Source organism: Dasypus novemcinctus, chromosome 10, assembly GCF_030445035.2.
Source record: "Dasypus novemcinctus isolate mDasNov1 chromosome 10, mDasNov1.1.hap2, whole genome shotgun sequence".
Classification (NCBI taxonomy): Eukaryota; Metazoa; Chordata; class Mammalia; order Cingulata; family Dasypodidae; genus Dasypus; species Dasypus novemcinctus.
The window spans coordinates 38,782,614-38,854,702 of record NC_080682.1 but is presented as its reverse complement, the minus strand read 5'-3'; the positions used below and the strand labels follow the sequence as shown (position 1 = coordinate 38,854,702).

The 72,089-nt window shown below is 36.3% G+C and overlaps 1 protein-coding gene and 1 pseudogene across 1 annotated transcript; one reads left to right on the top strand and one right to left on the bottom strand.

Annotated features, from left to right (window-relative positions):
- Positions 1-60,372: 60,372 nt before the first annotated feature.
- Positions 60,373-61,296, top strand: LOC139439927 (olfactory receptor 5I1-like; annotated as a pseudogene).
- A 5,625-nt stretch (positions 61,297-66,921) lies between these two features.
- On the bottom strand, positions 66,922-67,860 carry LOC101436113 (olfactory receptor 5AR1-like). Its single transcript, XM_058306312.1, has one exon. It carries the CDS (start codon positions 67,858-67,860, stop codon positions 66,922-66,924), a length of 939 nt encoding a protein of 312 aa, XP_058162295.1.
- Between the last annotated feature and the right edge of the window lie 4,229 nt (positions 67,861-72,089).

Here is a 72,089-nt window from a genome sequence, read left to right as displayed (position 1 = left end):
ATAATTTAGAAAAAGTTAAAACAATACTTTGAATTGGAACACATTGCATAGTTCCATGTAGATGTTTTACTGTAGAAGTTCATATCACTTGGTATTAACAGTCCAAGAAGTCAATTAACTCATCCATATCAGCATCTGTTCATCTTAGACTAAAATTCACTTTTGAAAAGAAAATTCAATAACTAGCAAAAAGTGATGTTCCATAATTCAAATCTGATTTACATATTTCAATACACGATCTGTTAAAGACCTGAGGAAACAGACTAAATGTTTGTAATGATTCATATTCTGAAGGTTTGTTCCAATACACACAGTTGTTTAATTTTTTTTGGTATCATTTTAATGTTATCTATATTATAATCTGAATCAAAATTTAAAGGTTTGGAATTAGAAGTATTCATGTTATTTTAATCCAGAGCAAACCACACTTTAAACTCCTAAAGTCAATATAAACATCCCTCATTTTATTGCCCTTTGCTTTTTGTGCTTTGCAAATATTTTATGACTTTACAAATTGAAGGTTGGTGTCATCCTTGCTTTGAGCAACTCTATCTGTGTGCTTTATCTAAAAGCATGTGCTTGCCTCATGTCTCTGTGTCACATTTTAATTAATGTTAGTACATTGTTATTTTAGACATAATGCTATTGAATACTTTATAAGCTACAGTTTAATGTGAACATTGTTTTATAGCCATTGGGAATCTAAAAATTTCATATGACTAATTTCATTCTGCTTGCTTTATGACAGTGGTCTGTTCTCACACCTGCAATATTTCTGAAGTATGCCTATAGCACCAGTATCAACTTTGAGGGTCTTCCTTTTTTATTAATTTGACTTTTTGTTCACTAATGTATAACATTTAGCTGATAAATATATAAAACAAGGAAGGAACAGTTACAAAACTACAAGTTCACTTGCAAGACTTACCCAAACTACTAGCAGTAATTTTTAGATAAATTCATCTAAATTCAGTGGTCACAATTTCATCAGTAACATGTATTTTGAAAGGCATGGCATTGGAAAGAATAACTCTCAATTCATTATCCAATTAGTCCTTAGCAAACCCATGTGTATCCTGATTAGAATGATGGAGACATTCTGTCCAAGTGACAAGATGACTATCTTTTTAAAATATATATATTTTAAATTTATTTTTAAAAGCTACATAGATTACACAAAGTGTTACATTGAAAATATTACAGGAGATTATCATGTGCTCCACTCACCCCATCTCCCACTTTTCCCACATCAACAACTTCTTTCATGAGTGTGGTACATTCATTGCATTTAATGAATACATTTTGGAGCACTGCTACATAGCATGGATTATAGTTTACATTGTTGTTTACACTCTTCCAGTCCATTCAGTGGGCAGTGGCAGGTTATATAATGTCCTGCACCTGTCCCTACAATATCATTCAGGACAACTCCAAATCCCCAAATTCCCCCATATTACATGTCTTTTTCCCTTTCCCTATCTTCAGCAACTTCAGTAGACACTGGCTCCGTATCAGTGATATAATTTCTTCCACTGCTAGAGTCATAAAAATTAGATAGTAGAATACCACCAGTAAGACCACTCTAGTCTATATTTTATTCCCCAACCCTGAGAACTCTGGGAAGTTGATGCCTACTCCACCTCTTAATTTAGAGGGGGCTTTGATCCCACATGGATAATGAATGGGACTCCCTTGCTTGCAGTTGTAGACTCTCCTGGCTCCTTGGTGATGGTGTTTGTCCATCCTCACTTCCTTGTTAGCTGATCTTGTTAAGTCCAGGGAATTGGAGAGTAGGTGTTGCAACTCTGCTGAGACTCAGGGCCCAACTGGCACAAGGACAGCCCAGAGATTCAAGTCTCCTGGACATACTCCAACCCCAGCTCCAATCACAGGTTCAATAAATGGGACAGAAGAAGCATGTGTAGAGAAGTCAATCTGAGTCCAACTACATCATACTCAGAAGCACAAATTCCAAAGTAGGGACCACTGGTAAGTCACCAAACTCTGGAACCATCTGCCATGACTGTAGGACCTGGGTGTTGCGATAGCCCTCAGGAGCACCACTACCTGAGGAAGTATCTACTTTGGCTGTCTATGAGATCCTGCTGAGACATGCATAAGTGTGACCCCTTTGATGACCTCCTAACTCATTTTGAAGTCTCTAAGCCATATAAATTCATTTGTCCTTACCATTTCCCCCTTTTATTTGAGGTCTTTTTCCAGTTGCATCACCAGCAAGTGTTTGGTTGTAATCCCTCTGTGCTAGGGAGGCTCATCCCCAGGAGTCATGTCCCATGCTGGAGAAAAGGTAATGCCTTTATATGCTGAGTTTGACTTAGAGAGTGTCCACATTTGAGCAACATAGAGGCTCTCAGGAGGTAACTCTTAGGCACCCTGCAGCACTAGGCCAGGTTGAAATTTCAAGTACAAAAGGCCCATAAGCATAGTCATCAGTATCAATGGCCCATTATTGGACCATCCTTCTTCACTGGTCATTGCTGAATATCATTACGATGTTTATCCTACCCAAACTCATCTACAGATTTAATGCAATCCCAATGAAAATCAACACAGTACTTTTTTTACTGAATTGGAAAAACTAACTATGAAATTTATTTGGGAGGGAAAGGGACACTGAATAGCTAAAGGCATATTGAAAAAGAAAAATGAAATTGGAAGAATCACACTTTAAAACATACTACAAAGCTGCAGTGGTCAAAACTGCATGGTATTGGCACAAGGATAGACACACAGGCCAATGGAACTGAACTGAGAGTTCTGATAGAGATCCTCAAATATACAGTCATCTGATATATGAGAAAGTCACCAAGCCCACTCAAATGGGAGAGAATGGCCTCCTCAACAAATGGTGCTTGAAAAAATCGATATCCATTTGCAAAAGAATGAGAGAGGAACACCATTTCATACCTTATACAAAAATCAACTCAAGATAGATCTAAGATCTAAATGTAAGAGCCAGGACCATAAAGACCTTGGAAGATAATGTAAGGAAGCTTCTACAGGAAATTTTAATAGGAAATGGCTTCATGAATTTCACATCCAAAGCACAAGCAGTTAAAGAAAAAATAAATAAATGAGACCGCCTCAAAACTAAAACCTTTTGCACCTTAAAGGAATTTGTCAAGAAAGTGAGAAGATAACCTAGCCAATGGGAGAAAATATTTGGTAACCATAAATTTGATAGGAGCCAAATGTCCAGCAAGACCACAATCTTTCAGGTGTTTCTCACTATGTAACTTTCTTTTCTGTGTCTTGTATGATTTAGTTATTATACTCCTATAAGATTTACCATTATTACATATATACATAATAAATCTCTTTTGTTAATTAAACTATAACATAATGATGAAAATATACCTTAAAATCAATGAAGTAAGGTATTTCCAGATTTTTCAGGAAAAAAGAATTATTGAATCCAGATTTTATTACACATTTTAAATTAATTTTCATAGTTCACTTGAGGTATGAAAGCTTTTCAATTCATGATTATTTGATTGTTGCACTAAAGAATGAAGGCCAGTATAGCAGGAAAAAAGGTCTAAACATGAAAAGATAAGACTGGAGATCCTGGCTTGGAATCAGCAATTAATACATGGACTTGAACAAAGGACATGTTGTTATCCCTCGTGTGAAGAGCATTATAGGTTTCTCAAATGTTTCAGCTGAAGAAAATATGGCTAGGAGTTCTGTTTCGATAACACTTAATAACATGCACTTTTGGGTAGAAAGAAATGTGTGAGGAGAATGCAAATGTGAAAGAGATATGGTTTGTGAGCTCCAGAAACCCACACTTGAGCTGGAGAGAGGCCACATACATTTAAGTACAACACTTACATATTGTACTTACATGGTACAACATACCAGATAAATACAACACTCTGTGGTGTGATAAATAAGTAAAGAATGGATGATGAACAGAAATCATGGCTATCAAAAACTTGAATTTGGTTCAGAGTAATTACAAAAGGCTTCCTGCAGTGGTTCACATCTCAGCAGGTTTTGGTGGATGAAATCACCAAAGTTGATGAGACATTGCACAAACGCACTGACTTGAGAGTTGAATTATGTACCCAACTAAAAGCATGTTCAAGTCTTCTTCTGCATTCCTCAGGTTATATAAATAGGGTATGTGTGAATATTTTAAGATATGTTAATGATCTTTTTTTTTTTTTTTTTTTGGCAGTACCAGGAATTGAACCCTGGACCTCATACATGGGAGGCAGGCACTTAAACCACTGAGCTATGTCAGGGTGTAAACTTACTTATTTGTAATATTTTCAATGATCTATTTTAGGCATGGCCAAACTTTATAAGGGTGGGCCTTAATCTTTGTGAGTAGAAGCCTTATAAATAGGATTAATTCAGACAAGAGAAATGAGAAGAATCCAGGAAAAGCCAGAGAGAGAGATCATCAAGTGATGAAGGATGATCACAAAAATTCCAGGAAAATATGTGACCTGTTGATGACTTCATGTTGGATTTACAGCCTTCAAAACCATGCACTTTAATTTCCTAGCTGCTAAAATGAATACCACACAAGGGGTTGGCTTAGACAAAGGGCACTTATTGGCTCAAAATTTTGAGGTTAGGCAAAGACAAAAACTGAGGCATCAGCAAGGTGATGCTTTCTCCAAGAAGACGGTGGTCTTCTGTGATAGACTGCAATGGAATATTGGTCCTTAACTTTTCTGTCATATGACTACTTTCATGGCATGTCTTCTCCTTTCCCTACCATGTTCTGTTGATATCCAGCCTCTGTCTGTTCCCTGTGGCTTTCTCAATTTGTGTCTGAATTTCATTTATGCTTATAAAGGACTCCAGTAATCTGGATTAAAACCCAACCTGGTTCAGTTGAGCCACACTTTACGGAATTTCATCTTGAAGGGATCTTATTTGCAATGAATCCACATTCATTAGAATGTGGCCCCAGACCTAAGGTACACTCTTCAACCCACTACATTGTAAGACAATAAATGCTTGTTGTTTAGGCTAACCAGTGTGGTATAGCCCTAGTGTTATATTATATTATATAATTATGTAGAATATTTCATGATATTTTGAAACTAATATTTTAAAGAAAGAGGAGACAAATGAGGATGGCAGAAAAATATTTGGATGCCATTTTTAGGAACTGAGATATCCACCTTTTTAACTGCAATTCACTCAGTCACATACTGGAGAATGATTTATTCATGATAGCTTTCACTTATTTATTTTAATTTAGTTCACACTTCTTTATTTTTTAGAGTAAGTAATGCATTTATTGGGTTAATTTTCCCTTTCAGTCATATGCAAAACTCCCAAAATATCCTTCCAGGGGTATTTACACATATTCAGACAAATATATAAATGTATATTGACTTCTTTTGTAACTAGTTATTTCAGTGGCAGCATACTGGACAGATATGAGGGCAACTTTATAGGTAGGAAGACCAAATTGGAGGTTAGTGAATAGCATGAAAGTGAAGTAATTAAAATATGATGTAAGGATATATCAGGAATGAGAGAAAACAGAATCAAGAATTTTTTGGAAATATGGATAATTAACTGAATGTAGAATTCTGGATGACTTGTTGAAAACTATGTGATAACCCAAAGAAAAGATGATATCATTCTGTGAGTAGTAGAAAATATAAATATTAATCAGTGATCTAGGAAGTTGGCAATAAACATTAAAAACCTAATGATAATGATTCTAGTCCCAGATGTAACTTCTTCTAGGGACGTTCAGAAATCAAATTTCCAATATCTATCATCCTATCCTCAATGTACATGAAAAGATACTTTGTGCCTAACACCCTTGGCAGAAGATAACTAAGTAGCAGAGGGACCTGAAAGCAGGATTTCCAAGTTCCCAGTTAGCTTAGTCTACCATGAGTGTGATTACGCCTTGCAGAAGCAAGGAACATGGAAGACGCTTAAGAAGTATATTTGAGTAAATTCAAAAGATGACTTCTGCTATGACTCTTTATTATACAACAAGTTATGGAGGCTCTGAGAAGACATGGATAACAGTGAGAAGACCTTTAAATCCTTATCTAAGTTTTATCTAAAATATTTCCTGAATCTCAGCGGTTTTCCTTCATGGTTCCCAAGAAACCTGAATTACAGCAGAGAAGAGTACTTATATTAATTGCTTGCTTTGAGCCCTCTGGAGAGTTAAGACACCATGTATTCTCTATGGACCAGCTGCCACAGTAAGTGGAAGTAGACATAGGAATATTAACATCTTCCCCAAACAAAGTTCCCAGATATAGCAGAATAGCTGAATTAATTTTTAGATTCTGAGTGAATTTGGATATTTTACATATGAGACATCTAGACGATGTCTTTGAATCAATCATTTCTCATAGGAAAAATCATTTTGGGAAAATTTACAGCCACTCCAGACATTATATATCTGGGTATTTCAGGAAAGGAAGCAGACTCTTTCTACTGAGCTTGTATAGAGGACCTGGCTTAGCTTACCTTCTCAAATGCAAGGTCCTGACCTGAGAGTTTCTGCACTATATGTCTCCTGGCTTCTATGAATGTTTTAAAGAATTTTACAAGAGAGAATAGCTAGATATTTATATAAAATTCTCATGAAATTATTAATGAGGTTTCTAAAGAAAGAAAATAAACAGAACCATCTCTAAATAAGACTTGGGAGCATAGAAAAAAATGTTGCCAAAAGAAAAACTTGGGAAGGAACTATTAGGAAGATTTTAGATATCACATTTCCTAATTCAAAAATAACAAATTTTTAAAAATCCATATAATGACAACATTTGTAGAAAAGACATCATGATAGTTTAGCTACACATTTGTTGTAAGTTGAATTCAAATAGCGGAAACATTAACATATACCAGAATCAAGGAAATATTGGGAGTCTTTATAAACTATAGTAAGATTATATGCACCCCCAATTCAAGGGGTTAAAATTTTTAAAACTGAAGCATTAAAGTTATTCAAAGTAAAATGAAAGTATCATACATCTTTGAAATTTTTACTAGGTTTATAAAAATTTCAAATAAAAAGTGTTCAATAAATGCTGTTTAATAAAGATATTGACCATGTTACAAGGTTAAAATCTACTTTAAAATTTTAACTTTGTTAAGAGAGCAAATGTTGATCCATAACACACAGCATGAAAAAGATACTGTAAGCAGGACTTGAGTTCTAGAAAATCGAGCAATAATTTTATCTAAGTTTCTATCTGTGCCCTACCATTCACCGATGTTTTTTTTTTATTGCTTTACTTTTTAATATTAAAGAAGCTTCAGATTAAACAAATGTTACATTGAAAATATAGGATATTCCCATATACCCCACTCCTTACACCTCCCTGAGTTTTCCCCATTAACAACATTATTCACTAGTATGGTACATTTGTTACAATTGATGAACGCATATTGAAGCATTGCTACTAACCATGGTTTATAGTTTACATTAGGGTATACACTTTGCTCTGCACAATTTTACAGGTCTTGAAAAAATGTATTGTGGTCTATATACATCATTGCAATGTCATTCAGAAAAATTCCAATGTCCCAGAATTGCACCGTGTTACATCTATACTTCCCTCTCCTTCCCTTCAGAAACTCTGGTGATCACTGTCTTTATATCAATGTTACAAGTTCTTCTATTACTAAAATAATAATATGTCTACTTTAGTCCATCGTTGCATTCCTCCCTTATATTTGTTCATTCCTCAATCTTGAGGATTTTGGAATGGTGATTCCCACTTTAATTCTCATTTAGAGAGGATTTAGATCCCATGGGGTAGATAGATGGAACTGTCTTGCTTGCAGCTGTAGATTCTCTCTGTTTCTGAAATGGGTGTTGTCTACATCATCATTTTGTTAATTTTTCTGGGAGAGTCTGATGAACTGGAAAGTAGGTTTTGCCTGCAAATCTGCTGAAATTTAGGGCTCAACCGGCAAATGAACTAGACTGAAGATTTAAGTCTCTGGTTCATGTATTTAATTGGCATAATGCTAATTGTAGGTTCAAGTAAAAGTCGCATAATAGCCATGTGTAGGGAAATTATAAATGAGTGTAACTCCATTACTTTGGTGAGCTAGGTTAACATATATTCTTTTTTTTTTCTTTTTTTTTTTATTGACTTTGTAATAATATTACATTAAAAATATATATATATGAGGTCCCATTCAACCCCATCACCCCCACCCCACCTCTCCCCGCCCCCCCCCAGCAACCTTCACTCCCATCATCATGACACATCCATTGCATTTGGTAAGTACATCTTTGGGCACCTCTGCACCTCATGGTCAATGGTCCACATCATAGCCCATACTCTCCCCCATTCCATCCAGTGGGCCCTGTGAGGATTTACAGTATCCGGTGATTGCCCCTGAAGCACCATCCAGGGCAGCTCCATGTCCCAGAGACGCCTCCACCTCTCATCTCTTCCTGCCTTTCCCCATACCCATCAGCCACCATGTCCACTATTCCCAATCGAATGCCACCTTTTCTATGTGGACATTGGATTGGTTATGTCCATTGCACCTCTATGTCAAGAGGAGGCTCAGATTCCACATGGATGCTGGATGCAATCCTCCCACTTTGTTGAGACATTCTTCAGTGTAACCTCTGGAGTGACATCCTAACTCACTTTGAAATTTCTTAGTCATAAGAACTCATTTGTATTTAATACTTCTCCCTTTATTATTCTATTATAGACTAATTATTCTAGCAATGGAAGAACGTTTATCACTGACATAAAGGCAATGTCCACCAGAAGTTCTGAGGGGAGGGAAAGGGAAAAATAAATGCAATATAGGGGCATTTTCGGGGACACTGGACTTGTTCTGCTTGACATGCAATGACAGACACAGGCCATTATATATTTTGACATAACCTACCAAGTTGTCTGAGAGAGAGTGTAAAATATAATATAAACTATGCTCCACAGATAGTAGTAATGCTCCAGTAGCGGTTTCTGAGTTGTAACAAATATACCACATAAATGATGGATGTTGTTAATGTGGGAAAGTGTGTGTGGGGGGGAGGGAGTAGTGGATACAGAAATTCCCTCTATTCTTTATGTAACATTTGTGTAACCTAAAAATAAGTTAAAAACATATATAAAGAAATATTTTTTTCCTATAATAATATATTTGGGCTGCAGTAGGGTTTCAGAAAACATTCTAATGCTGATTCTATTGAAGAGACTAGATGACCTAGATCAGGTAGGTGATGAATCAGAAGAAATCAGGGACAAAAGAAAAACAAAAGAGAAAAATTTTATTTATTTATATTATTTTCTATGAGAATTCTCTTCAAGCATTTTGTCCTATTTCTACTTGATACTAATGTTTTCATAGTGATTTGCAAGATATATTTAAAAACATTAATTCCTAAGTGACCTGACCCACGGATCAGTCGAACCAAGACCTGAGGGAGGGAGTGGGAATGACAAGGACAAGAGACACAAAGAATGGAGACAAGACAGGATTCTAATCAAGTCTTGTTTATTGAGGATCGATCAGGGGTTTTTATAGCCAGGGATGAAGGAGGTGGTACATACTGACGACAGCACATATGTCGGTAAATGATTGGGTAACTAGATTTTGAATTTCGTGCCACACGCATGCGCAGATGGTTGTTTGTCAACGTCCATGGAAAGACTTTCACGCTCTTTTAGGGAGTGCCCAATCGGAGCCTGGGGGAGTGGTGTAAGAATGGAAACTTAATTACTTCAGTGAGGATGGGGAAACAGAAACTTAACCAGGTTAGTACCTAAAAATAGTGTTTTGTAACAAGATGGCCAATACCATACCCATGCCAGAGGCAGCTTCCCACAGGTCCCTTTTTTCTTTAATATTTTTAGCAGAAAAGGAAGACTGACAAGACGGCCCATTCTGGGGGGACTGTACCTGTCTTAGGTCAGGGCTGGCAAACAGACGATCACATTAGACCTTACCCGTCATTGAGAATCGTGGCAGCGAAAGGCCATGTCTTTGTCTTAGGTGGTTGTTATTGTGAGAATGCCTTGCCCAGTTGCCCATCATTGACTAACCAGTCCAGCGCCTCAGAAGATACTGACGAGATATTCATGGTCTGGGATCAGGCTTATCGGCTGGATCCATTTGCAAGTAGTGCTCAGACCCCTCTTCATAGTCGGCCATGTCCAATCTATGATAATGGATCTGGATGGGCTGCATTTTTATGGCATCCAGTTGTTGTTTTAAAAAGGCCATAATCTCATGGCCGATGGGGTTAACTACCAGGGCAGATGGCCCCTCTTTGGAAATGGTGTTTATGTGTGATGAATCTGGACTCAGATGGGATCTCCCTTCATAAGACTTTCATGCTAATGTGCTGGAGGTGCAGTTAATGTTGGGGTTTAAGATATATTTAGGGGATTTGAATCTCTGGACTGACAATGTGATAGCCAGATCCTGAGCCTCAACAGACTCCAGCACCTACAATCTGATTTATTGGACTTACCACACTCAGCTAAGATGGAGGTGAAGAAGGACAACCACCACACCATGGAGCCTAGAGTGATTACAACTGAAAATGGGAGGATTGCATCCAGCATCCAGGTGGAATCTGAGCCTCCTCTTGACATAAAGGTGCAATGGACACAACCAATCCAGTGTCCACATAGAAGAGGTGGCATTGGATTGGGAAAAGTGGACATAATGGACAAAGGGTATGGGGAAAGGCAGGAAGAGATGAGAGGTGGAGGCGTCTTCGGGACATGGAGCTGCCCTGGATGGTGCTTCAGAGGTAATCACCGGACATTGTAAATCCTCACAGGGCCTACATGATGGAATAGAGGAGAGTATGGGCCATGATGTGAACCAATGTATATGAGGTGCAGAGGTGCCCAAAGATGTACTTACCAAATCCAATGGATGTGTCATGATGATGGGAACGAGTGTTGTTGGGGGGGGGGAGAGGGGGGGTGGGGGGGTGGGGTTGAATGTGACCTCACATATATATTTTTAATGTAATATTATTACAAAGTCAATAAAAAATAAAAAAATTAAAAAAAAAATTGAAATCTGGTCTTAGTAATGTGAAACAATGAGTAAGATAAAAATGAATGCCTCAATATGTAAATAAGTGCTATCTCTGGTGATGGGAGGATATGAAACTTTATTTCTTCCTTCATAGTGTTCTACACTTTTCAGATTCTCCACAATGAGCATATGTTGGTTTTATAATTAGAAAATGCATTTTAAGATGTTTCAGTTTAAGAAATATGTTCAATATATTTATCCTGCATCACCAGAAGTGATGTTTGGACTGTCCAAATAACTAAATCTTGTATTTTATGCATTCTTATGTCTATATTTTAACCATTTTATGGAAATCTGTAAAAAAACTTAAGAGAACACTTCGCAGATTTTAAAAATAAAATTCAGAATTCAAGAAAATAAAACATATACACCTAAAAAAATAAATAAATAAAAAAAATAAAAAGGCCATAATCTTGTTAAAGAGAATATGTCCTAGTGATAGAAGTATTAGTAAGCCAAGCAGAGGTCCCAAGAAGGGGAGTATATATGGTAACAATCCATGAAGTCCATTCCACAAGGGGTTGGCGACCAACTCCTTTCTTCTTTTCTCCAGGTCTTCTTGAAGCTTCTTAACTTTATCTCGAACAATGCCAGACTTGTTGGCATAAAAGCAGCACTGTTCGAAGAAAATAAGTAGAAGAGATCTGTCCAGTGTGGTCCAGTCACTCGGAGTGCTAGTGTATAACAGAAGGGCTCCAATGATGGTGACAAAGCTGTATAGAAGGATTCCAGGGGGGCTGCACAGCTGCATTGGTTTTAGGGTTGGTTACTCTCCTGCAAGAAAACAGTATTCATCTCAGGGAGAGTCCTCTACCCTGGATAGATTGTTATTATCCATTTGTTTAACCAATCGTTCCTGTGGGGAGCCACCCACTGTGAGGTCTGTTTACAGCCTCCCACAACATGGTGGATCTCACAACATGGCGGAGTTCACAAATCTGCCCTGTCATTTCCTTATTATTCTCTTCCCTGCTTCTTTGTTCTCCCCCTCCCGCCACTACTCAGGTGACCACAGCAATACGCAAGCACAAGGCATGAAACTCCGCAGACCCAGCATGAACTTTCAGCCAATCCCCTCCTTGGACATCTGCCACCCGCAAAACCAGCCTACCACCTATGGACATGCTCCCTTCCCTCAGTATAAATTCCCATGTTCTACCCCCAATAAATGAGGCTTGATCAGAACCCTGTCTTGACTCCATTCTTCTCTTGACTCCTGCCCCTACCCCTGCTTCTTCCCACAGGCCCCTGGACTCGCCCCCACCGGTTTCGGGCAAGTGGCACCCAACATTGTGGATGGGACCCGGGGAAGAAGCAAGCCGACACAAAGGAAAACCTGTGCAGGTGGTTTTAGTGAATGAGGAAGACCTGAGAATTCTTAGGCGGAAGCCTTCAGCTTGGGCGAAAGACCTGGGCCATCGGCCTGGGCGGAAGACCTGAGCTTTCAGCTTGGGCGGAGGAGACCGTCAGGGGACTGCCTATTCCCTGGAACACGTCTCGGTAAGTGACAGGCTACAACAGGGCTGGGCTCCTCTAGTGATCGTTCCCTTTTCCCATCCGGCCTACAGGCTGCACTTAAGACGAGAGGAGTAAAGGTTCATGTTAAAGAAATTTCTAAGTTTTTTCCTTTCCTTGAAGAAATTTGTCCCTGGTTTCCCCAAGAAGGTACTATTGATGAAGAATGGTGGTGCCGTGTAGGTAACACCTTACAAGACTTTTACAAAACCTTTGGCCCTAAAAGGGTCCCCGTTACTGCTTTCAATTGTTGGTCTATAATTAATGAGCTCCTAGCCATGCGCCATTCCTGTCCCCAAGTGGCTGAAGTAGTAAAACAGGGCGAAAAGGCTCTTAGTCCGCCGCTTTCTCTTTCCCCTCCTATACAAGACAATGAAGCCCTCTGCCCTCAGCCCTCACCTCCTTTTCCTCAGGCTACAAGACCTTCTAGCCGCTCCAGTTCAGTCTCCATCACTATACATAGTGATGGTGAAAGTTCCACTTCCGACAATGAAGAAAATAGCTCAAACTTACGTCCAAAACCTAAGACTACACCTTCAAAAAGTACTCCCCCTGCTTCCCAAGCTCCGGCTCCTTTAGGCAATCAAATAACTCATTATCTCCTGCTAGACACTGGCTAAAACCACCGGAGCCTAACTCTCTCACTGCCACGCCTACTACACCTCCCTTTTCAGCTCCACTTATTAACTCTTTCACTGCCACGCCTTCTACACCTCCTCTTTCAGCTCCACTTACTGCAATTGTCCTTAATCACCACCCATTCACTCCTCTTCACTTCTTTCCAGTAAATTACAACAATGAGATTCCCTCCCTTTTAGGCTCCTTGGCATCATAAAACCATTGCTCACCTTCCTAAAGCCGTTCAAAAATATAGTCTTTTTTTTTTTTTTAATTTTTTTATTTTTTATTGACTTTGTAATAATATTACATTAAAAATATATATGTGAGGTCCCATTCAACCCCACCCCCCCACCCCCCCTCTCCCCCCCTCCCCAACAACACTCGTTCCCATCATCATGACACATCCATTGGATTTGGTAAGTACATCTTTGGGCACCTCTGCACCTCATATACATTGGTTCACATCATGGCCCATACTCTCCTCTATTCCATCATGTAGGCCCTGTGAAGATTTACAATGTCCGGTGATTACCTCTGAAGCACCATCCAGGGCAGCTCCATGTCCCGAAGACGCCTCCACCTCTCATCTCTTCCTGCCTTTCCAATAGCCCCTGTGCTCATGTGTTATTAAACAGCATTTCTCATGCTCACAATACACCTACTGATTAGAAAAATCTAGCTCTTCCTATTTTAACCCCCGAACATTTTATTACCTAGAAAGCTCTCTATTATAATAAAGCCAAATGTGTAAGTACCCACACATTACTAAAGGAATAACAGTCATTCCCCCAAGCGTTTTCAAACATGAGGAGCAATAAACCCTTCCAAAAGTTCAGGTTAGCTGTCCCCTCCCCCCACTTTGAACAATGTTTAACCATAACTAAACTAATAACAATGTTTCCAAGTACCAGCTTTCATATTACAGGCAACATGGATTTCAGAAGAAATCTTAAGAAGTAATATTTAAAATGTCATATAATGGAAAGCTTAAAAGCAGCTATACCAAGAAAGTAAGAATTATGAGTTAATTGTAAACTGTATGTTTCTGTTACTGTGTTGTGATTGTTCTGTGTTTGTCTGTTCATTCAATGTCAGTATATATTTTGATACCTCTAGATGGTAATATAAATTAATAAAAATTTATAAATGAGCTCTATTCAAATGGCCAAAAATTAAATAAGCACTTATATTAATACTTAAGTTTAAATGTAAATAAAATCTCTACAATGATAAAAATCATAAGTCTTGATTGACAAAATTACTATAGCCTTTTTATAAAAAGTTGTTCTTGCCTAGATTGAAATGAATAACTTATCTCTCTTCACAGGACAATATGAAGGATGCAAAACCTAACTGAATATTAAAAAGGTTAAAAGTTTGTGACAATGCTAACTGAAATTTAATAAGTTTTGCAAAAAGGCATATTTTGTCCTAAAGTAGGATGGCTAATTTTTCATAAACTCTTGAAACTTAATTTGTATGTGGCAAGTTGTAGAAGGTATTGTGATAACTTTAAGTAAGGGAATGTGTTCTGTAAAGATAAAATTTGTCTTAAAATGATATAATTATAGCCTATATGGTTATAAGTAATTATAAGAAGTTTAATGAAGCATTGTTTAAATTAAGGTGTTTAAATGGTTAATTCCAAAAAGTCATTATTAAATATATATAAAACTGAGTTGATGATGACAATAATAAAAGGTAATTTTATAACAGGAAAGATTGGCAGCAACAGCCTCCCCTGCCAACTTGCTTCTGGGAAACTGTTTCTGATATTGCATGCTACTAAGTATTTAAAGAAAAGTTCATTATTTTAACAAGCTTGTTTAGTGTTCACAGTATTATGTCATAAGAAGTTTGCTTTTAATTTTGTATGTAGGCTATATGGAAGGTGTTTTTATTATTAAGGAAACAAGGGATAATTTTGTCCTAAGATAAAATGATTGATTTTTGGAAAGAGTAGAGTGTGGGACAAAACCTGAGTGAATACTAAAAGTGCAGAAGGTTCGTGAAAAAGGAATTTTTATAATTAAAGTTGAATAAGATTTGATGGGTCTATCTATAAAATTTTAAAGACTTTAGTATCAAGTAGTATGCTGATGCAAAGTTAAAAATTTTTATTCTTTCTCAAGGCCTCTCATCATTAATTTGTTTTGGTAAAAGTTCTTATCCTCAATAATCAGTTTACCAAGAAAGTCTGTCTTATCAAAATAGCTTCTTGTGCTTATCGTTTCCTCAGTGTTCCAAGAAGGAAAGTTTTATCTCTTTTAAAGGAACATAATGTTCAAAACTGCTTTCTCAAAACCAAATCCTGAACAGTGGTCTTTTATTCCAAACTAATTATAAGAGATTTGTTCTTTTACCTTAAAGGAAAAATTAAATAAAATAATTAAGTTAATTTAATATGTTATAAGTTAAATAAAGGTGTTTTACAGTGTTATAAAATTAACAAGTTTTTCTTCCCTTAAACCCTCTATTAATTAAAGTCGTATGAATAAAAGGTTTCTATGAATGCTTATAAGTGTATAAAGTTACCAATATTTCAGCATAATATTAAAGAGAAGTACAATGTGGTTATTTATGGTTTTAATTATAATAAAAGAGTATATGTCACAGAAACAACCTCTTATCATAAATTAAAGTAACAACACTAATATACAGCAAACCCAAACACTGCTAGTTTGTTGCAAAAAGTTAAAGTCCAACTGTATTGCTATCACTTTGTTTTAAAACTTGCTAGGACTTTCTTTAGTGTCTTCTTAGACAAATCAAGCCAGCTGCATTCCTCTATCTGTAAAAAAACCAACAATGAACTTTTGCAGTGCTTTTCAGGACTATGTGCATAGCCCAACCATCTTGTACAGTATTTACTGATAGTAATAGTAATAAAAAAGCAGCATACATTACTTCTTGAAAAGAACAGGCTTGACAGACTCCATTCACGTCTGCCTAGAGTACTGAACTTGCTGCCATCATTAAGGTGTTAACAATATTTAAGGAACCTTTGAATATTGTCTCTGATTCTGAATATGTATGCCTTACTGTTAAGCATATTGAAACAGCTCATATCTTTGCTACTAATGAGTTATCTCAACTTTTTGCTGACTTGCAACATTTCATTAGGTTAAGACCTATTTACATTACTCATTTATGCTCTCATACCTCTTTGCCTAGTCTCCTATGACAGCAAATAATGCTCAAGCTGATTTATTGGTAGGGTGTTTACAAAGTGCTCATGATTACCATGCTTTAACTCATATTAATGCTAAAGGCCTGCAAAACAAATATCAAAAGTTAACAAGACTACAGGCACAAGAAATTATTCGCATTTGTCCTACTTGTGGACCACTAACAGCAGTGCCTTTTCAGGCTGGAACTAATCCCAGAGGCCTAACTCCTAATCAATTATGACAAATGGATGTTACTCACATACCATTCTTTGGTAAATTACAATATGCTCATGTTTATATTGACACTTATTCCCATTTTTTGTGGGCTACTGCTCAAGGTGGGGAATGGTTTCATCATTTTAGCTCACACCTCTGGTATGCTTTTGCTGTAAGGAGATGCCCTCTGAAAATTAAAACTGATAATGGACCTTCTTATATTAGTAAATCCTTTGAATCTTTGTTTAAAATATGGTATTTAACATGTTACCAGCATTCCTTATAATCCTACAGGTCAAGCCATAGTTGAATGCAGCCATCATACCCTAAAAACTATGCTTTTAAAACGAAAATGGGGAGGTGATGATATTATTACACCAAAAGATTAATTAGCAAAAGCTTTATTTACTTTACATTTTCTTAATGTTTATAATTCATTAACACCTGTGGAATGTCACTTAGAAAATGTCAAACATCTACAGTAGACACAGGAAATGAAGATCAACCAATATTCTAGAAAGATATTTTAAGCAATGAATGGGGAAAAAAAGGCAGGATTAAAGTAAGGGGGTGAGGCTATGCTCTTATCATTTCAGAAAATGGAGAACAAATTTAGTTATCTGCGAAAAGGATTAAACCCCAGAATGAAGAGATGGAGTCTTCTACAACTTCTGATGATGGTGATCATAAGTAATAAGGAAGCTGCCAGTAATTACACTTATTAGGCCTATATACCTAACCCCACATTACTTAGAGTGTTAACCTGGAAAAATCCATTCTTTCATATATATCTGAATAAAACCCATATATTCCCTATACCAACTGATAATCAATTGCCAATTAAACCCTATAAAGAAAGATAAAGAATCGATAATCTCATATTACCCTTTGATTATCAACCCTTATGCATTAGTAACCATCCTTCCTGTATGTAGGTTAAAAATCGGGCCATAAATATCTTTAAAAATAATATTACTCAGTTTATTGTGACTTTATTTCCCTCTTCCAATTTATTCATGACCAAAAATCCTACTTATGATTGTCCGCAAAAAGACAGTAGGGATAAAGAAGGATGACAAGAGTGCCATATAGGAAGAGGATCTGTCATTTTTTAATGATTCCTATGGAATAGTGTGGGAAAGTGCCCCTATGGGGAATCCCATTGACTATAATGACAGATTTATTTGGCAGGGTCTAAATAGTAAAGGACAACAAAAAATAATTTTTACTAAAAATTATATTTGGAAACAGAAAGGGAAATGGATCCCTTCTCCATGGTGTACTATTACATCTATACATAAACAAAAGAATTTGTGGAAAGTTTTTCTAGGAATAGCTCCTACTATAGAATAGATTGGGAATAATAGTAAGAATGGTCAATATCTGCATTTAAATCAAATTCATCATCTTCAGGCATGTGTAAGAGATCCTTATGTGTTTGTGGTTGGAAAATTAACTATAACCCAAAAATGCTCTATTCTATAAAAATGAGGCCTTGCATCCTAGTAGCCATTACCCTGCAACTAACATACTATGGAGAAGGCAAGCTAAAAATTTTACTATTCCCATCTGTGTCAAAGCGAGCCGCCTTCCTCCCTATATTGGTAAAAAAAAAAATTAGCCTCACAGATTCAGTCGCTGCCACTGCCACAGCACGTGGTGCTCTTGGTCATGGCCTCATCAGCTTGCAATACTTTAAATGACAAATTAACCTAGAATCCAGTGCACAGTCTCTTGACTCTCTGCAGCGGCAACTAACATCCCTCACCCAAGTAGCCTAACAAAACGATAGGGCCTTAAACTTACAGCTAAAATGGGGGAATCTGCCTCTTTTTCCAAGAGGAATGCTGCTACTATATAAATGAATCTGGTATTCTTGAGCAAAATATTTAAAAATTGTGAGAATTGTGGGAAGGAATATTGCCCTCCCAATCAACCTCCTCCTCATCTGCCTGGCTCACCTCCCCCCTCATAACGTGGCTGGGTCCCCTCCTCAGCCCCCTAATCGCTCTTCTTTTAATCTGTGCATTTGCACCTTGCCTCCTTAAATTTCTCCAAGAAAGAATGAAGCAAATCTCGGCCCACGTAATGTATCTTGCTGTTGTTCGTCAGTACCAACCTATCCAGACCGAAGAACGAATAACCAACCTTTGAAAATGCAAATTTCTTATGTTGTTTCATTTGCTATCCTGTACCCTAATAGCATTTCTTTGCCTGTTTTCCCCTTACAGTCACCACCTCCCTTATCACGGCTTAACCTTCTCTGTTTAATCTATATCACTGAACGGCTTCAGCAAAGATTCAGTGGCTCGAACGAACAATGGGCACCCTGGCCTGACAAGACCGGGGTGGGTGTGACCACACCCACCAATCTCAGTACATCATGCTTATCATACGCAGTCTATGAGGGCTCCCTGTTATAGCTTGCTGTAATTGCAAGCCATCTGTCACTGAGGCACTGGACTGGTTAGCCAATGACGGGCAACTAGGCTGACCCATCAGTCAACCTAAGACAGGGATGTGGCTTTTTGCTGCCATGATTCCCAATGATGGGTAAGATTGATCGCATGCTGTGTAAGATGAATTGCTTACCGGGTGCAGCCCCGACCTAAAACAGGCACAGCCCCCCTTTCAGCACGGGAGCACCTTGCAGCCGCATGCCACTACTGAAAATAAGTCCTGCTCTATTATGAGCCATCGCCGGCTGTTCCTTTCTTCAATTCATAACTCATTAAACAGAAAAGGGGGACCTGTAGGCAGCCACCCGCTGTGAGACCTATCTACAGCCTTCCACAACATGGCGGATCTCACAATATGGCGGAGTTCACAAATCTGCCCTGTCATTTCCTTATTCTTCTCCTCCCTGCTTCTTTGTTCTCCCCCTCCTGCCACTACTCAGGTGACCACAGCAATACACATGCGCAAGGCACGAAACTCTGCAGACCCGGTGTGAACTGTCGGCCAATCCCCTCCTTGGACATCTGCCACCCACAAGACCAGCCTATCACCTATGTACACATTCCCTTCCCTCTCTATATATCCCCGTGTTTTACCCCCAATAAACGAGACTTGATCAGAATCCTGTCTTGCCTCCATTCTTCTCTCAACTCCTGCCCCACACTGCTTCTTCCCACAGGTCCCTGGACTCGCCCCCACCAGACTGGAGCAACTGACTGCCATGGAGTATGGGTCCTTCGCTTTTTCATCATGTGGCAATTATCATGGGGGTATCTATATCTTCTCTTTAGGGTTCTGTTGACCATCAGATTCTGACTGCTTCCCTTGGTGATCACTCTCTGCAGCAGAATTTCATTATGCTTACACAGGACTCCTGAAATCTGGATTAAAACCCAGCTAGAAGTGAGATGAGCCAACCTTACCTGAAGGATCATATTGAAGGCATTTATTCTACATGGGTCCACACATATCAGAATATGGACCAAGACAAAGGACATGTCCAAACTGGGCATACAGTCCAAGCCACCACACTATGAGACAAAAAATGCTTGCAGATTAGTCATACTATTATGTAGTATTTGTCTAAAACACCCAACAAACTAAGATGATAGATAGATATTTATGAACCTTAAATTTTTACAGAAAGGTAGAGAGGAAGTAAGCTAGTAAGAAACACTCGCATACCATTATTAGGAACTTGAAAATGCACCTATGTGACTGGGAATTGCTTGCATTTACACACTGGGAGTGATTGGCTTGTGATAGATTTAACTTAGTTATATTCATTTAATTTACACTTATATAATTTAATTATTTTTGGAATAAGTAATGCTTTCATGTAGTCTACTTTCTCTTCCTTTCTCTCAGTCATATACAAAATTCCCAGTTTATTTTTCCAGATGTGTTTATGCACGTTGGACAAATATTTAAATATAATTTCTTTTGTAAATAGTTATTTTAGTGGTTGTGTGATTGGAAAAAATAAAATCACATGGCTATAGGTAGGAAGACCAATTTAGAGAGTAATTAAAAGTGTGAGTATGAAATAATTAAAATATGATCTAAGGAAATATCAATGGTAAGAGAAAACAGAAACAAGACCTTGAAGGAAATATGAGTGTTATGTTAATGCTGAATTCTGGATGACTTAGTGATAACTATATGATAATCCAAAGCAAGGATGATGTAATGCTGTGAACAGAAGATTTGATATATGTTTATAAGGGATTTGGACAAAAAATGAGAAACACTGATAATTCTGGTTCTAGCTGAAGAAATCGCTTCTTCTGGGAACACTGAGAAAACAACTCCCCAAATCTGTTGTTCTATCCTCAATATATATGAAGAGATACCTTGCATCGAACACCCTTTTTATGCCTTACAGAGGCGTGGAACATGGAAACACTTAAGAAATATGTTTTTCAGTAAATTAAAAAGTTAAAGTATTTTTATACATCAAATTTTGGAGATTACAGGGAGGTTACAGAGCACAGGGAGATTTTTAAACATTTAGCTAAGTTTCACCTAAAATGTTTCTAAATAGGTTGTTATTTTCTTTCAAGGTTTCCAAATAACCCAAATTACAGCAGTAAATAGAAATTAATATTAATTGCTTGTTTTGACATATCTGGAAAATGAAACAATGGATTTCTCCAGGGTCCTGGTGCCACAGTAAGTGGAAGTAGATATAGGAGTCTTAGCATGTCACATGAGCAGGTTTTCCAGAACCAGATAGTGGGTTTCCTTTTGTTAGTCGGTATGAGAAAATAGGTATATTCTTTTAAATGTAAGGTATGTAGAAGATGCCTTTGGTTCAAGCAGTTCTTCATAGGAAAACTCATTTTGGGGAAATTTCCAGCCACTGCAGACATTAAATATCTAGATAATTAGAGTAGGGGAAGCAGATTCTATTGAGCTTTTTATGGAAGAATGGACTTTGCTTAGCTCTTGAAATGCAGTGTCCTGGACAAATGTTTTCCAGAAGTGGGAGAAATAGAATGGCACAGACCAGTGATTTTTATTTACCTTATAAGTCTCCTGCTCGTGTGAATTTTTGCAAGATTTTAAAATGGCAAAGACACAGGTATTTAAATAAAATTCACTTGAAAGGAATGAAATGAACCTTTTGGAGAAACAAAATAAACAGAACTGTCTCTAAATTAAATTTTAGCACATGGAAAAAGTTCTGACTCATTAGGGCAAAAAAAGAAAAAAATTAAGAAACTATAAGGAAGGTTTAAATATCACATTTCCTGGATTGAAAGATAATATAATTTAAAAATCAGTATAATGACATCGTTTTTGAAAAAAAAAGATACTATGCTATTAAATATGCACAGTAGTTGTAAATTGACTTCAGATAGCAGAAATCTTAATTCTACAAGATCAAGAAAATAAGGAAGTCTTTCTCAACTAGGAGTTATTAAGATCACCCCCAACTCAAGGGGTTAATTCACAATATCAGGAGGCGTTTTTGATTGTCACAATGGAGTGACTGGCAACTACTGGGGCTTAGTGTGCACAGTTCAAGGACTTTGATACACATGGCACAATGTAAGGACAGCTTTCCACAATAAAGAGTTTTCCAGCACAAAATATCAATATTGCTTAGGTTTAGAAACCCAGAAAACATGCACTAAGAAGGAATTTTATCATAGAGAAGATTGTCTGGAAAAGACTGTCTTCTGATTGCCTTTAAATCCTTGAATAAGGAGCAGATAGCACTGTTGAGAGCCCTCATTTCTGCATGAGACCTCAGGCCTTCAAGGTTGGAATATCTGGAGCCTCTCTCTTAGGCTACAAAATAATAAGAGATGACCTACCAAAAGTAATAGTATAGTAAGAGATCTTCATTTTAGGTTCTGACTAAGGGGATTATTGGTATGTGACAGTTACAGCACTAAAAAGAGGAAAGTCCTGTCCTTTGAGTCAGTAATACTGAGAGTCTCAGTTGTTCTGGACATAGGGTAGCCAGATTTAGAAAATAAAAATACAAGATGCCCAAATTAATGTGAATTTCAAACAAATAATGGAAGCATTTTAAATATGAATATGCTGTCGGTAATATGTGGGATATACTCATACCAAAAAAAAATTATCTGTCTATATTTTTTCTGACAAAACTTAGCTAGGCACCACATTGAGAAACCTCACCATGATTTCTGTATTAAGTACTCCTTTATCATGGATATATTCTGAAGTACTGGCACCCTAATTTTCTCATCCATTTTCTTAAAAAGTAATACATATTCATGTGGATATTCTATATTCCTTGAAGGGAGAGAAGATTGAGGGACCTATAAAATCTACGTAATTTTTTTAAAGTTTAATACTCTTTTCCATACTTAATTCTGATATGGACACTTCTCTAAATTCCATTCCCCTTGGTTTCATTTTGACACAATTTTTTAGAGCTTCTCTTTGATATTAAATTCATCCATAATTCCATAAATTTACTTTCTAAAACTTATCCTATAATTGTGGAAAAGAATTAGCAAAAGAAAGCATTTGAAAATGTGAAATTTTCAAAATGAAATGTTAATATCTCACTCTACATCGAGCCTTGCATAGAGAGATGGGTACATTTCTGAGAGTAGGAGAACCTGAGTTGTAGTTGTAGGTTGATTATATAATATCTTTATCCCACTGAGAATGTCATGGCTTCCTTGGGTTTCCATTTACTCACTTGAAGAAGGCAATTTGATCTATATTCTTTTTTGAAAACATAAGTCAGTATTGACAATAATGTCTGATTTAGTCAAATAGAGGAAGAATGAGAAAGTGCTAAAATGATGTTTAAAGTCTGGATTTAAATTATATAAAAGGGATATTCTTTCTTCATATCACTATATATACATAAAAACATTATGTAGAAATTAGTTTTAATTACAGAAGACACATCAGATGCTTCCACGTTTCATGGGTTTTTGTAGAAAAGACGTAAATAGTTCTTCCATTTTCTTCAGGAACTCATGAGTTCTCTGAAATTAGAATGTTTTATATTTGGATATGAATGCATGTTACTATCCAAAGTGCTTTATTTAAGAATTACTACACTTTTAAGTATTTAAGTATTTAAAATTACATTCCAAAAAAATGAACAGAATTAGGTTTTGTGATTCTTGAAAAGTAATATTAAGCAGTGATTCTATTTCTGAAATTCACCAAGGTGCTGGTGAATCTACTTGTAGATGACAGAGCCAATTCATTTTTAGGATGTGTAGTACAATTCTTTTGTGCATCTGTGGTGACGGAATCCTTTTTACAAGTTGTGATGTGCTATGATTGTATCTATTTGCAACCTTCCACTTCACATAGGCGCCATGCCTGAGAATACCTGTGATATGCTGGTGGTTGAATCATATGAAATGGGAGTAATACGTTCTTTGAGAATCACATGCTTTTTTTTTTGTGGTTTTGACACAATTAAACCCTTCCATGAGTTCTCCTCAATACTCACTCTCTCCTGTTCTGATATCTATCTCAACCCATTGCTGCTTTTCATCTTTGCCACCCTTTATGATGTGAGTAAAACCTTCATCATTTTACCTCTTACATGTTCATTATTGTCACCATCCTGAAGATGTGTTCATCCAATGGGCTCCACAAAGCCTAACTACCATCATATTCTTTTATAGTACCATCCTTTTCCTCTACAGTGTCCAAATCCAAAATCTCCAACTAAAAGTGGCCTTTGTGTTTTGCATAGTGGTGGTCCCTTTGATTTGTCCTCTAATCTACAGTATGAAAAATAAGAATATCAATGGCACAGTGAGAAGAATAGTGAAGAGAACTTATTTTTTATATTCAATGTATACCTCAGCAAATTTTTCCTTCAGTTATTGCATAACATCTGTCTCTGATTTTTTAATGAACATTCATAGCAGTTTGAAATCCTTCATGAATTTTTAAAATAGATATTGGAATATGTTTTTAAACTGATCTGTACCTGGGCAAGATTAAATTATGATTAGGACTTTGATTGGGCCACCATCAGTAGGGTGGTAAGTCCCTGCCCCTTGGTGGGTGGGGATTCACAGATAAAAGACATGCCAAAGAACAGAGTTGGAGTTTTGATGTTAGAGATTTGATGTTGGAGTCTTGAGCAGGAACCCTGAGAAGTAAGCACACAGAGGAGCTTGGTCGTGAGGAAAGAGATAGGACCCCAGAAAGAGAAACAAGCCATTCCCCTAATATTCTACAGCTGGTCTCATGGACAGAGGTGAAACCTAGAGAGCCTCATAGTCTACAGATGACCTTGTGGAGAAAACACAGTAATGGAGCCGGGAGAGAAATGGAGGCCTGTGAAGAGAGAAATTCAAGAAGCTTCATCTCTTGGCAGAATTTGGCATCCATCTTGCCCAACACATGACAATAGACTTTGGTGAGGAAATAACTTATGCTTTATGGCTCGGTAACTGTAAACTTCACCCCAAATAAGTATCCTTTAAAATGTGTATACTCAGGAGACCTGAATCTCCAGACTGTCCATGCGACAGCCAGGCCCTGAGTCTCAGCAGACTTGCAACTCCTACCAACTGGTTTATTGGATTTACCGTGGCCAGCTAACAGGGAGGTGAAGAAGGTCAACCACCACACCAGGGAGCCAAGGGTGCCTGCAAATGCAAGCAGGAGAATTGCATCCATCATCCATGTGGAATCTAAGCCCCTCTTGATATAGAGAGGGAGTGGACATAACCATCCCAGGGTCCACAGGATGGAGGAATAGAGTATGGATTAGAGTGGATTTACTGATATTCTACTATGGAACTAATGTGATTAGTAATGGAAGAAGTTGTAGCAGTGATGTGGAGAAAGTGGCCACAGTAGCTGTGGAGGGTAGGGAGAGGGAAGAATATGATGTGGGGGCATTCTCAGGACTTCGAGTTGTCCTGGTGGTACTGCAGGGACAGATGTTGGACATTTTATGTCCTGCCATGGCCCACTGGGTGGACTGGGGGAGAGTGTGAACTACAATATAAACCATTATCCATGTGGTGCAGCAGTGCTCCAAAATGTATTCACCAAATGCAATGAATGTCCCACAATGATGAAAGAGGTAGTTGATGTGGGAAGAGTGGGGTGAGTGGGCTGGAGGGAATATGGGGGCCTCTTATATTTTTTTAATGCAACATTTAAAAAAATAAAGAGAAAAAACAAAAAAATTAATGAAAGCTCTAAAATAATTTTTGACATGTTGCCTTTCATCACTGTGATATCTGTTATCCTGTATGTACAGGACATTTTCTCCATTTCTTCCAGGTTCTGTCTTCTTTTCAATTTGTTTTCAAAGAAGTTTTAGGTCACCATAAAGTCACACACAGAACACAGGGGATTCCCATATACTCAACATCTGCACCCTTTTCCCCCTTCCAAGTTCAATAACCTTTTTACCTATGGATGGTACTTTTGTTACAACTGGCATACGAATATTGGAATATAGCCACAAACCATAGTCAATGGTTTATACTATGGTCTATGTTCTAGACCATACACATTTTTTAATTCCCCGCCCCCCTTGTGGCTTTTTGCTTGCTATCTGCTTTCTCTGTCCTTTTGCTGTGCGTTCTTCTGAGTCCATATTTTTCATTTATTTAAACCCCTCCCTTGAGGTTTGCTTGTTGTGTGCGCTCTGTGTTCATTCGCTGTGTGCCTTTCCATGTTTTTTCTTGTCTCCCTTTTTGTTGTGTCACCTTGCTGAGTCGACTCTCCATGGTGCTGGTGAGTCAGCAACACTCTGTGGCACTCATGCTGGTTGCTCTCCGCAGATTGTGAGCAAGCCTGCTTTCACAAGGAGGCCCCAGGACATGAACCCAGGGTCTCCCATAAGGTAGAAAAGAGCCCAACTAATTGAGCCAAAGCTGCTTCCCCATACACTTTTTTAAAAATTAATTAACTAATTAATTAATTTTTAATTGTTTTTTAAAGATACATAGATCATAAAAAATGTTACATTAAAAAATATAAAAGGTTCCTCAAATACCCTCCCACTCTTCCCACATCAACAACCTCTTTCATCATTGTGGCACATTCAATGCATTTGGTGAATATATTGTAGTGCTCTGCTATACCTCATGGATAATAGTTTACATTGTAGCTTACCCTCTCCCCCAGTACATTCAGTGGGTTATGGTAGGATATAAATTTTTGATGAAATTCACCATGGCCTTTTTTCATGATTACAAAATCATGCAGAACACTTCCATTGCCTCCTAAATACTTGCTCTTCTATCTACTCTATTCCTCTCTCCTCCTCCCCTCAGTGCCCAGAGCAACCACTGGCTTTACTCCTTGAAAGACGAGATTCATTGTTACGAGCAATACCTATGAGGATTTTACACACTGGTCTGTCCTCTCCTATTAGGAATTGCCCATACTCTCTGGTGACAACCACCCCTCTGTTTGAGAACGTATCTGTTCTCCCAAGGATGGGAGTCCAACTCCTTCCCGCTCATTATATGGGTCTCCACCCACTGATACAGCTCACTATGACAAATGATCACTCACATTCTCTAGAAGAAGGCCTCAGGTGCATTCTGACACAAATTCACCCCCATGCAACATCTTAAACCAGTAACACTTCCTTGTCATATTGCCAAAAGAACTTTCCCAACATTGTAGTTTCAACAACATACCTGTCAATCTTCAGTGTTCACCTGCTCACTCCCCCATCCCTATGCTAGTTCCATCAGCTATCCAACCCATCCTTCCCAACCTATTCCCTTGTCAAACTTGCACCACCCAACCCAATAGTATCACTATGCCTCTGTGATATCCCTTCACTGCACAACTACTCACTTCCACCTTATCACAGATTTTGCCTCTACAGGAATTGGTTCACAATCATCTTCTTCCTTTCTATTTCTTATAAGCCTATCTTTCAGACTCTAGCTCTCTGAGTCTGCTCAATTTGCTTAATTCATGTCAGTGAAGTCATATAATATTTGTCCTTCATTGCCCGGCTTGTTTCACTGAACATAAGGTCCTGAAGATTCATCCATTTTATCCCTTGAGTTAGTACTGTATTTCTTCTTACAGCTGAGTAATATTCCATTGTATGTATATACCACATTTTGTATATCCATTCACCTGTCGATGGGTATTTGAGTTGATTCCACTCTTTTGCAATAGAGAATAATGCCACAGTGAACATTGGTGTGCCTATATCTGTTCATGTCCTTGCTTTCAATTCTTCTGGGTATATACCCAGGGGTGGAACTGCTGGATCACATGGCAGTTCTATATTTAGTTTTTTGAGGAACCGCCAAACTGTCCTCCACAATGGCTGGACATTCTACATTCCCACCAGGAATGGATGAGGGTTTCCATTCCTCCACAACCTCTCCAAAATTTGCAGCCCTCTGTTTCTTTAATGACTGTCAGTCTAATGAGTATGAGATGATATTTCATTGTAGTTTTGATTTGCATTTCCCTAATAGCTAGTGATATTGAGCATCTTTTCATGTGTTTTATATACATTTGTATTTCTTCTTTGGAGAAGTGTCTGTTCAGATCACTTACCCAGTTTTTAAATGGGTTGTCTTTTTAATTTTGAGATATAGGATTTCTTTATAAATGCCAGATACTAGGCTCATATCATATATGGTTACCAAATATTTTCTCCCATTGGGTAGTCTGTCTTTTAACTTTCTTGACAAACTCCTTTGGGTGCAAATGTTTTTAATTTTAAGGAGGTTCCATTTATCTATTTTTTCTTTCACTGCTTGTGCTTTGAGGGTGAAGTTCAATGTACCTTTTTCAAGGGACCTATTACAAGGTCCTGCAAATCTTCCATACATTATCTTCTAGGAGCTTTCTGATATTAGCTTTTAAATTTATATCTTTGATCCACCTAGAGTTAACTTTTTTTTTTTTTTAATTTTTTAATTTTTTATTGACTTTGTAATAATATTACATTAAAAATATATATGTGAGGTCCCATTCAACCCCACCCCCCCACCCCCCCCTCTCCCCCCCCCAACAACACTCGTTCCCATCATCATGACACATCCATTGGATTTGGTAAGTACATCTTTGGGCACCTCTGCACCTCATATACATTGGTTCACATCATGGCCCATACTCTCCTCTATTCCATCATGTAGGCCCTGTGAGGATTTACAATGTCTGGTGATTACCTCTGAAGCACCATCCAGGGCAGCTCCATGTCCCGATGACGCCTCCACCTCTCATCTCTTCCTGCCTTTCCCCATACCCTTTGTCCATTATGTCCACTTTTCCCAATCCAATGCCACCTCTTCTATGTGGACACTGGATTGGTTGTGTCCATTGCACCTTTATGTCAAGAGGAGGCTCAGATTCCACCTGGATGCTGGATGCAATCCTCCCATTTTCAGTTGTAATCACTCTAGGCTCCATGGTGTGGTGGTTGTCCTTCTTCACCTCCATCTTAGCTGAGTGTGGTAAGTCCAATAAATCAGATTGTAGGTGCTGGAGTCTGTTGAGGCTCAGGATCTGGCTATCACATTGTCAGTCCAGAGATTCAAATCCCCTAAATATATCTTAAACCCCAACATTAACTGCACCTCCAGCACATTAGCATGAAAGTCTTATGAAGGGAGATCCCATCTGAGTCCAGATTCATCACACATAAACACCATTTCCAAAGAGGGGCCATCTGCCCTGGTAGTTAACCCCATCGGCCATGACCATAACTCCCATGGGTCTCTTTAGCCCTCAAAGGAACCAATATCTGGGGGTTGTATCTGCTTTATCTGTCTCTCTGACTCTGCTCAGTTGTGCATGAGGGCAAACCTTCTGCCAGCCTCCAGACTCTTTTTTAGAAACTCGTAGCCATATAAACTCATTTCTCCTTTCCATTTCCCCCTTACTTTAGATCAAACAGCATTTTAAAGTCATGGTATTTTATGTAGACATGGATATTCTGCTGATCCGCATTGAACCTTCCGTATAAGGTCATTTTCCAGTTGCATCATCAGTTGGTAGTTGATAGTGGTCCCTCGTTGCCAGGGAGGCTCATCCCCGGGTGTCATGTCCCACGCTGGGGGGAAGGCATTGCATTTACATGCTGAGTTTGGCTTCGAGACTGGCCACATTTGAGTAACATGAAGGCTGACAGAAGGAAATTCCCAGGCACAAAGTTGCTCTAGGCCTTGTTATTATTTTGGGTTTATCAGCTCACAAGCATAGTCATTAGTATCAGGGGCTCACTGTTGAACCCTCACTCCCTCCCGGTCCCCACCACTGTACCTGGGAGACTGTCGCTGCTCCCCTAGGGACCACGACAGAGCACCACTGGCCAGGAACCCAGTACCCCCCCTACTGTGGTTTTTAATTGTTGCCACTATGAGTATATCCAAACATTGCCATGCACCCTGGACATATGTTCTGTACCGCTCCCTGTCAGTCATATATCACCTGTCATTGGTATCCCATACCAGTATCCCTCCATTGCCATTGTTGAAACACTCTGTGATCCAGAACTCCCCGAAATTTGAAGCCCAATATAATGTCATGGTCCCTTACTAGGGAATGGCATATAGCAATGAGTTTAAAGGATAGATAAAGAACTTGGATAAAGTTAGATAAAGAACTTAGATAAAGAATGTTGACTTGAAAAAATTCCACATCCTATTTTTTTCTTTTTTTTTCTTTTCCCCCCCCCCCCTAATTATTCAGCTTTTCTTCACAGGAGTCCTAGACCACAGCAATGTATATATATAATATACAGCACTCCCACACATCCACCAGAAAACCTTTTCCCTTCCACAGTGATACTCTTACACCCTATTCATATCATATTTACTTAAAGTGATGTACAGAGTCTGAGACATTAGCTTTCTAACAAGGTGACATCTGTGTTTACATTATGGTGCATACTTTAGGATACACAGTTCTTTACATTTTTAGTTATCCTATGTTTTACATTATGGTTTACATTATCAGTCTGTCATCTCCTATATGTTATGGTGTAATATTACATGTTTTATATCCATCCTTGTGTACTCTCAAGAAACTCCTCTCTTACCCCCCATTTACTTTGGTTCCACACATTTAACGTCCATTTTCCCTTCCACCTTGGTGCCCTCAGTGATAGCCAACCTCCGTTTCCTGAGGAGCCACTTCCAGAGATAGATGGAATAGTGTTCAGGGCCTAACTTGCTCAACTGCCCCAATGCCCTGGGAGCCACCCTTTCTCTCGAGGGATACAGTTCCCTCTATTGGATGGCATTAGTCCTCCCCAGGATGTGGGTCCACCCCCACTCTCACTACTTGGGTTTCTACCCCATGGTGTCACCCACTCTGGCAGAATGAGCATTTAGACATTCCCCAGGAGCCCGTCCTGCATCAGACCCTCCCCTCCGAGCATTCTAAACAGGTAACCCTCTTTATTATATTTTGATATGATTTTCTCGGCATTTTACTCTCCACCAACACCTGTCCCTCTCCTGGTTCGTATGCTACCCCTCCCTCCCCCCACTTTTGGGCAACGTTACCCACCCGTCCCTCCCCAGCCACCCTCAAACCCGCAAAGCCCCAAGCAAAGGCAACCCCTTGCCCCCCTTTTATCTCTTCTTTGTGTTCATACTTACCACCATCTCGTCTTAAATTCCACCCCTGCAGACATCGGCTCATATCCTTCCTCCACCCTCCGATTTCCTGCAAGCCTATCGTTCAGTCTCTTGCTATCTAGGGCAGCTTGTTTATTTCATATCATTGAGGTCATGTAGTATTTGTCCTTCAATGTCTGGGTTGCTTCACTCAACATAAGGTTCTCAAGATTCATCCATGTTATCACATGTGTTTGTAGTGTGTTTGTTCTTACAGCCGAGTAGTATTCCATTGTGTGTATGTACCACATTTTATTGATCCACTCGTCTGTTGATGGGCATTTGGGTTGATTCCAACTTTTGGCAATAGTGAACAATGCTGCTATGAACATTGGTGTACATATATTGGTTTGTGTTCTTGTTTTCAGTTCTGCTGGGTATATTCCCAGCAGTGGTATTGCTGGGTCATATGGCAAATCTATGGCTAGTTTTTTGAGAAACCGCCATACTGTTCTCCAGAATGGTTGGATCCTTCTGCATTCCCACCAGCAGTGGATGAGTGTTCCCCTTCCTTCACATCCTCTCCAGCACTTGTATTCTTCTGTTTTTTTCATAGCTGCCAATCTTATGGGTGTAAGATGGTATCTCATTGTGGTTTTGATTTGCATTTCCCTGATAGCTAGAGATTTGGAACATTTTTTCATGTGCTTTCTTGCCATTTGTATTTCTTCTTCGGAGAAGTGTCTGTTTAAGTCTTTTTCCCATTTTTTAAATGGATTGTTTATCTTTTTATTTTCAAGATGTAGGAGTTCTTTATATATGCAAGTTATAAGTTTCTTATCAGATATATGATTGCCAAATATTTTCTCCCACTGTGTGGGCTCCCTTTTTACTTTCTTGACAAACTCCTTTGAGGTGCAGAAGGCTTTAATTTTGAGGAAGTCCCATTTATCTATTAGTTCTTTTGCTGCTCGTGCTTTTGGTGAGATATTCATAAATCCATTACCTATTACAAGGTCCTGTAGATGTTTCCCTACACTGCTTTCTAAGGTTTTTATGGTCTTGGCTCTTATATTTAGGTCTTTGATCCATCTTGAGTTGATCTTTGTATAAGGTGTGAGATGGTAATCCTCTTTCATTCTTCTACATATGGCTATCCAGTTCTCCAGACACCATTTGTTGAATAGGCCACTCTCTCCCAGTTGAGAGGGTTTGGTGGCTTTATCGAATATTATGTGGTTGTATATGTGAGGTTCTATATCAGAGCTTTCAATTCGATTCCATTGGTCTATATGTCTCTCCTTATGCCAATACCATGCTGTTTTCACCACCGTAGCTTTATAGTATGTTTTGAAGTCAGGTAGTGTGATTCCTCCAATTTCGTTTTTCTTTTTCAGTATGTCTTTGGCTATTCAGGGTCTCTTTCCTTTCCAAATAAATTTCATAGTTAGTTTTTCTAGTTCCTTAAAGAAGGCTGCATTGATTTTTATTGGGATTGCATTGAATGTGTAGATCAATTTTGGTAGGATAGACATCTTAATAATGTTCAGTCTTCCTATCCATGAACAAGGAATAGTCTTCCATTTATTTAGGTCTTCTTTGATTTCCTTGAACAATCTTGTATAGTTCTCAGTGTATAAGTTCTTTACCTCTTTAGTTAAATTTATTCCTAAGTATTTGATTTTTTTATTTACTATTGTGAATGGTATTTGTTTCTTGATTTCCTCCTGATCTTGCTCATTATTGGTGTACAGAAATGCTACTGATTTTTGCGCATTGATCTTATAACCTGTGACTTTACTAAACTCATTTATGAGTTCTAGAATCTTCGTTGTAGATCTCTCAGGGTTTTCTATGTATAGGATCATGTCATCTGCACATAATGAAATTTTGACTTCTTCCTTTCCAATTTGAATGCCTTTTATTTCTGGTTCTTGCCTCAGTGCTCGAGCAGGTACTTCTAAGACAATGTTAAATAGGAGCGGCGACAGTGGGCATCCTTGTCTTGTTCCTGAGTTTAGAGGGAAGGAGTCTAGGATTTCTCCATTGTAAACAATATTGGCTTTAGGTTTTTCATATATACTCTTTATCATGTTCAAAAAATTTCCTTGTATTCCAATCATTTGGAGTGTTTTTATCAAGAAAGGGTGCTGTATTTTGTCAAATGCTTTTTCTGCATCAATAGATATAATCATGTGATTTTTTTCCTTCAATCTGTTTATATGGTGTATTACGTTGATTGATTTTCTTATGTTGAACCATCCTTGCATACCTGGGATGAATCCCACTTGGTCGTGGTGTATAATTCGTTTAATGTGTTGTTGAATACGATTAGCAAGTATTTTGTTAAGTATTTTTGCGTCTAGGTTCATTAGAGAAATTGGTCTGTAATTTTCCTTTCTTGTGATGTCTTTGTTTGGCTTTGGTACTAGGGTAATGTTGGCATCATAGAAGGAGTTGGGTAATGTTCTTTCTGTTTCGATGGTTTGGAATAGTTTCAGCAGGATTGGTGTCAGTTCTTTCCGGAATGTTTTATAGAATTCACCTGTGAAGCCATCTGGCCCTGGGCTCTTCTTAGTTGGGAGATTTTTAATAACTGATTCTATCTCTCTGCTTGTGATTGGTTTGTTAAGATCATCAATTTCTTCTTTTGTCAATATGGGCTGTTTATGTGTTTTTAGGAATTTGTCCATTTCCTCTAGATTGTCATTTTTGTTGGAATATAGTTTTTCAAAATATCCTCTTATGATAGTCTTTATTTCTGTGGGGTCAGTGGTGATATCGCCTTTCTCATTTCTTATTTTGTGTATTTGCATCTTCTCTCTTTTTTTCTTTGTTAGTGTTGCTAAAGGTTTGTCAATTTTGTTAATCTTCTCAAAAAACCAGCTCTTGGTCTTGTTTATCTGTTCAAGTGCTTTCTTATTTTCTATTTCATTTAGTTCTGCTCTTATCTTTGTTATTTCCTTCCTTCTTCTTCCTGTTGGGTTACGTTGTTGTTGTTTTTCTAATTCCTTCAAATGTGCAGTTAGTTCTTCAATTTTTGCTCTTTCTTCTTTTTTGATATATGAATTTATGGCTATAAACTTCCCTCTCAGTACTGCTTTTGCTGCATCCCATAAATTTTGGTATGTTGTGTTATCATTATCATTTGTTTCAAGGTAGTCATTGATTTCTTTTGAGATTTCCTCTTTGACCCACTGTTTTTCTAAGAGTGTGTTGTTTAATTTCCAAATCGTGGTGTGAAATCTGGGCTTCTTTCCCTTGCAAATCTCCAGCTTGACTCCACTGTGGTCAGAGATAATGTTTTGTATGATTTCAATCTTTCTGAATTCGTTCAGCCTTTCTTTGTGGCCTAGCATATGATCTATCTTGGAGAATGATCCATGTGCGCTTGAGAAAAATGTATATCCTGCTGTGTTTGGGTGTAGCGATCTATATATGTCTATTAGATCGAGCTCCTCTATTATACTATTCAGATGTTTTGTTTCTTTGGTGATTCTCTTTTGAGATGTTCTGTCCAGAGTTGATAGTGGTGTATTAAAATCCCCCACTATAATTGTAGATGTATCTATTCTTTCACTTAGTTTTTCCAGCGTTTGCCTGACGTATTTAGAGGCACCCTTGTTAGGGGCATAGATATTTATGATTGTTCGATCTTCTTGACAGATTTTCCCTTTGACTAAAATGTAGTATCCTTCTTTGTCTCTCACAATTGTTTCACATTTAAAGTCTATTTTGTCTGATATTAATATAGCTACTCCTGCCTTTTTTTGGTTATTGTTAGCTTGTATGATTGTTTTCCAGCCTTTCACTTTCAATCTCCATGCGTCTCTGGGTCTAAGATGTGTCTCTTGTAGACAGCATATGGATGGGTCATATTTCCTTATCCAGTGTCCCAGTCTGAATCTTTTGATAGGTGAGTTTAATCCATTGACATTCAGTGTTATTACTATCAAGGATTTATTTGTGTTAGCCATATTTTGATTGGATTTGTGTTTGTCATATTTTGTTTGTATATTTTTTTTTGTCTTTTTTGTTGTTGTTGTTGGTCTTATACTCTCCTCCAACTTTGCCTTTCCTGTTTTTTCCTTTCTTCCTGCAGAACTCCCTTTAGAATTTCTTGAAGGGGAGGTTTCTTGTTGGTATACTCTTTCAGTTTCTGTTTGTCTGCGAATATTTTGAACTCTCCATCATGTTTGAATGCTAGTTTAGCTGGATAGAGTATTCTTGGTTGGAAATTTTTTTCCTTTAGTACCTTGACTATATCATACCACTGTCTTCTTGCCTCCATGGTTTCAGAAGAGAAATCAGCACTTAATCTAATTGAGCTTCCCTTGTATGTGATGGTTTTCTTTTCTCTTGCTGCTTTTAGGATTTTCTCTTTGTCTTGAGCATTGGATAATTTGACAAGTATATGTCTTGGGGTGGGCCTGTTGGGGTTTATGACTTGTGGAGTGCGCTGTGCTTCTTGGATATGTACATCTGTCTCTTTCAGTAGATTTGGGAAGTTTTCAGCCATTATTTCCTGCAACACTCTTTCTGACCCCTTTCCCTTCTCTTCACCTTCTGGATTGCCTATAATACGTATGTTTGAGCGTTTTGCATTGTCATTCAGGTCCCTAAATCCTAATTGGATTTTTTCTATCTTCTTATTGACCCCTTCTACTATCTGTTTGATTTCTGATGTACTGTCTTCCACATCACTAATTCTCTGCTCTGTCTCTTCTAGTCTGCTAATATTTGCTGCAAGTGTATTTTTGATTTCTTGAACTGTGGTGTTCATTCCCATCATATCTGTTATGTTTTTGCGTATGTCTGCAATTTCCCCTCCAAGTGATGTCTTCATGTTGTTAACCTCTTTCATTACTGCATCAAATTTGTCGGTGATAAATGTTCTGAGTTCTTTCATTGCTTGTGCCAAGTTTTGCTCCCCTTCGTGATTATTGGTTTGTTGATTGGATTCAGCCATGTTTTCCTGATTATTGGTTTGGTTCGTAGATTTTTGTTGCTTTCTGGTCATCTCTTTATTTTGACGAATTTAATCAGTTCCTTAGCTTCTTTGTCTGCTCTTGGAGGTTAATTAGTTGTTATTTTTGCACAGGTGTTATATCTTCTCTTTGTCACTTTTTTCTTCTTATTCTAGTTACTTGTTGTTGGTTAAGTTCACTTTAGAGGAAAGTATTAGTGTTGGGGAAAGGCAATTGTGTAAGCAAGGGAAAAGTGTAAAGTTGTATTGGTGATGTATGTTAATAAAGCAGGAATATGAGATCTGGAAGGATGGAGGTTAGATTCATGTAGATTGTATAGAGTTATAGCTGTAGGTAGAGTACCTTTTATGAAGTTGATGACTGAATTTGGGAGGAATATGGTATGAACTACACAGCTATTGTTTTCATGAGAGAGGGAAAAAGAAAAGAAAGGTAATAGTTTCAAGAGTGGATAATAGACAGAAAACAGAACAAAGGTATTAGAAATTAAGAGTTAGACACTTTGTGGATCAAAGAACGGGAGGTGGGGGGTGGAATATAGGAGAGACAGTAGATGATAGTGGATATCAAGATGCAGGGGAAGGGGGATAGTGTAGGTAGCCTAAATCAGTTCACACAGAAATGAGGCAGTGGAGGATGGGAAAACCCAGCAAATGTGAGGTGTTCCCTGTAGCACCTATTGTATACTTCCCTCCAAATCGATGTCCAGACACCTCCGGACCAGCAAAAATCCCGAAACAATCCAGTCCCAAAGAGTCTCCAACGCCGCCCAGCCGATTCCCTGCAGAAGACTCTAACAGGGATGTTCACTCAGCCGCCATCTTGCCCATCTCCCCTAGAGTTAACTTTTGTATAAGGTGTGAGATGGTATTCCTCTCTCATTCTTTTGGATATGGATATACAGTTCCCCAAACACCATTTGATGAAGAGGACATTCTCTTCCAGTTGAGTGGGCTGGGTGGCCTTGTTGAATATCAGATGACTGTATATGTGAGGATCTATTTCAGACCTCTCAATTCAGTTCCAATGGTTGATATGTCTATCCTTGTGTCAGTACCATGCAGTTTTGAACACTGCAGCTTTGTAGCATGTTTTAAAATCATGTGGTGTGATTCCTCTGATTTCATTTTTCTTTTTCGATGTCTTTGCCTATTCAGGGCCTCTTGCCCTTCCAAATAAATTTCACTGTTAGTTTTTCCAATTTGGTTTTAAATTTTTATTGCGATTGCATTAAATCTGTAGATCAGTGTGGGTAGGATAGACATATTAATGATGTTTAGTCTTCCCATCCATGAACAGGGACTATTTTACCATTTATTTAAGTCTTCTTTGAATTCCTTTAACAGTGTTGTATAATTTTCTGTGTATAAGTCATTTACATCTTTAGTTAAATTTATTCCTAGGTATTTCATTCTTTTAGTTTCTATTGTAAATGGTATTTTTTTTCTTAATTTCCTCCTCAGATTGCTTATTATTGGTATACAGAAATGCTACTGATTTTTGTAGTATTTTGCATTGATCATACAACCTGTAACTTTACTGAACTCATTTATAAGCTCTTGAAATTTGTTGTAGATTTCTCAGGGCTTTCAATGTATAGATCATGTCATATGCAAATTGTGAAATTTGACTTCTCCCTTTCCATTATGGAGGCATTTTATATCTTTTTCTTGCTTAAGTTCTTGAGCAAATTCTTCTAACACAATGATAAAAAGGAGCACTGCTAGTTCTCTATAGACACAGACAAAGTATTTGGCAAAATACAGCATCATTTTCTGATAAAAACACTGCATAGGATAGGAACAGAAGGAAAATTCCTCAACATGATAAAGGGTGTATATGAAAAACCCACAGCTAACATCATTTACAATGGTGAAATCCTAACAGCTTTCCTCTAAGATCACATTTATCTTTTCATATAATTTTCCTAAGGTATTTCATTGAAGCAATATGAAATTGTTGCTCTTTTTTCATTTTACCCCCACAAAATTAGTCATTTATTCAACATATTTTTTACTTAATTTGAAATGGCATTAAGGAACAAAGATATTTAACGTATTTGGACCAATGGTGAAAGAGTGGCAGCAGAATTATGTTAATCTTGATTGGAATCAATACTGAATAATCTGTTTTGAAATATAAATAAATACTTATAATTCTCCTCTAACATGGCAAAAGATAATTACATTTTTGTGAAGAAAGATATACAATCCTTTTAATTAGTATTCTGAAGATATTGAGGTCCATCAGTTTAAATGCTCTGACCAGAGTTTTCAAGTTAACAGATGTCATAATAAAGATAATAATTTGGGTCCTTCAACCACACACGCAAAAATACATTTTCAATATTCTTCTGTTCTCTCAGTTTAATTTTCAAACTACCAGTGGTAATTCTCAAAACTGCTCTGGTTTATATGAGTAATTTTCATCATAAGTTTACATTGAAAAAGAAAAAGCTATAGTCTCTCATATATACCATAACCATCTGATATCTACAGTGATTCATGGAAATATATCTATCATCACTTATGTCCATAAATTCATATTTAAATTCCACTTATATTCAGAACTATATCCCTTATTAATCACTAGTGTATTCCTTTGCAAGAACAAAAATGTTAAATCTACTACCTTTTGTCTCTTGTCATAATAAAGCTCTCTGTGATTTTATTTACAATTAATTGTCATTTCAACTATATTACTAAACTACTCTTCAAAAATTGAAATATATTACAAATTTTGGTAAAATTTTCAAAGAAACTAAAAAATGTCATTGGAAATGAATCTCTTAATGATTTTCATGAGGCTGACTTTTTCTTCATTTCAAGTAGTCAAGTCATCCATGGACAAATTTCTTTTTACTACAATAATACAGGATTCAGCATCCTTAAATTTGATCATTTGAAACAAAATGAGAATAGAATTGTCTTGCCTTTTGAAATACCAGTATCACTCAACTTTTTTGACATCATTCATGTAATATGTTAAAGTATTCTTGTTTCTTCACCATCAATGAATATTTTAACAATTATTTAAATATGACTTTATACACTTTTTCCTTTTTTGTTGCATGCTAATACATTTATCTCCTTATCTTCAGGAAGAAATCTTTAAACAATTTTATTCCTTTCTTGTGGTCCAAAGATTTTTACTCGTAAGGATTATCACCGCAAATATATTGGTTACAACTTTACTTTTTTGTAAATTGTGGCCATCTGTTGTTCACTGCTGTATATGGTGATCACATCTAGAAACTATGTGTGGAGCTGTTATCTCCTGCTACATCTGTGAGCAGAGTGCTCTCTGATATACATATGTTTAGCTTTTGATATCCCATCCTATACAGATCAAATGCAATTAACCATTTATGTGATTTACCCCTTATCTTATCTCTTGCCTGCTCTGATGTGTCTATGAATGAAATGCTGTGTTTATTGTGGTCATTTTCAATGAGATCATCACCATTCTGATCATCCTAACTTCCTATTTGTTTATTCTTATCACCATTCTCAGGATGTGCTCTGTTGAATGAAGCTGCAAAGCCTCTTCCACCTATACCTCTCACCTCACAGCCATCATTTGTCTTCCCTGGAACAATTCTTTTTCATTTTAATGCAGGCCCAGTTCTGACTACAGTCATGAAACTGATAAAATTGGCCAAGTTGTTTTATACTGTAGTGATACCCACGCTGAATCCCCCTGATCTACAGCCTGAGGAACAAAACAAAGACATCAAGGAAGCTTTTGGGGAAGTTGTGACACTAAAATTACTTTCTACAAGGCCAATTTCTTGGGTGATCTCAGGGTTTTGAAAGGAAATTTCAGGAAGGAGCTTGTGTTTCAGTAGATGTAGATAAAATGGCAAAGAGGGAAAGACATTAAAATCTAGGGGCCTATGTATGCTTCTTTGATGTCTACTTGTCTTTGAGCTTTGTTTGAAAATCCCTTTTATTGGACAGAACATAATCAAAATGTATCTGCCACCTTTGTTTCTCTTTTCTAATCTCTAAGTGTTTTGAGGGACTTCGTGGACAGTAATGTTAAGTTTCATGTTTTGGTTTGAGGTCACACAATATATGTTTAGCAAATTCACATAAAGAATCATTTCTTTCTATGGCTCTTAATGCATTTAACTGGTTGTATTGAATTGACATCATTTTTCTTTAGGGAATCCATATACATTGTGCCATATTATACAATTTTTTGAAAATTTAGAAGGAATTTCCCATGTGCTTAAGTGAACTTTCAGATATTATTTTAGTTATTTTTTACTTAATTTCCTTCTTTATTATTTTTTTATTGTAAGGCTTAAATTTTTGAAAACTACAAAAAAGTTCTCATCTTTAAAATAGAATACTAATGATAATACTCTACCTATCCCATTTAATTGTAATGAAAATTATATAAATTATGTTATATAATCTTAGAGATGGGGAAGTGGATGTGGTTCTAGCAATTGAGTCCTGCCTACCACATTAGAGGGCCCATGTTCAGTTCCCAGTGCTTCCTAATGAAGAAGATCTGGTGTTATGCACTGGCGCAGCAAGCTGATGCAACAAGATGACACAAAAAGAGATGCAAAGAGGGAAACATAATGAGAAACACAACAAAGCAGGGAGTGGAGTTGGCTCAAGCAATTAGATGCCTTCCTTCCATATGAGAGGTCCCTAGTGCACTTCCTGGCATCTCCTAAAACAAAGGAAGACGACCCTACAATCAAAAGACATAGAAAATGCAAACAATGAGGGAGTGCAGAGAAGTGAAATAAATCTACAAAAATACATTCTTATTAATGGATATAGTAGAGTATAATTGATTCATTACTAGCTGTTATTATTAATATTATTTTTACTTTTACTTTTTGCTCTGTATTTCACCTTAATTCTTGGTTAAAAATGTACATCAGATAATTCATTTCTTACCTTTTACAAATTCTCATGAACTTGCTAATGTTTTTGTGTTCTGTGATTTTATTTTAACCATTTTTTACATTGTTAATTCTTACTCATAATATTTGATTACTATGGCTCCTGAACAAATTACCACAAACCTGGTGACTTAAAACAATAGATAATTATTTCTCAAATTCCTGGTGTCCAGAAATCTGAAGTGAATGTACTGGGACAACATCAAGCTGTCTGCAGAATTGCATTTAGTCCTGGGTCTCTAAGGGAGACTCCATGCATTTCTTCTTCATTCTTCTGATGGTTTCCGGCATTCCTGGATTTGTGGCCTTATCACTGCAATATTCAAGGAAACTTCAAATATTTCTCTGTCCATCTTTCAAAACTGTCTTCTGTGTGTATGTATGGTTTGTGAATGAAATTATCTTATTCCTTTATTCCTTTCACTTATTAGAACACTTGTTATGGCATTTTTGCCACATAATCTAAAATAATATCCCCAACTAAAAAGACTTAACTTAAGCATATTTGCAAAGAACTTCTTCTAAATAAGGTAGAAATTACAGGTTCCAGTGCTTAACACATATATGACATTTATGGCGGGGCATTTTCAAGCTTAACATGCCCATCCCATCTTGTAAAAACCAAATCATAATTTGCATTTCCTACATTCCTACACTCTTAATACTGCATTTGTTTACTCACCCCCAAATATCATTTGGTGTTTGTTAGTGTCTGCATTTTAAGCAAGTCATTTATTTAAATGCAACACTGATCCTTGTTGCCATAATGAATTGGGAAGAGCACTTGTCTTGAAATCAAACAACAGAGTCCAAGATTTGACTCTTATTGGTGATTTTGAGCCAGATACTTAAATTCTTTAACTTCAATTTTCTCAAATATAAACTGGGAATTAATTGCCACAGTGGGTGAGTTATTGGAAGGCTTAAATATAAGAACAAATCTGCAAGGACTTGTTCTGGAGAATGTGCTATTATTAACTTTTCTTATAAAGAAATCTTTGAGGTCATGGGTCATATATTAACCATTTAGAAATATTTCAGGATCCCTGGTACAAATAACTATCCATTATCAAAATAAAATAAATGAATACATACTAGTTGAAAGAAAGTAGCTATGATGTTCTTAAAATGAAAATATGACACTGCCTTTATCTCCAAATATTTCAAATGAGGTGGTATTTCATATCATCTAAGTAATTGCATTTAAGATGAAGGTAGGAAAAATATTTCACGTTTGCTTCTCCAACTATAGAAGGGTTTCTCAGCATTGGCATTGCTTGCATTTTGGACAAGACACTTACTGCTGTAGGGTTCTGAACTGTGTATGTAGGATGTTTAGCAGCACCCACAGCCTCTATCGACTCAGTGCCAGTACCACCCCTCCCCTGCCCCCACAATTACAGCAAGCAAAAATATTTCCAGACATTGACAAATGTCCCCTCAGGAACAAAATCATCCATGTTGGGAACCACTGAGCTGGAGAGTGTTGGTATACAAAGCTCTGCTCTCCTCAGAGAACCTTTCAATATTGAACTTCCCTGCATGTAAGAAGTCTTTTCAGCTATCCAAGGTCCAGCATTTTGCCATGTTATTAATTTAGTCTTTTCTCCAGAACTTACAATGGCCCCTTACTTTGGCATTTTAAAATCTCAGGGACATACAGTTAATGTCCTGTTATGGAGGATAAGTATCTACCTCTCTATCTTACTAAGATATGGTTGCGAAAAGTCTGAAGACATTATTATGCTCTTAGCAAGAAGACAATCGTTTTTTTGTTTTTTGTTTTTAACCAATCCATTTTTTAATTTTAAATTCTTGACATTACAGAACTAAACTGAAATTTATTAACATTCCACTCTTACATTTCTTATCGACAAACATAAATAAAATTCATGAGCCAAAAAACCCAAAACAAACTAAAAAACAGGGACAAGCTTATAAAACTAAACATGGATCCCAGCATTAACAGGTGAACAGAGAATGTGATTTTTAAATTCTTAGCGGATGATAAAGATGTGGTAGAAACTGAACACTTACAAATTATTTTAAAACCTGGAATCACTGACCAGAAATTACACAGTTGGATCATGAGAAAACAGCAGAAAGGGTTTTGCAAGAACCTACACTGTTCTAGCTGCACCCCATGCCCTTCTCAGAAGAAAGCCTGGCATTGATTAGATACTGGGCCAGATTAATACTGGCAGCAGAGCCAGTGATAGTAACCTGCCTACCAGAGGAGCCTTCCACCGGATTGGCAATTTTTATCTGGGCCCCGGACATCTGGTGGATCTCATTAATGTTGGCGCCTTGGCGCCCGATTATGCAGCCAATTAAGTTATTTGGAATGGTGAGTTCATGGGTGGGTTAAGTAGATGCTTCCAAACTTGCCCAATAGCCTTTCACCTCTGGAGAGCTGGAGTCAATTCCAGCGAATCCGGTCCCGCTGTGCATCATGGCAAAGTGAGACTGTTGTCTTGCCACCTGGTTCAGCTTGGCCAGATCGAGCAGAGAAATGGTGTGTTGTCCTTGAATCGAGTAGGCATCTAGAGGTGGTCACAGAAAGCTTGAAATATCAAGTTACTTCAATTTCTCTATTTACTCTGCTTTAGATCTTTAGATACTTGCTATTTCCAGTTATTATTTTGCTTATTAAGCAGTTTATTGATATATATTCATGTACCATATGATCTATCCAAAGTATATAATCAATGGTCTTTTTTAGCTGTTAAAAAGTCCTTTACTGTAAAATAGTAAAATAAACAGAAATATAGATAGAAAGAAATGACAAGTTTTAAAAGAGAGTGCAAGGCTAAGTTACATTTAACATAATCAATTATAAAATCTAGAAGCATAGCAACAAACATTTATAAGTGTAAATAATAATTAAAATAGAAATTAATTATAACATAATTCTAATTTTTGTATTACAGCTTTAACTATTTGACATAGAATCTCTAATAATGAAATAAATTATTAGTTGAGTTATTTAATTTCCATTCTGGCCATAATTTCTTTCTAGAAAATCAAATTCCTATTTCAGAATTCTTCACATCGTACTGGAATGAATTAAAGATGATAACAATTTGCAAACTCCTAATTTTATGAAGCAAAAAATTTCAAAACCTTATTCAACAGTGGTCATGCTTAATCATTATTGATCCAGATAGATTATTAATTACAGGCTATGAATAAGAAAGGGTTAAAAAAAAGGAAGTATACAAAAATTTATCTCTTCTCCAGCCCTCCTCAGTTAAAAGCAAGTGTTTTTTTTTTTTTATGAAAATAATTACGGAATAATGACCACAGGAACGAAATTTGCCAGTTGCACTAATTATTGCTCATATACTATAATATTGTTATTTTACATTTATCTGGTCTACTACAGCTCTTTATTGGTTACTATTTGCATGGAATAGTTTTTTCCAACCTTTAATTTTTAACCTGGTTGTGTCTTTATGTCTGAGGTAGCCTCTTGCAGGCCACATATAGATGACTCATATTTTTTTATTCATTTCATCAGTCTATGTCTTTTGATTGGGGAGGTCAATCCATTAACACTCAGTGTCATTATTGTAAAGGTAAGATTTACTTTATTCATTTTGTTCTTTGGCTCCCTGTTATCATATCATTTTATTGGCAGGCTTCTTATCCTTTAGTTTATATTCCTAATAATCTTCATTTCTAAAATCTTCTCCAATTCTCACACCCTTGTTTTTTCCTTTCAGCCTGCAGAATCTGCTTTTGTATCTCCTGAAAATCTGGTCTTTTTGTAAAATATTGTATCAGTATTTGTTTGTCTGCAAAAACCTTGAACACATCCTCATTTTTGAAGGACAACTTTGCCAGCTAAAGAAATTTTCGCTGGCAACTTTTCTTTTCCAGTACCTTAAATACATTATATCACTTTTTTCGGACCTTCCAAAGTTCCTGAAAAGGTCAGCACTTAATTTTATCGAGGTTCCCTTGCATGTGATACTTTTCTTTTCTTGTCATTCTGAATAGTAGGTGTCTTGGAATAGGTCTATTTATGTTTATTCTGTTTGGGGTGCTTTGTCCTTCTTGGATATTGATATTTATGTCCTTCATAAGGGCTGGGAAGTTTTCACTCAATATTTCCTCAGATATGTTTTCTACCCCTTTTCCATTCTCTTTTCCTTCTGGGACACCAATAATGTGAATGTTTGTGTGTTTCATATTGCCACTCAATTCCCTGAGACTCTGTTGTATTTTTCCATTCTCTTCTCTTCCTGTTCTGCCTTTTCCAGTTCAGATGTACTGTAATGGAAATTACTAATTCTGTCTTCAAGCAATTCAAATCTGCAATGTGCCTCTAATGTATTTTTAATCTCTTCCATTGTGTCTTTCACCCCATAAGGTCTGTTACATTTCTTTGCAGGCTATAAAATTGTTCTTTATGTTCTCTCGGTGTCTTTATTTCTTTAGTCATATTTTCTTTAAATTCTTTGAAGTGATTTAGGAGAGTTGTGTGGTTATCACTGATTAATTGCATTAAATCCAGTATCTCATCAGGATTTTTGGTTTGTTCTTTTGGCTGGGCCTTCTCTTCCTATTTCATAGTATGTCGCATAATTTTTTGCTGATGTTTAGGCATCTGAATAAGATGGTAAATTTACTCTAATGGCTGATATTACTCTTGCTTCCCCACCCCCCCCCCCCGCCCCCCCGACCTCTTCTTTGATATTTGGTTCAGTGTTTAAAATTGCCCAGCTTAAGTTTTCAAAATTGGGCTAGGGACTCACTAGTGAGGCACAAATTTTCTCCCTGGGGTTGCATACAAAGAGTGCAGTTTTTGTCCATACATCTTCCAGAATGGCCAGCAGATAACAGTCAGTGCACCTTTCCACAGAGGTGTTTCAGTCTCAGCTTTCCTGTGCTCCTGTGTTGAATCTCCAGATAGAGATTCAAAGCTGACTCTGCTGTCTGAATTCACTGAAGAAAAATGCCCATATCTCCGCTTGCTTTTCCCTTGAAACAGCTGATAAGGAAGAAAATGCTTGCTACCCTCTCAGGTGGCTGCAGTGAGCCAGGTGTTTTACCCCAGCTTAACACCTTTGGTAGGGGTAGGGGAGCGCTTCCTGGTTGTCACAGGGACTTGATAACTCACATTTGTCCTTTCAGCTTCTTTGTCTCTCTGTCCCTCACCCACCTGGGGGTTGTGTAGCACTGTCCTGCTCTTCTGACCACCAAAGCAGGTCCCTCAGAGAGCTTTTGGCTATTTTTCCAGTGTTTTTGTAAGAGCATTCAGCTGTGACTGTTAGTCACTGTCTTCTCACAATCCTCCTATAGTAGCTCTGATTTATGGTATTTCATTTTAATTCTTTCTTTGAGTTTTTGTCTCCCTGATTATATTACCTATATGTTCTTGCATATTGTCCACTTCTTCCATTAAAACTCTTAAGACAATAACCATAATTATTTTACATTCTTGATGTGATAATTTAAAAATCTCTGCCATTTCTTGATTTGGTTCTGATGCTTTTTCTGCCTCTTCCAATTGTTTTTTGCTTTGTAGAATGCACTATAATTTCCATTAGAATACCTTTAGAATATATATACCAGAAGTATACCAGGTAAAATGGAATGATTGCGATACATAGGCCTTTAGTGTGCACTTTTATGTTATTCTGCTCAGGAGTTAGGCTGTTTCTACTGTTTTTTTAATAGCTGTAGGTGTTACAGCCTGAAATTTCCTCTGGTGTGGTTCTTGTCTCCCTTGTGTATTTCAATTTTCTTTCTTGGAGATTCCTTAAATAAGATCTGAGCTTTGCATTTCTCTCCATTGCAATCCTCTGTTGTTATTCCTGTTGTGGTAAGGTGTAGGTGGAGGGAGGGAAATCATTTATATTCCTGTGGATTTTGTCTCAGTCTTTCCGTGAGCCTGTGTCCTTGGAAAGTGACCTTCACAGATATTGTACAGCTTTTTTTTAGTGTTATAGATGAGACAGAAAGTTAAAAGGAATTGTAATTGGATATTTCTCTTCTCATTCCTTATCAGTTAGGAGTGGGCTGGACATCTGTATTGCCCTTTCCTAAATTTGGGAGGATCTGTTAAAACTTAATTTTATTGGGGTCTTATAAAATTGTTTATTGAGAGGACATTTCTTTGATAAAGAAAACAGACTGCTCTGACTGTATTTAAAAATTGTTACTTTTTTCTTCCCTCTTTGTAGCAGAAGGTGATTTTCTCTGGTCTTCACAGTGAGAACCTGTCTAAGTTCTTGGAGGCAAAAATCAAGAAAGTCTTTTCCCCTACTCACCAAAAAAAAACCAAAACAAAACAAAAAACCAAACAAAAACACCAATAATAAGAGTGCCTGGCATGTAAGGTACTTAGAAGTTTTCATCCCGTTTTAATAACAACAATAACAACAATAACAAAATAGGCTGAATGAAGTGAAAAAAGAAAAACACCAAACTCTTCCTTGATACAGCAGCAAATTTAGGTCATAGGAAAAACTACTGTCTTGAAAAGAGAAAAGAGATGGGTACAGAGAACCAAAGATTAACTATATAAAAAACTTACAGAAAAACAAACAAAAACCTCACCATTTGGACCAGTTCTGGTAGGAATGCTTGAACTTTAATTAATAAATTGTTGGAAGATCAGTTTTGACTAGCTTGAGATTTAAAGACTCTGGTGGACCCAATTTTTTTGTTGTTGTTGTTGAATCTAACAGTGTATGTAAAGAATTATGCATAATGATCAAGTACGATTTACTCTAGGTATGCAAGGCTGCTTTAACTTTTCAAAAAATCAACTAATGTTCCCTATCATATCAACGGGCTTGAAGAAAAGAAAAATAATATACTTATATCAATAGATCAAAAAATTGACAAAATCTAACACTTTTTCATGAAAAAAAAAACTCTTGGCAGATTTGGAAGAGGGAGGGCTTCCTCAACTTGATAAAAAACATATACAAAAAATAACAGCAAACTCCATGCTTAATAATGAGATACTGGGTGATTTCCACTAAGATTCAGAAAAAGACAAGGATGTCGCTTTTCACCACTCCTAAACAAAATCATACTGGAATTCCTGGTTAATACAAAAAGTCAAAAAAAAAAAGGAAATATAATGTTGTACAGATAAGGAAGGAATAAATAAAATTGTCTATTTTTTCCCTAGTTGATAGAATTGCTTATGTAGAAAAGTCCACAGAATAAACAAAATGTTTCTTGCACTAATAAGTGATTACAGAAAGGATATAGGATACAAAGTCAAAATGCAATAGTCATTACTTTTCTATACACAAGCAACAAAAAATTGGTATTTAAAATTAAAACATAACTCCATTGCATTAGTTAAAAATAATACTTAGAAAGTTAGCAAAATATGTACAAGAGCTATATCGACAAATTATAAAATTCTGATGAAAGAAATCAAGGAAGATTTAAATAAATGGAGAGATATTTTTCTGCATAGGACAATGTTAGGAGAACGAAAAGAAAGCTCACCGACTGGGATAAAACATATATAAAATGCTTATTGGACAAAGAATTTGAATAAAACATATACAAAGAACTCTATAAACTAAATAATAAAAAAATAAACACCCCAATTTAAAAAATGGAAAAAGATTTGAACCAGGGACTTCATTAAAGAAGACACACAGAGGGCAAAATCAACATATAAAAAGAAGCTCAACATCAAATATCATTAGGAAATTGCAAATTAAAACAACAATGAGATGCCACTACATGCCAAACAGAATGGCAAAAATTCCAAATACCAACACCACCAAATGCTGACAAGGATGTGGGAGCAACAGGAACTCTTATTCATCATTAGTGTGAATGGAATATGGTACAGTCACTTTGGAATACAGTGTGGCAGTTTCTTATGAGGCTAAAGATAATCTACCACATAATCCAGCAATCATTTGCCCAAAGAAATTATAAACTTAAATCCAAAAAATACCACAAAACCTGCACACAAATGTTTATAAAAACTTTACTCATAATTGACCCAAATTGGAAGAAATTAAGATGCCTTTAATAGGTGAAAGAGAAAATAAACTGTGGCAATGTCCACAATAGAATATTAGTTATCAATTAAAAGAAATGAGCTATAATGCTGTACGAAAAATGGGAGAATCTTAAATACCTTTTGCCAAGAGAAACAACCCAGTATGAAAAAAGTATGCATTGTATGATTTCAAATATATGGTATTCTGGAAAAGGCACAGTAATAGAACATTAAAAAGATTAGTGTTGCCATGATTTCAGGGTGGGTGGTAGAAGGGGGATGAATAGATGCAGCACAGGGCATTTTTAGGGCAGTGAAATTATTCTGTGTGATATTCTCAAGGTATATATATATGACATTATGCATTTAACAAAACTCATAGAATTATAAAACAAGAGTCAATAGTTATGTAAATTATAGATTTTAGTTACTAATAATGTGTGCCAATATTGGTTCAATTATGGAAACAACTGCACCACATATTGCAAGAGGTAAATAATAAGGCAAGTTATGCATATGTCTGGGTATATGGAAACTATCCATACTTAATGGGCAATTGTTCTGTAAACCTAAAACTGCTCTAAAATATAATTCATTATTGAAAAATAACATACAACTAAACACCTAATGGAGTGGCCAAGTTTTTAAAAAGTCATAAACAATAGCATGGCAATAAAAAGTGTAGTGCAACCGAAAATTTTAATCATTTTGGTGTGAATGCTACATGATAGAGTCTCTTTAGATTACAGTTTGGCAATTTACTTTAAAATTATATAAACATTTACCATAAGACCCAAACTCCACATTCTAGGTATTACCCAAGTGAAATGTATATGGTTTATGCATGCAAAAATCTTTATGCCCAATTATATAGGCACTGCATTCATCACCACCTAAATTGAGAACAAAGAGATACTCTCTTGACTGGGAGTGGATAAATAAACTATAATACATGCATAGGAATCTGACTTACCCTCTACCTTCAAAAGTCTGACTCAATTTCTCAATTCAAATAATCTTTTAAGTAAATATTATCATCTCACTTCTAATTTTGACCAAATAAATTGTATAGATCCTCCTGCCTGCCATGAATCTCTATTTTATAAGATATAATAAATCAGTAAATTTTGAGACAGTCTTTCTGCTTGACTATCAAGGGAATTTCCTTCAATGGAAGTAGAACGTGTAACAAAAGCTAAGTAATGGAAGAAACAGGATCATTAAATGGAAAAAACATCAATACTAATATCAAATGAGCCAAGATACTCCAAATATAGTGAAATACTTTGACATAAAAGCACTGTTTATGAGACCATACAATGGGTAAAGTTCTATCCATGAGATAAGGCAACTTGATAGAAGAATTAAAAACTATGGAAGGCCTCAGGCACAATATTTCAAGTTATTCCTTTGTTTTGGACCACAGGTTTTTACTCATGGGGGTTATCACGACATATAGGTTGGTGAAAATATTTCTTTTGTAAATTGTGAGAGGGAGAGTGGAAAGGAGAGCCAGAACGTCTCCTGAACGTCAGGTACATTCTCTGGCATATCTGTTTTTGGAACATATTATATGATAGTTGAGAATATAATAACTGTTTTACTTGAAACTACTTTTTGTTCATGAACACCTTGAAAAGACTTTGTATACAGGGATACACAAAGTTTGAACACAGAACACAATGGCCTAGATTGCCATTATAAAGAAGAAAACATCTAGAACATATTCTTGAGGTGGATCCATTTAATTAATGCCAAAAATGGATATTCATTAGGGAAAATGCAGCTCCAGCACTGTCTCCAGGTCTTTTCAGCATGAATCATAGAGCAACATGATGCTATGATTTTGACTTTAGCCAATTTATACCTCTCTATGCCTCTGGCAACTCTTTTGATAGATTGGCATAAAAAAATAACTGATCTCTTGTTCAGTTATTACGATAATTAAATCAGTTAAAACGTGTATAATATATTGGATCTGTTGGTGAGATTTTAAGAAGATAAAATGAGTGAAGCTTTGTCTACTATTTAGGACAGTTTCAAGCAATAAAAAAGTGCCCAATAAGTGTAATATAATTTTTTGAGTAGGAGGCTTTTTACCTTTCTCATGTGGTTTTTGAAAGTATGGCAGGGAGAAAGGTAGGAAATTTGTAATACTACGAGAAAGGGAAAGTTTATAAGAAATATTCATGTAATTTCAGCATGATATTAGCTGTAGCTCACATATACAATAATAGCATGTAGAATTTCATAAGGCACCAAGAAATTTGGAAGGAGACATTTAGTTTTAAATAGTTGTTACACAAATAACGGTATTTTTAAAAATTCCTCATGATATACCAGAAAAGTTAATTATTATTTGTTTTCTTATACCATTCATATAATTACTTTTATTTTTAATTTTTTACTCTCAGCATCCCATAGAGAGGCATAAATGTTTGGGTATAAAAAGGGATCTATTTACCAAGAGCTTAAATTACAGCATAAAGTATTACCTCTATTCTGTATGCTTCCTGGCATCTTCAGAACTATTAGGTTTGTTAGTTATATCTAGACTTAGATTACTTGAAAATGGAAATAAATATATATTCTGAGCAAAAAAAAAACCTGTTTTTAAAAAGTGTACCTAATTCAGATCTCCTCTAATTAAAATCTTTCAGCAGAACCCATATTTCTGGACATTTATGACTTAGAATACTCCTGTCATGTAGTAATAAGAGATAGTGGATGAGAAATTGAACCAATTTCTTCTCTAATGCCAAATCTATTAGTGCATCTTTTTTACTCTCGTCCCTTTCTTCCTTCTTCCACACCAATATTCTTCATGGAATCTAGATGACCAGGGACAGTTACCAGACATTGTATGTCCTCCCATGGCCCACTGGGTGGAACGTGAGAGAGTGTGGGCTATGATGTGGACCATTGACCATGAGGTGCAGCGGTGCTCAGAGATGTATTTATCAAATGCAATGAATGTCTCATGATGATGGAGGAGATTGTTGTTATGGGGGGATGAGTGGAGTGAGGGGTTAGGGGGTCTATGGGGATCTCATATTTTTTTAATGTAATATTTAAAAAAATAAAGAAAAAAAAGAAAAAAATGTTACTCTAATTCTGATGGTTGAATTAATGTGCTTATTACACTTATGGGCAGTCATGAACATGTGAATTATCTCTGCTCAACAAAGGAAAAGTATTCTTTTACCATTTCTTTTGGATTTAACATAGTCCAATTTTCTCATATCAGACTAGAAAATTGGGAAGAACATTTCCAAGTTTATTTTCATTTTGCTCTGGGGCAGGAAAATAACTCACTTTTTTTTTTTTTTTAGAATACTATGACTAGAGGATGACAATTTATTCATCTTTTTAAATTTAGTTCAAGATATGCAGAAATTTTCAGGTTGTATGTGTTTCTAGTCCAGATTCTCTTCACTTGATTTCCATTACACATCTGTCTATGAAGTCAGGTATGTACCCTTTCTGCATCTAAGAGGGAGGATAGAGAGTAAAATTCCTCAATTTCTGTGTACCTTTTCTTTAAAATTCTGACAGCAACCCTCATTTATACAGAATATACAACATTCCCACATCCTATTCTTTGATATAACTTGGGAAAGCTTTCATTATTTCATTTTGTGTGGGTAAAATATTTATCAATATGGGTTGTAGCCAAATAAAAATGATAGTATATGTCTTTCTCTATTCAGACATATACAAATGCATCTGCACCAACATCTCTATCTCCATTTATATATCATATCTGCTATTAGGTATCATGTTTGAAATAGCCATCCTCAAAGCAATTTTAATTAGTATAATATTCCATCAAAGATATGGTAAACCACAGCTTAACAATTCTCTCTATCCTTTAAGGTTTTCTTTCTGTGGATATCATAAATAAAGGTGCAATGGCACATTGAACATGTTTTTATTATAATTTTGTCAATATATTTAAATGATTCTTAGATTATCATAATCTCTCCTCAAAAAATATCACTTAGCTTTTATTGTTTTGGGGGTCAAGGCTTTGAATATACCTTGCCTAACTGCTTCCCAATTTATACCGAAATGATTGCAAATTCTGAATCATTGTTGGTTTTGACTGATATAATTAGTAAAATCACTTTGTTTATTTGATAAGCAAAAGTGATTGTCTTTTAGTATATATTTAACTATCTTTTTTTTCTCATTGTGAGTCATACTAATGTACAGACACTTCATCTTCATGAATTTCAAATAAGATCTCACACTTCCTAACAATAAAATTGTAGAAAACCTGTTCATGGTTTTATGTGTTTTTGAGGCATTATGTTTTAGTCGTATTTTGGTTGTTACCCTCTCAGTTACTACCTTTTCCACTGCAAGATTTATAACAATAAATTTTGAAATTTCTCTTATCAAAAATAGAGATAATGTTTAAGTATCATAAAGTATAGTGAATATTAAATGAATATCGTATATTAAATTATTGGTGTACATATGAAATACTGCAATTGATTGGCTAATTATCAAACATTGTTACTATGCTTTTAACTTTTCTTTTGGCACTTTATTGTATTTTAATTCTTCATTACCTGAATAAATCATATCTTTGGAGTAGCCAGGATCTACATTGCTCTTGTTATTAAGACTTCAGCAACACTCAGTATCTCTTTAGTGTGAATCCTTCTGAGAGATAAGCATGTAATGAGTATAAAGACTCATTTTTAGGCTGTTAGGAAATAAACTGTCTGTGTTAGATTCAGCTTCACCAAAAGCTTAAAAATACCAGGTTTCTCCTCAGACACAAAGTTGCTTCACAGGTAAGGCCTCCACTTTTCTGAGAATAATGAACCCACACTGAATGCGCTGCAAAGAAAGAATATATCTGTTCCTTCTTCCATTTCCTTAATCAATTTTACCATATATATATCATATATCAATCACAATTACTCCATTAATTACAAACTATAACAAAAACTTTATACATAAACTTACTATAGGGGACAATATGCATCCCCAGGTGCCTTGTGAATAGAAACTCCATCTCCCTAGGGGAACACACCCTTCACCTTTTCCCAGTAGGGATCTGCCTCTGCATGGACTCTGGGATTTGGCAAGAATCAACAGCTGCCATAAGAATCACAGTGACTGCTTTCTGGCTCACTCCCCACTGAGCTGGTGAGTCAAATGTGGATTTTGCTTAAAGTATTGGTAAAGAAGAGCTTCTTTCTGCCGAGGCTAATTCTCTGGAATGATTTAAGCAAAATTGGTTTTGTTTCTCTTTGCCAAGAAGAGGAGAGCATCTGCTTCAGAATTAAGTCATTAAAGAAGAAACAAGACTGAGAACTGTCGAAAGAGATGTACTTGATAACATATTTTTTGTACAATTGGATTCTCTGTTAACTAATCTATGTCCAGATTTTAAAGTTATATCAGGAATAAATTCCTATTTTATTTTTGTTCAAGTCATTTAAAAAAGAGTTTGGCATCTGAATTTTCTTTTCAGTCTTCTAGCTTTTCAGTACCTATCACATTTGGATAGACAACAAAGTAAATGTTTCCTACTGTTTCATAAAATACTTTGCTTCTGTTAATTTTTAGAAATGCTTTCATGATTTTCATAGATGTGAGGTCTAAATGTTTATTACATGTTTCATGTATAATCACTTCTTAATATTTGTAAACCTCTCACTTATTTTCAGAATAAAATGTCTTTGCTTTTCTGAAAGAAAAAAAAAAAAGAGTTTGGCACCAAAAGATATCTGATACATTTAAGTATCTTCTTTATCAGAGAGTAAATTTCACTCCCCATGAAAACAAATGCAAGTCCTAATTAGTCTAAAACAAATATATCTTTGCAGACATGTATGTATCCATTAGGCAATAGTTTATCTCTAAGTTTCATTTTCACATCCCTAAGCATGACACAGAGTTTGCTATCTCCTTGTAATTGCTTTTTTTCTCTCTCTTCTCTTATTCACTATTCTATACTTGACAAAATCATTAATGCCCAGGTTAAATCATCCGACTTTTCTAATTTGTATTTAGAACAGTGTCAAGCCCAATATGTAAGGCACACACACATAAGTTGAATGAAGACTTCCTGATCTCTGCTGGCCTTGGATTACAAGAAATCACTTTGAACACAGCTAAAAATATATCATAAAATACATCAGATTGATTAGCTTCCTTTCCAATTTGTTCTCTTTAGACATGGTGAGTGATGGGATCTTTTTATCTCTTGATGGTTAGGTAGGTAAATTTTTGTTTTCACCCAGGTTATTTCACCAGCCCTTCATATAGAATATTCCAATTCTTCTATAATTGATTATATTGATCTGGTTAAATCAAAATAGGTAACAAATATTATCATCTAATTTTCTCTGAAAGCCAGCATACACTTCTTTGGGAAATTCTCAAGATGTACAAGAACACACTACATCATTTTGCTAGCTGTTTAATCAACTCCTAAGTAAAACTGTTTAATTTTTTACCCATCTTTTCCCTTTGGAATTTGGATATTAGAGTTTAGGACCTTGAAATCTGATGTGGCATCATGAGGATGATCTTAACTCTCGAAGCAAAGGATAAATACATATTCATTTTCCTAAGGAACCACAGCCTCTCTATGGGAGACAAAAATTTCTTCTATGGAAAGAAGAGATTTTCCACAAATAGACTGTGATAATGTTACAAGGAACCTTTTTTTTACATTTGTCTCTGTGTTTCAAACTTGAGTTTCTCACTAGAAAATGAACCAAGGCTTTGGACAGTATAGTAAGAAAGTGCATGTAAGAGAGGTATTAGCCTTGTAAATAATCTGACAGAATCATAGAATAATAGCACTAGATTTGTGTTTTGAAGGCTCATCTCCTTTATTCGCTTAGTTTACACAGAGAAAACTGATGTTCTGGAAGAAAACTGGGATAAGACAGGTTGTAAATCCTCAGGGTAATTTTAATAAAAACAACAAAAGCAATCAAACACATTTAACATGTTTTCATTAGGCAACTGTCAGCATTAATGGAGTCTGGTTAGGAATCTGAATCTAAACACAATTCTCATTACCTCTTATTAAAAGCTAAACTGATTAAAATAATAATCAAGGCTGACTCATTTTTTTATATCATATTATTTATTTTACACTATGGTAATATACTGATGCCAACAATTGACAATCATGTAAAAGGTCTGGGTTTGGGTTGGGGCCTGGCTTTAAGGAAATAACAAAAGATGAGAACTTGCTGCAGGAATATATCATCTTGCTGAATGCATTCAGAAACATTTTTTTTGCAAGCCGGCAATTGCATAGAACATTAACTGACATCTCTTTTTTTTTTCTCAATCTTTGTTTCATTTCATTATTCTATTTGGCTTCTTTTATTTCTTTCTGCATCCTTCAAATTTCTTTCAGTCTTGATGTTTATAACTTCCTTGAAACATCATTATTGGTAATACACTATATAAATTGTCTGATTTCTTCCGAACATTCAATTCTATGATAAGAAATAAGGGGTTTTGGTGGAAAATACCTTCAACAAAGAGATGGGTGTTCCCCATGTCCCAGGCCCCAAGCTTATTTGAATATTGGTCCTAAAGATGAGCCTCTTTCTTTACTGCCTACTTTTTCAAGGTTTGATCTTCACAATTACCAAAATAGAGAATGGCACAAGAGAGAAGCTACTCTTTCCACCCTTTACTTTCTGGACACTGGGTATAATTTTATTTCTCCCTTACCTTCACAGCAGTGGCCATTGCTCCTCTCCTAGTGAGTTTTGAGTCTTTAAATAATGTGTTTATAGACAGGAATACATGGGCTTCCAAGTCGATATTTTCTAAAGAGGAGATCATGCATTTCAGGAAAGTGTTAACTTTGAATTCAATAATGCTCTCTCTCTCCAGTTAAACTTTTTTTATCAGAAAACAGTTCATAATGTAGTTGTTACAACATTAAATAAATATAACCCACTGAATGAACTGGGAGAGACTGTAGACCACAACATGAACTATATCCATGCTTTGTAGCAATGCTCCAAAATGTACTCATCAAATGCAATGAATGTACCACACTAATGAAAGAAGTTGTTAATGTGGGAGAGTGGGGGTGGGGTGGGGGGTGGGGAGTGGGGTATATGGGAATCTCTTAAATATTTTAATGTAACATTTTGTGTGATCTATGTATCTTTAAAAAAAGATAATAAAAATAAAAGTAACTTGAAAAAAATAAAGAGAAAAAAAATTAAATACTAATGTCTAGTAAAGCTCTAACTTGGCCCAACTATTGAATAGTAATAGCTAATATTTTTTGAGCATTTGGTATGTTTCAGGCACTATTCAAAATAATTCATATGTATTATTAGTTCATTTAATCCTCATCACAACCCTAATGCTACAGTAATATATACTTTATATATCAGAAAAGTAAGCAATAGGTTACTAATAATAAGCCCAGGCATTCTACCTCTAGGGTCTATACTTTTAATCACCTCATCATAAGTCACTAGTACTCTAGTGAAAGAAATAAAGTTGCCTGTTCTTGCCCACATACCCTAAGTGAGAATTTAACTTAGTTTATAACTAAAATTTCTTATCACATGTAGCACATTGAGCTGCCAGGAAATAATGATACCTACTTAATCATTTTATATTCTGTTATACCTGTCTCAGTTCCATATTCTGGAAAGACAAGTTTTAGTGGAGATATTTATTATGCCAATGCTATAGAAGTTCTAGTTTCTACCCCCTGCAATTTTATAGCAGAACTGTGCAACCAAATGTAATCACCAATCCACATTTACCTAGAATACACCTAATCTAGCTAGCCAGAAAAGAAACGAAGGTAGAAAAATAAACTGGAATAATATTCCAGAATTCATAATCATTATTGGATTATATTTTATTCTCTGTCCCAGATAATAATTCCTCAAATACACTATATATTTGCTCTAAATTTATAGACAACTTTTTGAATGTTACTGATTCTGGTTTTATTATAGATGATTGGTTTTAAAAATGGTAACTGAGGAAATGTATGTGATATGTAGACTGATTAAACATATGGAAAATATGTTACAGAAATTAGAAGAACTTGAACAAGTATAAATACTATGAAAGAAATATTACATCAATTAGCAATTTTAATAGGGGCATTTCGATTTATAAAGAACCTGTGGCAAATCGGGGTGATTAAGAGTTGGTAATGTTGTGAGATAAGATTTGGGATGGTATAGATAGATGAAAAAGAGGAAATAAATATGAATATATATCAGAACATAAAGTGTTTAAATTCTGAGCTTGAAGGAGACAGAGAATCACTTAAGGAGTTAAGTAAGAAGGTAACATAATAAAAAATCTGTTTTACACAGGTCTTACTTAGACAGTGGTACATGGGTAGATTTTGCTGGATTTTTGGAGGTAGGATGGAGAGAGCCTAGAGGTAATGAGGCCAGTGAAGAAGTTCTAATAAGGATAAAGAACAAAAGTTTGGGAAATGGACTTTGGCCCAGTGGTTAGGGCGTCCGTCTACCATATGGGAGGCCCGCGGTTCAAGCCCCGGGCCTCCTTGACCCGTGTGGAGCTGGCCCATGCGCAGTGCTGATGCGCGCAAGGAGTGCCCTGCCACACAGGGGTGTCCCCCGCGTAGGGGAGCCCCACGCGCAAGGAGTGCACCCATAAGGAGAGCCGCCCAGCGCGAAAGAGGGAGCAGCCTGCCGAGGAATGGCGCCGCCCACACTTCCCGTGCCGCTGACGACAACAGAAGCGGACAAAGAAACAAGACGCAGCAAAAAGACACAGAAAACAGACAACCGGGGGAGGGGAGGGGAATTAAATAAATAAAAATAAATAAATCTTTAAAAAAAAAAAAAAAGAACAAAAGTTAAATAATGGAGTGATAATAAAGAGGAAAGTTTGCATATTTGCCATGTTTACAAGAATGATTCAGTGGTTTCTTGGCTACGTTTTAGTTAGGAGAAGCTTCTTATTTTTACCAGTAGTGTGGGTGGTAGAGTCATATTTCAAGATAGGGATTGCAGAATAGAATAAATTGTAAGAAGTGAAATCTTTCTATATATATAAATCTTATTTTAGATATACTTTAATTATATGAAATTTGCATGCATCCAAATGGATACTATCATTTAAAAATCCCCTGACATAGAGAATATGATTCAGCTGGAACTGAATTTTGAAGAGAAAATATGAACTTTTTCATTGTATATATGGTACTGTAAGAAAAGACAAAATAAACTAAAGATATTGTACATGGTGAGGAGAGAAGTAGGTAAATAATGAAATCCTGGGAAAGTGCAACAGTCTGGGAAGGAGACTAAGTAAGGGTATATTGAACTATAGGGGGAACTCAAGAGAGGTGTTTAGAAGCCAAGAGAGGTATGAATCTAAGACAAAAGGTCCAAAACTATTGTATGGGATGGAGAAATCAAGTGCATTACTTATGATATGAGTATTACTTATGAAATAATACTCTTTAAATTTGGCAGCTATGATGTAGTTTGAGATGTTGAATTAAAGGGGCTTTAATTAAGTTGGTATTGAAAGTGTGGCATGAAAATAATAAAAGTGGGAAGAAGATGTTTTGTCAGAAGCAATTGAATGTGCAAAGGCTCTGAAGGACAGGGTTCATATCACAGCATATACTAACATACTACTCTAGAAGAGGTAATGGGAGTTTAAATCCCGTTGTGCTTCACCAGCTGAGTTGATCTCTTTCAAAGAGCTAAGATAACTGAGTAATGGAATAACTTTTCCTTTGCACAAAACCAACAGTTGGGTGTGGTTGCATCATTCCAGGGGTGGCAACTTTCCTTTAGATCCAGCAATGCTAATGGAGTCAAGATCTTAATGTGTTAGGAATTTGTGTTACTGGAAGATGGCATTTGTGAGCAAAATGGATTGGATCAGATCAGACTGGACTTGGGGAAGATGATAAGGAGGGTATGGCAACAGTCTAGGGCTGAGGTGAAGAAGACATTGACTGGTATGATGGTAGGGATTGTGAAGAGTGGATAGAGATGGGATAGCTTAGTTGTGGAATTGGGATGCATTGGATGTGGTAGATAATGTTGAAAAAATTATGGGTTTAGAGTTCAGAAATTTGCTTGATGGTGGTGCCATTTAACATGGAAACAAATAGCTTAAAAATAAGTGATGCTAAATTTAGCAGTTTATTTAAAAATTGCATATTTCTACCACTAAAATATTTGAAAACCTATGCATTGTACCATACCAACTATAAACATGTCTAGGTGCTATCTGGATGCCCAGGTGAATATAGGATTACTGCTCTATTTCTTTTAACCATTTTTTGTTTGTTTTTGGTCAATGTCTAGGTTATTACTAATGTCATCATCATTGCTCTGCCATAGCTCCAAAAATCCAGGAGCACTGCAGAGATATGGAGGAGGAGAATGGCACTATGAAGACTGAATTCCTTCTCTTGGGATTTAGTGACCACCCAGAACTTCAAAGTCTTTTTTTTGCTGTGTTTTTTTTTTTTTTTCCCATCTATGCTGTGACCCTGATGGGGGACTTCGGGATGATCTTTTTAATCATAACCAATTCTTACTTGCACACCCCTTTGTACTTTTCCCTCTGCACACTGTCCTTCATTGATACATGTTATTCTTCTGTCATTACTCCCAAATTACTTGTAGACTTGGTTTCTGATAGGACCATTTCTTACAATGGATGTGCTGCACAGTTATATTTTTTCTGTTCTTTGGTTGATACAGAATCTTTCCTTTCGGCAGCCATGGCTTATGACCAGTACATAGCAATATGCAACCCATTACTTTATACTGTTTTTATGTCCAAGAGAGTTTGTTGCCAGCTTGCAATTGGAGCATTTTTGGGGGCACCATGAAGACAATTATACACACTACTATCACTTTCTAGCTGTATTTCTGTTCCAAAGAAATTAAGCATTTCTTTTGTGATATCTCTCCTTTATTCTCTCTGTCCTGCACTTACACTTACATGTATAACATGGTTCTGGTGGTCTTTGCTCATTTGGTTGAAACTATCTGTCTTTTATCTGTTTTCTCATATCTATATCATCACAGCTATCTTCAAGACAGGCTCTGCTGAGGGAAGAAGGAAGGGGTTCTTCACTTATGCTTCCCAACTGATCATTGTCACTCTTTACTATGGTACCTTAATCTTCATTTATTTGTGCCCCAGCACAGGTCATTCACTGGACATTGACAAAGTGACTTCTGTGTTCTCTACATTGATCATACCTATGTTGAATCCTCTGATTTATAGTCTAAGGAACAAAGATGTCAATAAAGCCTTTAGAAAAATGATCAGCTTGAAATAGCTCTCTTAGGAAAGGATAAAACTGGACCTCACAACCTTTTAACAATGTCCATTCCTTGTGTAGTTAGAATTAATGGAAAATTCAGTTTAATGTGAATATTTCCCAAATCTGCAAGTAATGAGACCCCAACCACAGAAAGGGGCCAGGGACTAATATCCAAGTCAGGGTACTCTCATATCACTTATAGTATGTCTTTTTATAAGTTTAAAGTTGAAATTCTAAATATTTATTTCACAGGCATATTTAAACATCATTTTATCTCTTACATTTCATATTCTTACTCATTATATCTTTTCACCTTAACTTTCCATCACAATGACAATATTGACTAAACCATTCACATACCATAATCCCTTTTGTGAAAGAAAATAAGCACATTCACCAAGTCTCTTTTCTAATTAACTTTTGTTTCTATGTACATATGTGTGCACTGTAGCTATTTTTTCAAATTCTACTAACACTAACAACGGCTCAAATAGTAACCCCACATGATTTTTTTCTGAAACCTCCTTTAATTTCCAAATGATAGCTTGTATTCAGAACTTCGTTGGAATCTTAAGTACACTTTTTAAGATCCTCAGTATTTTCTCTGTAAGAGCCTTATAGCTCTTTGTGACTGTTATATACCCCTCTAATATACTTATTCATTAACTCCTTATTCTTTATTTGATCCCTTGCTTCTTTATCACAAGATCCAACCCAGTATAGATACTGACTGAATCTTTATGAAATAAGCATGAGTAAATTTTTTATTGATTGTTTTTAACCTGGATTTCATGCCTCAAGTAGGAAGAAATTATTTCTCTCTCTTGCAGTATTTTTGATACATTTTCAAGTGCACTGAATACATAATTGACATAAAATAGGTTTCCTAGTTTGGTAGCTTTTTTTGGACAACAATTTGTCAATTGACTAAATTAAAAACTGTTGCAAAGATTAGTTTGTCAAAAACACAGTCTGAAATTCCTTGGTAAGCAAACTGCTCATTGTTCTGTGGAATGGTGTGCTCTTGGAGCCAGAGATCGAAACTAGAACCTATGAAAGTTGGGATGTAATCTGGTGTTTTGTTGGGGTTTATTGCTAGTCTATTCAAATGCACATAGAGAAGGAGTGGATGGAAATTCTAAAGAAATTGCTAAACCAGAAGGTGAGGAAGAGAGGAAGAACTAGAGAAGAAAGACTTCTGACAATGAAAATTTATGCTGGATTCTAATTCCGTACCAGAGTTCTGTTCACTGCAATGGGATCTCTTTTCACAAGATCATTGAAAGGGCAGAGCTCTGGCCGTTTTTGCTTTCAACAATGACGATTGTAATGAATTGCTGCCTGAGGCTGACAAAAACCAATTGTTTATTCCTAAATACTGAGCAGGCAATATTCTCCGAAGTGCATGGGTTCAGTTAAAATAGATAACTACTGCTTCATTTTAAGCTAAAGGTGTCATTTTGTTCACAGATCTGAGGATGGAGTCACATGGTATATCATAACGTCGTGTAATCTTGGATAATTACCTAACTCACTTCTTGGGAATGGGTCAGGAAGAAAAAGCTGTAAAATAGCTGAGCAGTGAGTTATAAACCTGGGCTCCAGGTAGGATCTACAATAGGAGTCTGCAGAAATGAGCCAGTTCTAAAAAGCATAGAAGATGTAGCTGGAAGGCTTCTTTTCATGAGATGATGTCATGAAAAACATACTTTTTCTTCCAGCAGTACGGTTAGAGTCCCTGGATAAGGAGATCATTATTAAGGGCTCTATATACTCTTGGAAACTCTCTTTGAAAATATGTGTTTCTGTAATAATAATTAGCATTTTTGAGCCTCTAAATAATGTCTGACATCATAATTAAACAGATCTTTTAAAATCTCTTAAACAGATGGGGGAACTGAGGTCTAATAAGGTAAATTTTTTTGACTAAGGTCACACAGCTATCAGGTAAATGGTAGCACACATATTTTGGCTCAGATCTGTATCACTTTGAAGTCCAAGTTTTTATCTTAAGCACTTTCCCATCTTTATCAATTTTTACAAACAAAATAACAAAAACAAACAAATAAAAATGTTCCTGACTTTCTGCCCATGTCAAGGCTATTAAATGAATACCTTTAAAGGTGTAGAAAATGTGAAGAATATCTTCTTCCTACACATACATGTGAAAGATAGGCAGTGTGTCAAATTCAGATAACATAAGTTTAGTATTTATAATCAAGAATGTATTTTATAATTACTTGTAATAGAGTAAATTAAATTGGGAAACAATTTAAACAGTGATTGTGATGTCCTTTAAAAATATAAATTACTCTATCAAAAGTTAAGACAAACATCTTTAGTTTATTTATTAAAACTTAAGACAAAGATTATAGAAGAAAACAAATTTTTAAAAGGTAATATTTTCGTTTTAAAACCCTACTCAATCCATAGTGTAAGACAAGTCAACTGTCTGTGATTATATGTTTTTAATGAATTATTTGATCATTATGATATTTTATGTACATAAAACTCAGCTTAATTTATACATAAAGAATATATAAAATTAGTGAAGAGAAACTGAATGAAAAACCTCATGTAACTCCATAGTCTGCTACCCTGGGATGAGTGAAGAATGCCTCCATGCTCCTTTCACAACAACAACCAAGTAAAAAGAATGCTTTTGGGCACCTGAAAATGTGCTATGTTTTTCATTATGGATTAATTGGAAATTGATTATAATAAGAACAATATAAGCAATTAACTTGTCATTATTCTGAAGTGTTTTATAATTGCAAATTTACGTGAAAAAATCTGGCCCATGAAATGAATTAACGAAACACAAGAATGAACTTATTTTGAATAAAGTCAATTTTAATGAATTTGTAAATATATCCACTATACAGCCATTCATATCTATACACATATACACGTACACACAAAGAAAATGCACATTCCCAAACTCCTTTCTCATGGTTGCTTACAATTGTCAATATCGCCACATCATCACATCTGATCTCCAGAGTGAGAGCTTAGAGCATGATGCATAATATTAATTTACTGATCTTGGGGATTTCCATCCTTTGAGTGGTAAAGGTATTGCTGGGGGAGGTTGATGGAGAAAAGAAGGCCCTCGAAGGTCTTTGCATCAAATGACCTCTTCCTCCAATTTCTTACTTCTGCCTAAGCCAATAGACATGTGGTACAGACAGAGTTCATCTAAGGTAAGCATATAAAGGAAGGACATTCTTTTTTGGTAAGTTTATAAAGACTCTTTTTTTCTTTGAAACATAGCAACAAAAACCTGTTTTATTTCTCCAAAACAGATAACAGAAGTTTTCATGTTTTTCAAATATTGCTTCAAAGCAACATTTCTATATACAGCACCTTCTGTGCTAGTAATGTGTAAATATTGACATGTGTCCACAGTGCAGTGTTGGCTCATCAAGGGTCCACCTTGCATATACTCATTACTTAAACAAAATGATTAGTCAAAGCAGAACTGTTTTTGTCAAGGCAATTTTTGTAGGTAGACTGTTTTTCTCAAAAGACAAAACTTCAATAGTGCACAAGTAATGGTAAGAGTAATGCTTGCAAATAATTTCCAGTGCTCCAATTTGGGGCTAATTCAGCTCGACCCAGAAACTGGGGATGGAGCCCCTCAACATGACTTCAAATTATGGAAGCATGTTAAAGTCCTCAGTGCTTAGTGTTTTTTTTTATTGACTTTGTAATAATATTACATTAAAAATATATATATATATGAGGTCCCATTCAACCTCACCACCCCCACCCCACCACTCCCCCCCCCCCAGCAACACTCATTCCCATCATCATGACACATCCATTGCATTTGGTAAGTACATCTTTGGGCACCTCTGCACCTCATGGTCAATGGTCCACATCATGGCCCATACTCTCCCTCATTCCATCCAGTGGGCCCTGTGAGGATTTACAATGTCTGGTGATTTTCCCTGAAGCACCATCCAGGGCAGCTCCATGTCCCAAAGACGCCTCCACCTCTCATCTCTTCCTGCTAATGTGCTGGAGGTGCAGTCAGTGTTGGAGTTTAAGATATATTTAGGGGATTTGAATCTCTGGACTGACAATGTGATAGCCAGGTCCTGAGCCTCAACAGACTCCAGCACCTACAATCTGATTCATTGGACTCACCACACTCAGCTAAGATGGAGTTGAAGAAGGACAACCACCACACCATGGAGCCTAGAGTGATTACAACTGAAAGTGGGAGGATTGCATCCAGCATCCATGTGGAATCTGAGCCTCCTCTTGACATAGAGGTGCAATGGACACAACCAATCCAATGTCCACATAGAAGAGGTGGCATTGGATTGGGAAAAGTGGACATGGTGGCTGATGAGTGCTTAGTGTTTTGAGAGTCCTCGCTACTCCCCTGCCCCGAGACCTCCCTGCTTCCCTAAGGGCAAAATTAACAATGGGTGAAATGGGATTATTTTCTTCAGAAGATTTAAACAGTAAATCCATATAATGGCCTTTGACAAAATTAGCATAATTCAGTTTCTGCTTCAATTTTTGAAGGAAAAACAAAACAAAACAAATTTTAAAAAACCTGACTACCTTAAAATTTACAGTTTCTTCAGACCTATAATCAAATATTTTCTAATTATAACTCACAGTTGTAGCTACAGAAAGTCATCCTTTTTCCTCCCTTTTTGAACAAGTGTCACAATTCTTCTGACATGGTTGATTACACAAAATATAGATCCATGCAAACTCCTTGAACCTTTCTTCCCATACCACAAACACTGTTGGCAGTGGGAAAAATCTTCTGGCAGAGGAATTGTGTTAGCTTTACTCCAGATGTTACACCCATATGTATTCCTTCTGATAGATAAGATACAGCAGGTCAATTTATACCTGTTCTATAGTTTGTTGTATACCAAATTGTGAGCAATTCACTAGATAGAGCATTCCTTGAAACATCTTAATATAGAAGCCTTAAGGATAGCAATCACCTTTGCAAAGGCTCTTTTTATATAGAATTTGCAGAGGTTCACTCATTCATTTATTTATAAATGGTTTTGAATGATAGCTTTGAGTTGAGCATTGTGAAAAACAAAGCAGAAATAATGGTGAACTAAACAGAGAAGAGTCTTGTCTTTATGGAACTTTGAGTCTAGTGCAGGAGATTCCTTCACGTTGCCTCACACCTGTTTATTTACAACAGAGTGTTATGAGAGAACATTTATAGGGACCATACCAGTACATGGGAGGGACACCAATGCAGCTAAATTTTGCACATTAAAACTCCCTCCTGTCTAAATGACTATTTTTCATTCAACACTTTTTTTAATCAGAACTGTAAGTAGGGTATGTTGAATTGGTGTTTTTGTAGAATTTAACTCATGAATTTTCAGTGTGACATACTCAAGGACAAAGATTGCAGGTATAAAAGGATTTTGGCAATAAAATAACAAGGTGAGTCTACTCCCATACTCCTTAGTTTAGAGGGAAGACTAAGATGGGTAATAACTGCTCCCTACACTCAGTTAAGGCACAATAATAAGTGAAGGAAATACTTAGAGGGATATTTTGGTAAGGCTGTAGGACCCTATGTTAAAACTCTTGAACTTTAGCTCTCATAATCCTTAAATAAATCCTTTGGGTGGAAAGATGATTTTACACAGAACACAATTTAGTGCCTATTGTTTTTTTCAGGGCACCTTTCACATCGTTATTCCTCAGGCTGTAGATCAGAGGGTTTAACATAGGGATCACAACTGTGTAGAAAACAGAGGCCATTTTGTCTGTGTCCATTGAGTAACTTGAGCTTGGCCGGAAGTACATGAACAGGAGTGTACCATGGAATATAGCCACAGCAGTTAAGTGGGAGGCACATGTGGAGAATGCTTTCTGTTTCCCTTTGGCTGAATTCATTTTAAAGATTGTAGTCAAGATATAGCTGTAGGAGAAGAGGACAGTGACAATGCTGCATCCCACAATGCAGCCAATGAAAGTGAACATTACTATCTCATTGACTGTTGTATCTGTACAGGAAAGGGCTAGTAAAGGTGGGATGTCACAGAAAAAGTGATTGATGACATTGGAATTACAGAAAGACAATCGGAATGTGCAGCAAGTGTGGATTGCTGAATCCACCAAGCCTATAATGTAGGCACCCGCCACTAGCTGGGTACAGACTCTCCTGGACATGGTGACTGTATAAAGAAGTGGATTACAAATGGCTACATAACGGTCATAGGCCATGGCAGCCAACATGAGACATTCCACATCTGCAAAGGCCCCAAAAAAATACATTTGGATAGCACATGCATTATATGGAATCTTTTTTTCCTCAGATAAGAGATCAGCCAGCATTTTAGGAGAGACAGTGGAGGAGTAGCAGACATCACAGAAAGACAGATTGCTCAGGAAAAAATACATGGGTGTGTGAAGTTTGGGGTCCATCTTAATCAGTAGAATCATCCCTAGATTGGCAATCACGGTCGTGCCATAAACCAGAAAAAAGAGCACAAAGATCACCTGCTGCACATCCTTTCTAACACAGAATCCCAAGAATATGAAATCAGTAAACAATGTGTAGTTCTCATCGGCCATCATTCAGATCTATGAAATCTCTGGTACTGAAAAAAAGGAAATGGAAGCAGAGGATTAACATTATCTTACTGTCTTAAGATTTTAACCACATGTCCATTCTCATTTTCAGTACTTAATAAAAAGGAGTATTTTGACTGGTTGAAGTGAACCAATTCAACTGAAAATATATCCAGTATAATTCAAATCTATGAAATCATAATGATAATGATGATATGTCTTCTATTTCTCTAGCACTGTACAGAGTTTGCAGCATTTTCACTTATGTAGCAGCCATGATAATTACTAAATCTGTTTTATAGATTAAGAAAATTGATATTACAAGTGTTGAAGATTATGGTTCTTAAAACAATTAGCCCAGAAAATCCACATCTTTTGACAAGAAATTATTTGCTAAAAAAGACATTTAGTTAAGTTAGGAGAATAGGTATATTGCAATATTTTTCCTACCAGATCATCCAAAATTATGAAGCAAGCAGTGTTACGGCATGTTCTTGGATATAGCATTTCCTCTTTCCTTCATTAACCTGTCAGGTCCTATTAAGCCTCAATAAACTACCTTGGGTCCCATTGTCCCAGGGATGGACAGAGCCTAGGATTCAGGATGCACGGAAGTAGAACAGCAGTTTTTGCCAATGAAGAGGGTGGTATCCATGGGTGATAGGCTGAAGTGAGTAACGAGAGTGTGCCAGGGTAACCAACTCTCTCTGAGAAAGTTGCTATTACTCATGGATAATTCTGAAGAACATTTTGGACCTAATCACAGAGATGCTGGTAGCGTGGGTTCAAAGAAGCAAGAAAGGAGGTGTGGTTTACTGTGTGCCCTATCTGCCCTAGTTTACTAGAGCTTTCGTGATTTCTCTTCACAAACAGACACAGGATAAAAATCTTCGGAGTCAACTCCCATACCTTCACACAGAATCATGTCTGAATTGTCCTCTCCATTCCAATTTTTATGTTGTTGTGTTACTTTTATTATACCCTTTGATCTCTGTTTGTCTTCGATACCTCTGAAATCTGCCAGCTCTTGGATAAAAATAAAAGTTGGTAGACCTTGGGAGGTCAATGAATCTTATGCCCTGCTGTTATGTTTTACCCAAACCAATTAGATCGTACCTCATAGTACACATGTACTCTTTCTTTCTGCAGGAACATAAGAGCAGTGGAGTTTGAAGGTTAGATAAAGAACAACAAAGCTCCATAATCATCTAGAGATCAAAGCACAAATCTATTTCCAAAAGGATCTATTCCTATAGACACACCTTTAAAAATAATTCCTTTATTGAAAAAAAGTGTGTTAAAAAATATATAAAAGTACCCATAAGAGATTAGTAATAATAATAAATATCTTGACTATGTTCCCAATCAGGGCTTGCATTGTGTTGTATATGGATATATGTAATTAAAATGAAAGTTTTTATATAAAGTTCCATACCCTCTTTTGGTTTTGTAACATGATTTTATTAGAAATGGGGAAAAAGAATAAAGAAACCTAAGATATAAATCCAAAAAACAACAAAAATTGTTAGTACCTGCTCCAGAACCAGTGCCTTATTTCTTGGATACAGCTCTATCTGCATGAGTGTATAGCTTTGTCTCCTGAATGATCTAGACTATATAACTATCACTGGGTTTGGTCCCTGGGGGTTCAACACTTGGTCTCTCTGGAGTAAGTAGCAGATATAATCATAAGATTTATTTACTGATATTCTATATAGGTAGGCCTATGAGACAGAAATTCAGACTTTTCCCCATTTTAACTACATAATATACATTAAAAACTCATGCACACTCATGAGCACACAAATACATACACATACTCAAATACCTTAATAAAATAAAGATTTTTAGGTTGCCAACATTAATCATAATCACACTTCCTAGGAATAACCAGACTTTGTTGTATTAACTATCACATTTAAGTATTTTTAAACAAAAATATCAGAATAAACATACTTAATATGTAAATAAATATCATGAACAGATGTTTTCTTTTTTATATACGTTAATTTATTTAATATACCCTCTACTGAAAACCATTTGGCTTATATATAATTTCATACCACAAATAATTCTGAAATTAGTAAAATTATACATACATAATGTAATATAAATAAGTTCTAAGAAATGACCCTTAGAAACAAAGATATGTGACTTTAAAGCCAGAAAATTTTAGCATTCTTACCAAATATCAGGTGTTTTTCATAAATTATCTATTACCACATATTATCTTATATTTCATATATTATCTCATATGTCCTGATTTGTTTCTGACAACCTAACAACCTCATTTTACAGATGAAGGAATTAACATTTAGAACTGATAGTTAAAACTATAAAGTCTTTTTTATTGTATTTTTTTGAAGATACATGTTTTTCTAACTCCAAGGCAATTTCCCACAATATATTCATGAATACTATGTAATGAAGTACACTTTTTAAGGTTTAACTCTCTTTGATATTCTCATAGAATGTTATAGAGTGTTTATGTTAAAGGTTTGTTTGAAAATTCAAGAAATTAGTGACTCATAGAATCAGAAAGGCCATCCAAATTTTACTTTTAAAGCAAGGCAGGATTCCAAAAGTGATTCAGGACAGAGGAGAGCGAATAGCAAGTACTGCCAAATTGGGAGATGGTCTGTTTTATTTATGTCAGCTGGGCACATGCACATTATTAATTTTGGTATAAAGAAAAAATGACATGGAGGACTGCTGCATTGTATGTATATTTCCAGGGAGCAAACAGAAAATAAGAAAATTAGTGCCCCTGAACTTGTACAACCAGTGACAGTGTGAGAAGATATTTATATTGGTCATATTAAGAGCAATATTTGATAGCTCATAAGCCACTGCAGTACAATCATATGTGTAGGTGCTCTATGTTCATTAAGCATCTAGAGTTGATTTATATTTAAAGATAATATATAATCATAATACACATCAGCTGGACATCCTTCCTCTTATCTTTTTATTTTTTAAAGATTTATTTTTATTTATTTCTCTCCCCTTCCCCCCATTGTCTGCTCTCTGTGTCCATTTGCTGTGTATTCTTTTGCATCCACTTTCATTATCTGGCGGCACTGGGAAACCGCATCTTTTTTTCTTGCATCATCTTGCTGCATCAATCTCCATGTGTGCGGCACTACTCCTGGTTGGGCTGCACTTTTTTTTTTCATGTGGGGTGGCTCTCCTTATAGGGCACACTCTGCGCTTTGTGCATGGCGTGCCCATAGGCCAGAGCATCCCTGAGTGACACAGCACTCCTTGTGCACGGCAGCACTGCGCATGGGCCATCTTACCTCATGGGTCAGGAGGCCCTGAGGAACAACCCGGAACCCTCCATATGGTAGACAGATGCTCTATCAGTTGAGACACATCCACTTCCGCTCTTAACTTAATTACCTCTAAACCAGTAAAAACGAGATTTGCATTTACAATAACAGTTAAGGGGAGCAAATGTGGCTCAGTGATTGAGCGCCTACTTCCCACATATTAGGTCTGGGGTTCAATCCCAGTCACTGGTACCTCAGAAAAATAAAAAAGGAGTGAAAAGTAATGTGTCTAGTATGTAGTATTTTATGCACACCAATGCTCCAGATAATCTCGTTCTTCTGAAACTTCATCTAGGAGTAAAAGGTTCACAGATTGTTGTTTTTTATCTTATTTAGTTTGTTGTGGTTGACTTTTCTCTTGCCGTCTATAAATCTAGAACACCCAGACTAAAATCAGGGAATTTAGTATATTTCTGCTTTAGGAAAAAGCAATTTTTGCCACAATTTTTAATGCCTTTTCATATTTCATTGTCATTCTTAGTATGATGATCCCAATACTAAAATACCAAATGTACTCCTATGGGAAATTTTGTTGAGACAAACCTCAAACCACCTAAATAATTGTAACATTTTCCCACCAAGTATACTGAAGAAACCTATCTATTTGTGCTACTCAACAGCTTTACTACTATTATCTACTTTCTGATATCTATTTGAAAGAGATGGAGTCATCCTTCATCACTTTCAGATTCCTTTTTTAACAAGTTTTCCCCACAAGTGCTTCCCTGTGTCCAGGGATTTCTAATTCCCTCAGGGTATACTGAATTTAGGTAGGACCCAGACTTTTCCCCAAAACTATTGCCCATCCATAACATGTATCATGTAATATAACTCCCTCTCCCATTAACATCTGAGTTTGGAGAGTAAATACTGCTGAAAATTGGATAATCTAAATTATCT

Coding starts and splice junctions, on each gene's coding strand:
- LOC101436113 (XM_058306312.1), bottom strand. CDS start 67,860: ATGGCCGATGAGAACTACACATTGTTTACTGATTTCATATTCTTGGGA.